Source organism: Ananas comosus, linkage group 5 (assembly GCF_001540865.1).
Source record: "Ananas comosus cultivar F153 linkage group 5, ASM154086v1, whole genome shotgun sequence".
NCBI lineage: Eukaryota > Viridiplantae > Streptophyta > Magnoliopsida > Poales > Bromeliaceae > Ananas > Ananas comosus.
Genome location: NC_033625.1, coordinates 13,648,560 through 13,720,028, shown reverse-complemented (window position 1 = coordinate 13,720,028; position 71,469 = coordinate 13,648,560). Strand labels below are relative to the sequence as shown.

General features: G+C 35.6%; 6 protein-coding genes across 8 annotated transcripts; 4 read left to right on the top strand and 2 right to left on the bottom strand.

Annotated features, from left to right (window-relative positions):
• On the top strand, window positions 5,451–7,665 carry LOC109710719 (rust resistance kinase Lr10-like). The gene is made up of 3 exons (XM_020233457.1): window positions 5,451–6,219; window positions 6,309–6,332; window positions 6,494–7,665. The coding sequence occupies exons 1-3, from the start codon at window positions 5,451–5,453 to the stop codon at window positions 7,558–7,560; spliced, it is 1,860 nt and encodes a 619-aa protein (XP_020089046.1). The 3' UTR covers window positions 7,561–7,665.
• Window positions 15,321–18,485, bottom strand: LOC109710046 (rust resistance kinase Lr10-like). Its single transcript, XM_020232463.1, has 3 exons — window positions 17,673–18,485; window positions 16,784–16,950; window positions 15,321–16,696 (listed from the first exon to the last, which is right to left on the bottom strand). Exons 1-3 carry the CDS (start codon window positions 18,386–18,388, stop codon window positions 15,561–15,563), a joined length of 2,019 nt encoding a protein of 672 aa, XP_020088052.1. The 5' UTR covers window positions 18,389–18,485; the 3' UTR covers window positions 15,321–15,560.
• Window positions 22,510–27,074, top strand: LOC109709917. Its single transcript, XM_020232294.1, has 8 exons — window positions 22,510–22,991; window positions 23,097–23,256; window positions 25,094–25,294; window positions 25,382–25,446; window positions 25,544–25,571; window positions 25,664–25,761; window positions 26,548–26,634; window positions 26,726–27,074. Exons 1-8 carry the CDS (start codon window positions 22,755–22,757, stop codon window positions 26,810–26,812), a joined length of 963 nt encoding a protein of 320 aa, XP_020087883.1. The 5' UTR covers window positions 22,510–22,754; the 3' UTR covers window positions 26,813–27,074.
• Window positions 29,200–43,127, top strand: LOC109710227 (DExH-box ATP-dependent RNA helicase DExH3-like). The gene is made up of 19 exons (XM_020232720.1): window positions 29,200–29,693; window positions 30,658–30,812; window positions 30,920–31,007; window positions 31,382–31,627; window positions 32,143–32,238; window positions 32,870–33,058; window positions 33,650–33,809; window positions 33,908–34,038; window positions 36,007–36,174; window positions 36,254–36,526; window positions 38,194–38,388; window positions 38,544–38,747; window positions 38,835–38,904; window positions 39,015–39,163; window positions 39,893–40,201; window positions 40,687–40,746; window positions 41,427–41,579; window positions 41,705–41,815; window positions 42,268–43,127. Exons 1-19 carry the CDS (start codon window positions 29,223–29,225, stop codon window positions 42,727–42,729), a joined length of 3,690 nt encoding a protein of 1,229 aa, XP_020088309.1. The 5' UTR covers window positions 29,200–29,222; the 3' UTR covers window positions 42,730–43,127.
• LOC109710978 (protein O-linked-mannose beta-1,4-N-acetylglucosaminyltransferase 2-like) lies at window positions 54,201–56,426 on the top strand. 3 transcript variants are annotated; one of them, XM_020233818.1, is made up of 3 exons: window positions 54,201–54,486; window positions 54,583–54,690; window positions 54,847–56,426. In XM_020233818.1, the coding sequence occupies exons 1-3, from the start codon at window positions 54,363–54,365 to the stop codon at window positions 56,070–56,072; spliced, it is 1,458 nt and encodes a 485-aa protein (XP_020089407.1). In that variant the 5' UTR covers window positions 54,201–54,362; the 3' UTR covers window positions 56,073–56,426. The 3 variants fall into 3 exon arrangements, with proteins under 3 accessions (XP_020089407.1, XP_020089406.1, XP_020089408.1); XM_020233817.1 differs by having other exon boundaries at window positions 54,580–54,690; XM_020233819.1 differs by lacking the exon at window positions 54,583–54,690.
• On the bottom strand, window positions 65,805–68,968 carry LOC109710633. Its single transcript, XM_020233354.1, has 7 exons — window positions 68,517–68,968; window positions 68,335–68,415; window positions 68,181–68,228; window positions 67,918–68,034; window positions 67,452–67,586; window positions 67,281–67,358; window positions 65,805–67,193 (listed from the first exon to the last, which is right to left on the bottom strand). Exons 1-7 carry the CDS (start codon window positions 68,695–68,697, stop codon window positions 66,022–66,024), a joined length of 1,812 nt encoding a protein of 603 aa, XP_020088943.1. The 5' UTR covers window positions 68,698–68,968; the 3' UTR covers window positions 65,805–66,021.

The window sequence follows — 71,469 nt, the reverse complement described above, 5'->3', positions numbered from 1 at the left end:
ACACTCGGGGGAGACAATTAGTCGATATTTTAATACTGTCTTGCGAGGTGTAGTGGAACTGAGGCATGAGTACATCCAAATGCCAACAAGTAATGTTGGAATGCATCAAAAAATAAGGGACAACCCTTTGTTCCACCCTTTCAAGGTGATAGTACCAATATTCAATGTTCTTGATTACCCTTTTATTAGACTTACTAATTTCTTTCATGTTGATTATATTTATAGAATGCAATTGGTGCTATTGATGGAACGCACATACCGGTGGTTGTAAGAAAGAGTAAGCAACCGCGTTATCGGTGTCGCAAAGGCTTTACTTCACAAAATATGATGGCCGCATGCTCGTTCGACCACCAGTTCCTATTTGTTTGTACTGGATGGGAGGGTTCTGCAGCAGATATGAGGGTCCTGCGGTGGTGTTGTGAGAGTGGCGGTTTCACGGTACCTGAAGGTATGTTTATATTTAAATCATTTGAAAGTATTTAAATATTCAAGGTTCTTGATTATTACTGTTATCCTGATGGATTTTTTTATATATGTGTAGGGAAATTTTATTTAGTCGATTCTGGATATGCAAACACTGATCGTTTTCTCGCGCCTTATAGAGGAGAGCGATACCACTTGAGCCAATTTGATGGCAATGCTCGGGCACGTAGGCATCGCGGACCACGGGATCTGTACAATCATAGGCATGCCCAGTTAAGAAATGTTGTTGAGAAAGCCTTTGGCATTTTGAAAAGGCGTTTCAAGGTTCTTCGGCAAGCAACTCCTTTTCCTTACAAAGTGCAATGTCGCATCGCCTTAGCATGTTGTATCATCCATAACTTCATCAAAAGGCACCAAGGAAACGATATGTATTTCAACATGGCAATGGATCCTTTTTCTCAAGATGAACAACAAGAGGAACCAATACCCTTGGTTGGGATTGATGACTCACGGAGGGGTGAGGCGCTCCGCGGTATGATAACGGAGCAATTATGGAATAATAGATAGCATGTCTCCTTCGTTTTATACTATGGCCTGCACTTTGTTGCAATGATGTTTTCAATTGGATGACTTCTTTAATCTTGTATTTTCAGCACATCTGCTGCTACTTTCTTGCAACTCAAACTGCTTCTTTTTTTCTTTCCGTTTGATATGTCGAATGTTAAGCGTACTTGTATTTCGTCTAACTGATTATGTAAACATTTCTATGGATATGTTAATTATGAAAGCTTTGTAATCTTGTGATTTACAAAGTTCAAATGTTGCCTTGTCTGTAATCTTGAAAGATTTAAGTATAATTGGTAATAATGATATTTTTCAAGAATTTATTATTTCCGTTTAAATACGGGTGGGTACGGCAGTTTATGATGCTTTATTACTTTGTGCAAATATGCATCCAAATTAACTTGTGAATGTATTTTATGATAGCATATTCATGAACTTTGTGCATCCAAATTAACTTTGTGCAGTTTATGATGCTTTATTATTCTCGAAGAAAGAGCATCATAGCGTATTTATGAACAGATTACAAACTATAAATTTAAAAAAGTGCAACAATCACTTTGCTAAAATTGTTGCATAATTAGGAAAAAGTTATTGTCAAATTTACAGTTTAAATTATAGCCGTTTATATGAATCTAAGACCATCTCAATGCATTTACAAATGTGATCCTGAAAAATAAATGTGCTTTGGCAACTAAAAATTGTAGAAGAATGCACCATAATATAGAAATGGCATTGTTAAATTTATTATAACACATGAGCATAATATTGATGTGTTCAACTGAAGCATATATTAACAAGGGTAATATTGGTATTTTGCAAAGTATCAATGTATTTGTTCCACTATTCTCCTTTATCATCAGGAAATTTACCAAACATAAAATTGCTTATTCTTTGTAATGATTACATTTCATACCAAACAAAAATACTATTTCATTCCTTAATATCCTAGAATACATAAGGATTTGGAGAATAAATTTTTTAATCCCTTTCCACACAATTCCATTACCAAACAGGGCCTAAGGCTATAAGATAGTGAGTGATGCGCCTTATAGTGGAAGTCGGTAAATTGAGTTATGTGCAATATTCAAAGGTGCATTAAAGAGTAATCATAGGTATTGTATCTTTTTCTTCTAAATAATTATATTGATTGTAGACAGTATAATGTCATAGGCAGGAAAAAAAAAACCCTTATAAACTCTCACTTGATTAGATCAAATTGTGTCTTAATGTGTAATTAATATAAATCTATTCTAGATATATGGTGCAACATGTACGACCATTTGGTATTTGTTTTCTTTTTCTGGCCAAAAGTAGAGCTCCACTACAACAAAAACGGTCTATAACGACACTTTTAAATATCGGTACAGGTCAAAAAAAGGTGCTGCTGGCTAAATTACCTACACTTTTAAAAAGTGTTGCTATATGTGGAGTCGCTAGGTATATAGTGATTGTTAAAGAGTATCGGTATAAGCCAAAAAAAGTGCTGCTAATTTACTAACACTTATTTAAGTATTTAACAACCGCCGGAACTTTACCTCGTTGGCTGCGGTGGCGGAGGATGAGGAGAAGGAAGGGCTTTTCGTTTAGGATTTCAGTAAATTGAGTAAGGAAAGAAGGGAAGAAGGGGAGATGGTAATCGATTTTTCTTTTTTCTTTTTTTTTCTGTTTGTAATCGGGCCGAATGGGCTAGGTGGGATGGGTTGAGTAGAGTAACCTTTTATTTTTTGTTGGATTGGACTTTTTATTTAGGCATTAATAGATTTTTTTAAAAATTTTAGTATAAATGAAACACTTATACAAAAATGTCACAAATATGTGTCGCTATAACCTAATTCTATTGTAGTGCTCGCAGTCAGCAACTCAATTGCTATCCAATTAGTCTATTATTTTTATGCCTAACTACTTTCAAACATATTCTAGAACACAAATTGTTGAAACGGTGAGAATATTAGCAATAATTATATGCATACTTGTTTTGGGAATAGATTAATAAGAATATTGAGGAGACTTCAAAGTAGGCCTCAGTTTTCTAGACCTACCATTCCACAAAGTTATCTTTCCAAAAACAGCAATAATATTGTCAACAGCAGCCATGTTTGACCAAATCAACTTGCAAAGTCAATGCAACCATATTTGACCAAATCAAACTACGCGTGTCCTGCTTATCCGGATATTTTTTTTTAAAAAAAAAAAGCGCACACGGAGGAAAAATTCTTAGTGACGAGGCGTAACAAATTAATCAAATTAATTCTTTTAAGAATATATGTTCCATCATAATTATAAAAAAATATTTTTATTATACTTTTGTTTGAAAAGAAGGAATGTGATTGGCTTGTTATTAATGACGTGGTACAAGTGTGACAGTGTAGAATTCCTCCACGCGGAGAGGATGGGACATAGGAACTAGAGTTACATGTTTATTAAATTATAGAGGTTAAATTACACTTTACTATACTATATTTTAAAATTATTTTTATTTGCTATTTGTATATTCTGCTATATCGTACGTATGTACTATTCAATTTTTGTAAAAAAATTATTATTATATTATTATATTTTATTACTTTTTATACTGTATTTTAAATTTATTTATAATTTTCTATATTATACTAGTCTCTTTTCGTAGCTATCAATAAAATAGCTGAATGGTGCCTTCGGAAAAAAAAAGAAAAGAAAATAGTATAGTATAGAAAGTAAAACAATCAGTAGAGAGTATAGTGTAACATAATTAAGCTAGTAATGAAAAATATTTTTGCCTGCACCTAGTATATCCTTAGCTATTATCTGTGTTAGTAAATTCGCGTATAATACGCGAATTATTTGCGAATTTTTGATTAGCCGAATTAAACGGCATGAAACGTATTTTTCCCAAAAGTACGAAAAAAATGCGTTCTTTTCTCCAAAAAAAATTATCCGCGAATTATTCGCGATTCGCCCAAAAAATCGGCTCGCGAGGCGGCGACGACGAGCGTCGTCGTCGTCCTCCGCCGCCGCCCTAGCCGGCGCCGGGAGCAAGAGGGCGCGGCTACGGTTTCCACCTCGCCTGACGCCGTCCGTTTTCGCCCAAAAAAAAGGCCCGTGAGTCGGCAACGCTCGTCGTCCTCCTCCTCCGCCGCTGCCTGGCTGGCGCCGGGAGAAAGAGGGCCGCGGCTACAGTTCCCATAGTCCCATCTCGCTCGACGCCGCCTGCTACGCCGCGTACTGTCCGTGGAAAATAAAAAATATCAAAAGTAAAAATCGCGGCGTTGCGCGCAACTTTGCAGGGAAAAAAATATCGCGGTCCACGAGGCCACATCAGCCTCATGGACCGGATGAGAGGGAGGTCCTCTCATTTTATATATATATATATATATATATATATATATATATATATATATATATATATTTGAAATTCTATTTCTCCATAAGTGGCTATTTTATTATAACAAAGTACAGGAATTTTATTTTNCGAATTTTTAATTGATAAACGTATAATACCCGTATAAATCATGTATCCGAATAATAACCGAATCCGTTTTTTAGCCGTATTTTTCAACGAATTTAATAATTAGAAGACGAATTTTATCCGAATTATACCTGTACCGAATTTTTGCCGAATTCGAATTAACTAACTATGGCTATTATACACCACAATCAATATATAATTACCATTTTAAAATTAAAAATCTAAGTTATAACATATAGGACCGGTAATATTTAAAGATATATATGTATACATATACTTAGTTTGGAAAATCCTTACGTACATGTTAAGTAATTTCAAGAATCTGCAGGATTAAAATGACAATTAATTGTTTAATTTCTAAAAATTCATTATCCAAAATTTTATAATTTTTTGAATGTAAATATTTCGATATCATTTGATATGTCTAATAAGTTAGGCTTAAAATTTTGTTGTGATGTGTGTAGCCAATGAAATCAACTTATAAAGCGGATAATGAATTTTTAATTCATACACCCACCAATCTTGTAGGGCATATAATTAAAATTTATTGATAATATTATAATATATAATACACATTATATTATAAGATATTATATTAAAAAAATATTATTTAATATTTGCTCTTGCCGTGTTCATATTCTAGCCATTTTTTCAAAGATGCCAAGTTACCGTATCTGAATTGTGTTGTGTTTCAGCTATTGTATTATCAATAACAGCAAACAATTGGTATTATCAAGTTTTCGGCTAGTAAATTTATCTTTTGATTATTTTCGTCTCTTAAATCATACTATTCAACTAATTACTTTACTAAACCTTAGACGATTACCATCATTCTAACTGCACATTCTTTCGTCAAAGAGCTGAATATCTAATAGAATAAATGACTTGGTGCTATTAATAGTAACAGTAGTTTATTTCCTAATAAAGTAGCCAACCATTGACTAATTTAGTTGGAACAAGCATCATTTATTAAAGATTTTTTTTTTCCCTCTGACGCCCTCTGCATCACAGATTTGCAATGCATAGGCTTGTTTCCATTCTCTTAGCTCTCTTTCTCCTCGCTGCAGGAAGAAGCACAATTGTCTCAGGAGGAGATGATGCAGATGGCGATTTCTTCAAGAAATGCCCGGCTTCGCGGTGCGCAGAAGGCGGCCCGGAGATCAGATATCCGTACCGTCTCGACTCGAGCCCTTCGTTCTGCGGCGCTCCCGGAATGGAGCTCACGTGCTCGGGCAACGACACCGTCGTAGCGCTCCCGCATGCAGGATCTTTCAACGTGACCACGATCGACTACCTGAACGCTGAAATCACGGTGAAGCTGGGTTGCTCGTGCTTAACTTGCTTGACGAGAAACCTGATATCCGTCGAATCCCTCAATCTAACTACGTCAATCTATCAACCACTGTTGGATGGTTCTGACATCAGCTTGCTAGGCTGCCCAACAAAATGGACGCCAGACGACGACTACGATGCCGCCGGCCCGATCTCTTGCCTCAGCACTGCATCGCAGTTTGTTTATGTGCTGTCTGCTTATGGTTATGCCGTCAGTCTCCCTTCGGATTGTCGGGTGACCGCAGACGATCTTAGCATTTCCTTCCGGCACATGACCGAATTCGGTTCTGATTATTTGCCCACTTTCAAGGAAAGGGTGGCCGATCTCATAGCGCGCGGCGAGGTGACTGTAGGCTGGTATGTTCCTCAAATAACCGGCAAATGCATGCTCTGCGAGAAGGCGAAAAAGTACTGCGGATTTAGCTCGGCGACCAACCAACCATTCTGCCGACAAGGTATATAACATTCAGATTTGCCGTTGCCTTATTTTGCATCCAATTTTCTGTCATCTGACTCCTTATATATATTCTTCTTCATTTCGCAGGTCGAAATGTCAAGCTCATCGCAGGTGCGTACCTTATTGAAATTTTTGTTTCGGCGAAAGATCTTCCATTTTATCTCAAGAGCTGCTCGATCGTATAGTTACAGACTAAGTTTTTTTTTTTTGTAATTCACATAAATTTACGCATGATTAATTAATTGATTGTGATTTGTGAATTCTCTCTACAGCAACATCTTCCGCCGCATTTGTTGTGCTTTTGTTGCTGGTTGTAATCTTAGTCTACTTCTATACACGATCCAAAAGGGAAAAGGAGATACGTTTGAAGGTGGAGAAATTCCTCGCGTCGTACAACGCCATAAAACCGACTCGCTACACCTTCTCGGAGCTTAAGAAGATTACTAAAAGGTTCAAGAATAAGCTGGGCCAAGGTGGCTTCGGGAGCGTCTACAAGGGCGAGTTAGCAAATGGAATTCCTGTCGCGGTAAAGATGCTCGCGAGATCGAAGTGGGACGGTCGAGAGTTCACCAACGAAGTCGCGACAATCGGACGAATTCACCATTTCAATGTCGTTCGCTTGCTGGGATTTTGCTCGGAAGGAACCACACATGCGCTTATATACGAGTTCATGCCAAATGAATCACTAGAGAAGTACATCTTCTCGAAAAGTAGGAATACCCTTCGTGAGCCACTAGGGATGGAGAAATTGCTAGAGATCGCAATAGGAATTGCTCGCGGGATCGAGTATCTGCATCAGGGGTGCAATCAACGGATTCTGCACTTTGACATCAAGCCTCACAACATCTTATTGGATCGCAATTTCAACCCAAAGATATCCGACTTTGGTCTCGCGAAACTGTGCTCGAGAGATCAAAGCATTGTTACGATGACCGCAGCGAGGGGCACGATGGGCTACATCGCGCCGGAGATGTATTCGAGAAACTTCGGAGCGGTGTCTTACAAAGCAGACGTCTACAGTTTCGGAATGCTGGTGATGGAAATGGTCGGCGGGAGGAGGACCGTCGATCCGCAAATTGAGAACCAAAGTGAGTTCTATTTTCCGGAGTGGATTTATGATCAACTAGCGAACGGGCAAGACATTGGGTCGGCGATAGAGATAGCAAATACAAGCGAAACGGAGATTGCGAAAAGACTCGTCGTTGTGGCGTTGTGGTGCATACAATGGGATCCGAGGGATCGGCCGTCGATGACGAGAGTTGTGCAGATGCTGATCGGCGATTCGCAGAGCTTGCCAATGCCACCGACACCATTTGTGTCCTCACAGGTCAAGATGTAGTTATCACAGCTCCAAATGAAGTGTAATAGCATTGTTGAAAATTAATGCACTTTCTCAAGAGGGAAATTCTCATGTGGATTTAGCATTTTTTAGAATTATAAATTGAATAAGAAACTCTTAAAGTTATTAATTGTAAGTTATGAAAATATGGATATAAAACCCCCATTGAAGTCTATAAACGGAGTTCTCCTCCACTGCAATGAGAGCCAATTGAAATTCAATCATGACTATATTATTTTATACGATTAAAACTTATCCTCCATATAATTGAATACTTTTTCTCCAAAGCTAACAAGCATTGTCCTGGACCTCCCTGCTGAAGGTCTCAATTTACCTGCAATTTCCAATTGGGCAAGTCAATATGTAATTTGTGAGACTCACAGTTGAATGAGTCAGTTTATGTTTTTATCTTGGACTTGATGTCTTTTTTCTTCTTCTTTTTTCGTTTTTTTTAATTTTTGAAAGGCATGAATTTGACCCTTTTTTTTTTCTTGACTCCTCCATGTCCTGGGTCCACAAAAATGCTATAATAATTATTTGGCCTTTTTACATAAAAAATTTACCAGTTTTGCATTTTTATAAAAATAGATCACTATCTTAAATTTTGTTATATTCAATTCAAATTTTCAGTATACTGACCAAATTAGGTTTTTTCTCTCTTCTTTTTTTTTTCTCTCGTTTTTTTTTTTCCTCTCCGATCTCCATTGCCTCCTTCATAGCCTTCACAGTCCTCGACGATGGTAACAAGGGTGGCGCTGCCTCCGCTTCCTCCGCCTCTGTCAACACCGGCATCGGTGCCGGCACCAAAGGAGGACTCGGAGCGGGCACGTGAGGTCGGAGCTGATAGAGGCGATGAGGTCATGGCGGAAGCAGTGCTCGCTGTCGGCGATAAAGGTGAGGACGAAAACTCGCTCGCGCTTCTCCAAGGGGCACATCGTTGAGCCAGTGATTGTGTTGTGCGCTTCCTTACTCTTGTCTCTTTTTATGACTCAAATCGAGAATTTTCTGAAAACCACTTAGCTTTTTTGTGTTATTTGTGATAGATAGATAGTCTTTTTCTTTTTGCTTCCACAAGTGATGATACCACAAGGTTCGACACATCACTTGTGGACTGTTACTAATATTTTTCTTAACAAATGTGACATAAATCACGGAAGTGGGCTTGCTATGGAGTGTATGGCCGTGGATGGCCACCACAACAAGAGTATCGAAGGATTTAAGTGAAACACGAGAATTAAGAAATTTTCTATATATTATTCATCTAAATCCATTCTCTTATATAGAGAGAGAAAAAAGCTTTACATGGAAGTACAAGATTGTTTCTTGTTATACAAAGAAATAATCAAAAGAAAATAATACTATCCTAATAAGAAAGTAATGTACATAATAATATATAATATAAATGGTAGTGTATATATATTATATATGGTAATATATATAATATATATATGGTATGTAATATATATGGTAACACCCCTCCGCAAACTCAAGATGGGTTAAACACCGAGAGTTTGGATAAAAGAAATTGATGACGTTGTGTGGTATGAGACTTTGTGAAGAAGTCGGCAAGCTGAAGACGATAAGATAAAAGGTAAGGCCAATGTGCCATTAAGAAAATGATGTCGAATGAAGTGACAATCAATTTCAATATGTTTAGTGCGTTCATGAAATACCGGATTATTAGCAATCTTGATGGCACTTTGATTGTCACAATACAGAGGTGTCGGAGTAGAGCAAGTAATGCCAATATCACCAAGAAGACGACAAAGCCAAACAATCTTAAATGTTGTAGCAGACATAGCACGATACTCAGCTTCGGCACTAGATTTGGAGACAATATTCTATTTCTTAGCTCGCCAGGAAATAAGCGAATCACCAAAAAAGATGCAATAACCTGTGGTAGATCGACGATCAGTATGGTCCCCAGCCCAATCAGCATCAGAATAAGCTTGGAGTGCAAGTTCCGAGGTAGAAGAAAAGAAAAGACTCTGATTAATAGTGCCACGAAGATAGCGGAGAATGCGAAGAACAGCAGCATAGTGAACAGAAGTTGGTTCCTGAACAAATTGGCTTACTATGTGGACAGCATAAGCAATATCTGGACGAGAGATAGTGAGATAAATACGAGCTCCAACTAACTCCCGATAGCGCGTGGGATTTGAAAGTGGCTCACCCATGATAGGAGTTAGTTTTTGATGAAGTTGCATAGGAGTATTGACTGTGTCATTGTCAGTAAGACCAGCACGAGAGATGAGATCCGCTATGTACTTCCGTTGAGATAGCAAATAACTTTTAGAACCGTAGACTACTTCAATACCTAGAAAATAACGGAGAAGCCCGAGATCCTTCATTTCAAATTGACGTTGAAAGAAAGATTTGATAAAATGTATAAAATCGGGATCATCACCAGTGATAATCATATCATCAACATAGAGAAGTAAAACAGTAATACCACGAGCAGAAGAGTGAATGAATAATGCATGGTCATTTTCACTCTGACGAAAACCAGCAGAGATAACGGCAGTCGAGAACTTCTTAAACCAAGCACGAGGAGCTTGTTTAAGACCATACAACGCCTTGCGAAGTAAGCAGACATGACCAGGCGGATGATTAAGGCCAGGAGGTGGCTGCATGTAAACTTTTTCGTGAAGATCACCATGTAAAAAAGCATTCTTAACATCAAGTTGATAAAACGGCCAACCACGAGAGGCAGCAACAGCAATAAGAACGCGAACAGAGGTCATTTTAGCAACCGGAGCAAATGTCTCCTCGTAATCGATGCTATACTCTTGAGTAAAGCCGCGAGCAACCAAGCGAGCCTTATATCGATCAATAGAACTATTAGACTTTGTCTTAATTTTGTAGATCCATTTGCAACTGATTGGAACCTTTCCTGGAGGAAGAGAAACAAGCGTCCAGGTACCGGTGTGGTGAAGAGCCTTAAGTTCGTTAGACATAGCATCTTGCCACTCAGGAATGGCCACAGCTTAGAGGCATGTTCGTGGTTCCTGGTAAGTATGGATGGTAGCAAGAAAGGTACGGAATGGAGAGAAAGAGAATGTGAGGAAACACAACCAAAGAACCTTTTGGGCTGGCGCTCTCGAAGGGGATAGCGACACACGAATGTCGGAGGATCGTCGGTTGGAGCTTCGACGAAAGGACTATCATGAGAGGCATGAACTTCACTTTCATCTGCAGGAGAGGTATGAGGAGAGATAGAGTCCTCAGGGGAAGAGGAATGCCCTGGAAAAGAATCATGCAAAAAGGAAAGATCGATAGGGGCAGATGAAGAAGATGCAGTGGCTGGTGTGGGTTGGGCATAATAGAGAAGATGCTCAAAGAAAATCACATCACGAGAAATCCGAAGATGTCTCGTGTTAGGATCATAGCAACGATACCCTTTATACTAAAGACTATACCCTAGAAAGATACAAATAGCAGATTTAGGAGACAATTAATTTCGTTCGTGATGAGGTAGCAAGACAAAACAAGTGCAATCGAAGACTCGCAGGTGATCATATGAAGAAGGCTTGGCAAACAACTGCTCACTAGGGGAGACACCTGAAAGGACACTAGAAGGCATAATGTTGATTAAGTAAACAGCTGTATTGACAACATCAGCCCAAAATTATGTAGAAACAGAACAATCAAAAAGAAGAGACCGAGCAGCATCATGATATGATGATGCTTTCTTTCAGCAACCTCATTTTGTTAATGAGCATATGGGCAAGAAAGCTGAGGTAAGATGCCTTGACTTGAAAGAATTTTTCTGAATTCAGAAGAGATATATTCACCACCTGTGAGACCCCAGATAGTCCTATATATGAGATATAATAGGGCTAAACTCTTAACCCGGCTTAGGCATTTTGGGTGGTGGCAAGGCCCAAGAGGTTAAGAGAGTTAAGCGTGCTAGGACGGGAGTAGTCCTAGGATGGTTGACCCCCTGGGAAGTCAGGGCGTCACAGATGGTATCAGAGCCAATTACCAGCCGAAAGTGTGAGATGAGTCTCGGCTGAGCCAGGGTTTGGATGACGGGCTAGCAAGATGAGTCTCACATCGCCTGGTACTTGTGAGTCTGAGCCTGACGAGGACGTCAGGGCTTAAAAGAGGGAAGATTGTGAGACCCCAGATAGTCCTATATATGAGATATAATAGGGCTAAACTCTTAACCCGGCTTAAGCATTTTGGGTGGTGGCAAGGCCCAAGAGGTTAAGAGAGTTAAGCGTGCTAGGACGGGAGTAGTCCTAGGATGGGTGACCCCCTGGGAAGTCGGGGCATCACACTACCAGAGTCTGAACGAAATATTTTAATATTTGTACCAAATTGGTTTTGAATCATAACTGTTTAATATTTGTACCAAATTGGTTTTGAATCATAACTGCAAATTTTTATATATTTGCAATAGTTCAGACCGATTGTTCATGAAATATATCCAGGTAAAACGAGAATAGTCATCCACAAAGATCACATAGTATCGATTACCAATACGTGTAGAAATAGGAGCAGGACCCCAAACATCAGAATGAATTAAATCAAAAGCAGCATGAGAGACAAAATTACTAGCAGGAAAAGGTCGAGTAGTATGTTTAGCAAGTTTGCAACCCATACAACTAAGATTATTGGAAACAGAAAATTTGCCTAAAACACCACGATGAACTAAAACATTAAGATGTTCAAAAGAAAGGTGACCTAAGCGACGATGCCATAAAAAAGTACTAGAGATGGTTGAAGCAGTAGTGGCGTTAACAGAGTTATGGTTGGATGGTAGATGCAGATGATCCATATAGTACAAGCCATCACGCCTATGGCCCTGTCCAATCAAAGTCCCTGTTCGACGATCCTGAACACGACAGGAAGAGGAGTCAAATGTAATTGTACAATTATGATCAGTAATTTGGCTAACAGACAAAAGATTTAAAGAAAGTTTTGGTATGTGTAAAACAGAGGGCACGCAAAATTTGGCAAAATTACTAATGGTAGGTGATAATGTACTATAATGAGTAACAGGAAGTGGTGTACCATCAGCAGTAAAAATATTGAGCGGAGAAGACAATAGGGAAGGTGAAGAAAGTAATAAATCATGTGGAGTCATATGAAAAGAAGCACCTGAGTCTAGAATCCAGGAATTCTTAGAATTACCTCCAAAGCTAGGTGTTGAAAGGGAATCAAAACCTGGTGATGCTGATGATGTCCGAGGACTAGATTCTGGCTCTTTTGGAGTTGAGTTATTCAGATTGCCTTGTTGGAGTAGCTGCATTAGTTGAGGCCAACTAAGTTGAGTAGAAGCAGTGTGATGTCCTGCGTTGTTGGAAGAATGATGCTCGATCTGCAAAGAAGAAGCAGTAGCAGGAAAACCACGTGGAGAATGTCGATGTTGATCAACCCACTTCTTTTTCCTACAATCTTGAATAGAATGCCCCCAGAGTTTGCAATATTTGTATTGGATATTGTGTTTGTTCTTTCGAGGAACAAACGAATTAGTAGAACTCAAAGGCTCAGATGACGAAACAACTGGAACAGGAGGAACTTGATTTGGAGCAGCAAGTACAGTTGGTGTTGAAGAACTGGAGGAATGCAATACTCTCGAAGACGAGTTTCCTCTGCAATAAGCTCTACAAGTGCAGTATCAATGGTGGGTAGCGGAGATCGATGAAAAAGTTGGCCTCGTAAGGCCTCGAACTCTGGCCGTAGACGCATAATAAATTGAAAAAGGCACTGCTGATCACGAATTTGCGTTTATTTGGTAGCACAAGTGCAAGCCAAACAAGTCTGGTATAATGTTCATCAATGATGGATAGTTGGCGCCACCGTGCCTGCATAAAGCTATAAAACTCCTGAATAGAGCGTTCACCTTGATGGGCCGATGTGGTCTTTTGGAATTCAGCATATGATTGAGCATGGCTAGATTGCTCATATAGTTTAGATGATCCTACATTTGCTGAGCTGTAGTGAAACTCACCAACTGCATTCTGATGTCAATTTCCACAGACGTGGATATAATTCCACGAGTACGTCTATCAGCATTATTCCATTCTTTGAGTTTCTTCTCATCAGCAGGAGGGCTAGTGTCATTAATATGATCTGTTAAATCTAGGGCATCAAGTAAAAGTTTTACAGACACCGACCACTCCCGGTAATTAGAACCAGATAATTTGACATCTAGTTGTGGAAATTGATTGGTAGAAGATGTCATAACTTAAATAAATAAAGAAAAGAGATATAATGGACAAATCTGAAGAAGTGACTTAGTCAGACGTATGTCGAGGTACGATGCGCAGCCACACGGACGTGATGATGACGATCGCAGCCCCAGTTAACCACTCGAACCGGATCGTGTCGTCCTCGGGCATGGTGTGACGTGGTGCTGATCTGGACGGCCAATTCGCTTTCTGAGGAGATGAGCAAAAATGTCGTCGAAAGAGAATAAAACCCTAGAAGGGCTCTGATACCATGAAACACGAGAATTGAGAAATTTTCTATATATTATTCATCTAAATCCATTTTCTTATATAGAAAGAGGAAAAAGCTTTACATAGAAGTACATGATTGTATCCTGTTATACAAAGAAATAATCAAAAGAAAAAAATACTATCCTAATAAGAAAGTAATGTACATAGTAATATATAATATAAATGGTAGTGTATATATATTATATATAGTAACATATATAATATATATATATGGTATGTAATATATATGGTAACATTAAGGACGATCAGGAGGGGATGGCAGCGCGTCTGGCGAGCTGGCGAGAACTTTTCATATGCTTTTTTTTATGACTATTTTTATTATTTGATATAAGAATTTTGACAAAATTAAATTTATATAATGATCTAAAAATATCTTCATTTTCTTCAGGGTTACTATATAGCTTATATAAGAAAATTTAAGCTTTTGATTACTTTGATTTGCAGAATGTTATTTTCAATTAGATTTTTTTATCTGAACTTTCTTTTCCTTTCAAATACTATTCGGCTGAGTAGATGGACATACTTATTCTTTTGCTATAAGCATTTTGTTACTAATCATGTTTAGTAGATTGGTATACTTAAATTTTTGCTAGAATCGAATTCATTTGATACAGTAGCAAGACATCAAATTTATTTTAATTGTATCTGTCCACTGCAACATGCGGTTAATACACTGCTAAAATCGGAACGACAAAAAATAGATCCAAAAAAATACTTAATACAGGAAAATAAAAGAAGGAAAGAACATACCGAAATTAACGTGGTTTGGCGAATGGCCTACATCCACAGGTGAAGACGGAGCAGAGACTTTATTAATATTCAAAGACGGAGTACAAAAAAGTCTCTCAAAAAACCAAAATTTTAATTAGATCTGAAACACCAAAATCCACATCCATACCAGCGACTCCAAAGTGGCTCGGCTTAATTAATACTACAACTTCTCATTACCGTACGGAACACCCAGAAAGATAATGAGGCTCGGCAACAGTAATTGGGTCTTGGTCAACTCCCTCTAATGTGTATGGCTTAATTAGAGTCGCCAGCATCATTAACTTGGCCGTGGTATGTATATATAATGCATAACTCTCAACCATAAGTCTAATTCTAACTCATATTCCTACTTATAATTAATCCATATAGGTCAAATTAAATTTAAATTATATCTTATCCTAATTAGACTATAATTTACCTTCAAGTTAGATAACTATACATCTAAACCAAATTATAACATACACCAGTATATATATAGAGAGAGGGAGATGTAAACTCCTGGGGCGCCTAATGGTTGAACACTCACTTCTCTCTTTCTTATTAGAAATCATGTTTAAAAGTACAAGAATACTGTTAAAGATTGTCATACACACAAATCAATTATATCAATTATACTAATTATTAGCTATCATATCCTTTGAAAAATAATATTGAACACAGTTTGGTTCTTGCGTGGAAACATGCAATTGAATTTGCTAAGAAGAAATGTGACAAGCTTAGCATTGAATCACTGCACTAATAAGCTACTCATCCATAAATTTATTCATCCAGGCTTGAAAGTTCTTCCTGCTCAGTGATAGTTGGTGATTGAAAGAAAGTGGAGTTCATAGAAGGGAGCATAACCGAATTCGGCGGTGAAGAGGAAAAGAAGGGCCTTAGAGGCATTTGTAGGCTATCTACGTCCCCTTCCAACATCTCTACAACTTTGTCCATGGACGGACGATTCGATGATTTCATCTGAATGCACCACAATCCTACTTTACAAAGTTTCCGTTCTACTTCATGAATCTCACTACAGTTGCATATTTCAAGCTCCTCGCCTTGCAAAAGCCGGTCGTAGATCCAAGAAGGGTAGTATACTTGGCTTGTATTTTCCATCATTCGGTCCACATTCCTTCTACCTCCCGCCATTTCCAATAATAGCATTCCAAAACTATAGACATCAGATTTGTCAGATACAATCCCAAAATTTCGCGATACCAATTCCGGAGCAATATATCCAATGGTTCCTCTTGTGACACTAAGAGAAACTAAACTATAGTCCTTAGGATACAACTTTGCGAGCCCAAAATCTGAAATCTTTGGATCAAAGTTACGGTCTAGGAGGATGTTGTGGGGCTTGATGTCAAAGTGTAGTATTTGCATATCACATCCGCGGTGTAGGTAATCGATCCCTCGAGCCACGCCCAATGCTATTTCATTGAGCTTCTCCCACGAAAAGGGCCTATTACTAGTTCCTCTTTCCGAGAAGATATACTTGTCGAGTGATCCATTAGGCATGTACTCGTAGACGAGAGCTCTCTTCGACCCATCCGAGCAGAACCCAACAAGCCGCACTATATTCACATGGTGAATCCGACCAATAGTCGCGACCTCATTGATGAATTCTTCTCCATTGAACTTGGGGTTCCCGAGCATCTTGATGGCAACATGTTGGCCACTTAGAAATGTACCTTTGAAGACGGATCCAAAACCTCCTTGTCCTAGCTTCTCTCTGAAGTGGCCTGTGATCGCAATGATATCGGTGTAGGAATATCTTGACGGAGAGAGCTTTTGCTGGTTTCTGAGAAACTTCTCTATGATGTCGAGGGATGCGCGACTGCTCCATAGTTTGTAAGCAAGGAAAAGTAAAATGGACAATGGTGCAAACAGGAACCTGCATAATATGGCCATAGCTGAAACCAAACTTATTAGTTAGATAACAGGAAAGAATGACTGAACGAGTACTTTTCAGCAAACTAAACTAGCAATAGGCGATTTACCGATTAACGACTGCGCAATTTGTATTAAGGCGATGACGAGCTCAGCTTTACGGGAGCCACCTCGATTGGAATAATATTTAAAGCAGGCCAAGAAATGCATCTCGCTTTCGACGAGCGAGGGTATTGCAGAGAGAATGCCATTGCTTTTGATCCGACTAGAAATTATGCTGCAGTAAGGGAGAACAGGGCCGGGTCATTCATATTGAACACTCTGATATCATACAAATCTCCTAGCAAGGGTATAACTTCATGTTGACTCTCTCTAAAGCAGGCCTAAACCGCGTTGAACAGTAAGAAGCACAAGAACGAAAAGAGATGGTACAGTAAGAACTAATTTTTCAATAAAGACGAAAATCTTATTAATTATTAATTAATTCTCAAAGTCTTTGATTACAATGACTGAACGCTACGCCTATGTATATAGGCGATACCAGGATCCTACTGGACAAAGATAATAAATTCTAATATATCTCTAAACCTAATTAAATGAAAAATAATTAAATAATTAGACTAAAAAAAGGAAAAAAAAAAAAATACATACATTTTTGAAAATAACCTAGAAGTGTTAAAACAGAGGCCGAAACAATTGAATTTAGGTTTCAGACTCGGCCATAATGCCTTGGGAATTAATGCATAGATCTCAAAAAATATTTTCCGAATTGGGGTTGCGTGCTAAAATTAGATACTCGAGCGAAAAGTTATGCCCGTTTAAAGATTTCTTCCACCGATTACAAAACACAACTTCGTTGAGCTGCGTTTTTCCAAAAACTCTAATGCCAAGTCGGCCACATCACTCTCTCTCCCCTTCATGATTCTGTTAAAGAGAAATTGTCTCACAAAAATTGAATGGCTGCAAAGGACCAATAATAGTTTGATGATAGATTCTCACCTTAAAGATTCATTCAAGCATGTAGGGGTTATATGAAAGGAATGTTGATCATGCAACTCTGGGATCTCCCATGAAAGCCAGAACGCCTGCAAGAGCTCGAAAATATCTGCAGTCGAATTCATAGTAACTCCGGGGGCAAGAGGCGCCTCAGCTAGAAATCCGCAAGACGGCTCAACACTCATCACGAGGTCGCAATCGGAATATTCACTGATTACTACATAGACGAACGAGTTGTTCCGGGTCATGCACGGGACCGGCCAGTACAAGTCGTAGTGCGCCGGCCTCGTGCAGTTCATGAAACATGCCGAGTTCCCGTAATAACGTCCGTAGGTTATGTCGTTGTCGACGTCAGGCGATCCGAACGTAAGAGATGTGAAAGGAGGAGTGCAACTTCCGTTCACGGAGCCCAGGCGCATCACCGTGATTGCGTGCATATCGTATTGAATGCTGGTGACGAAAAACTTCTCCGAGCCGAGATCAAGAATAGCTCGGTTATCCTCGCAAAGAAGAACACCATGAGGATATCCGCATCGAGGCGGATCGGTGCTCAGACGGAAAGGGTAGTGAATGTCGCGGAGCTGTCCGCAGGAGGAGGGAGAACAGCCCGCGGCCCCGAGGCCTGTTGAGGCCAATCCAACAGTAGATGGGAGGAGAATTACACACAATATTATGTAGTGTAATCCTAAAAATACATGCAATGTAGACCTCTCAGCCATGTTTGCTACATCAAAATAGAGGACATAGGAGAGAGGATAGGACCTTCTTATGAGAAGGAATAGTTTGGGCTCCTCTCACTTTCAAAGTCTAATGCGAGTGAGATGGAGACGATCGACGATTTTGGGTAGAAAATTCAATTTGGGTTCTTGACTTTTATGCAAAGGAAAAGTTTGTCACGGCCAATTGATTGTTCTGATCTTAGTTGACTTAGACTCTCCTTTCCACAAATCTAAAGCTGTCCAAAATACCCCATATATCGTATCTGATCCAGATCTGGACCCGATAAAAAATGGATTGTATGCGCGTAAAAAAAGTTATCCTTTAAAATTTCAGGTATGGATCTAGATACTTTATATCCATATCTGACTTGGACCCGATCCGAACCCGACCTTTTAATGGGTAGGATCCGGAAGAGTTTTCAAATCCGGATCCGGAAGTTATATGGGCAGAGTATATATTTTTTTTTCTATCCATTTTTTTTAACGTACAGATATATATATATATAGTGTATATATCAACTATTTAGATCTGACCCGATTTACGGATACCTTTACAAAAGCTAGACTAAACGGCCACCGAAATAGACGATATCGTAATCAAGATGAAAAGAACCGAAGGAGACATATATATTGCGTGTTGAATCCTTTGGTTGTGGTAATGGTTTTCGCCTAATCATCTTCACAATTTCTTCTAATGTAGGATGAAGTATTACGTAGCAGGAAATTAAGAACAGTAAGATGTTGATTTGCCTTCTATTTTATTTTTATTTTATTTTGCTGTTTAGAATAGCCACTTCTCATATTACAAAAGACCAATTTCTGATCATTTTAACTGTTAAATATATAGTTCAAAGGATACACAAAAATACTCTAAGGGCGCGTTTGGTTCGCGTTATGTAATATTACATGTTATTTCGACATATGCAGGTATCTTGGATTTCTGAACGAGATTACTATTGATGCTGCATTAACGCGTTTGGTTTAATGCAATAATATAATCCTGAATTACAGTGTATATAGTATTACTATATTTGGTTCAATTTATAAAATTCAGTAATCCTAACAACAAAATGTAATCTATTCCAAAATTACCCTTAGTCGTATTTAGTAAAAAAAAATTTACTATTTACAAATTAATTTTTGTATTAAATTTTATTTTAAATAATTTAAAATATGAATTTGAATTATATATTTTTTAATTTTTAATTTTAAATTTTAAATCTGAACAAAAACATAAAATTTAATATTTTAATTGAAAATATAAATATGAAATTTATAAATTTTTCTATATTAGAACTATTTAGAACTGATAGAACTAAGGGCAATTTTGGAATAGATTATACACTATTAGAACTATTTAGAAATCAAATTTCATAATTTTTCGACATCATTACCAAGTAATCAAAATGTCTCAAAAATGACTATTTAAATGACCGATGTGGCACGTTTGTAAGTTCAACGGTGTGGAAGAATCCAAATTATATGAAACGTTAACAAAAAATTATACTTAACATCAAGAGGAAGAATAATACTTTCGATTTGAGATTTGAGCCTTTTAGCAATATATTTTATGAGATTTTTATTTTCAACCGCTCATTTTTAGACTACTTATTTACTAGGCAAATGAAGTCAAAAAATAATAAAATTTGGTTTCCAAATAGTTTTAATAACGTAGATTATGTCTAATAGAGCCGATCATCGAATCAAATATTCTATCATCGAAAACAACTTACAAGTATGGAGGCTTCCGTGCTTTCGAAAAAGCAAGAGCCTAGCAATATATATATATACCTCTTTTGTGTCTAGCTCAAGAAGTTTGCAAACAATTATGCATTGATGTGGGTGGGAATAGGAGAGAATTGAAGAGAAGAAAGAAAAAAACTCAAAACCAAAACTATGGAGATAAGATTTGGTCGGAGTCATTTATAGTTTCCAAAGGAGGATTGATGGATAGCAGACTAAGCTCCTTTCTAGAGGTGGTCGATTAACACTGGTCAATTCAGTTCTTTCTAATCTGCCGATGCATTTTCTCTCTATCTTCAAAGCACCGAAATGGGTTTTAAAGCGGATGAAGGCGTTGCGAAGGGACTTCTTTTGGAAAGGACGGACGAGCTATACCGGGGGTGTCTCTATGGTTGCTTGGAAAAACAAGTGTATGAGCTAGACGAGTTATACCGGGGGTGTCTGTATGGCTTAGATGTTAAGGACTTGGCCACCATGAATGATGCTTTACTTGCTAAATGGTGGTGGCGCTTTCTCACTAAACGGGGATTACAATGGACTAAGCTTATAAGAAGTCTATACTGCAATAGAAGAAGACCACTGCTAGAGGGAAGCTCTTTTCGACCGGCCTCACAATGGTAGAAGAACGTGGTAGAGCTGAAGGAAGTCTTCAAAAGTGGACTGAGCTACGAATTGGGAGGCGGACTACTCATTGATTTTTGGGCAGGTAGATGGTGTGGTGATGCATCCCTAAGGTCGTACTTTCCAGATATTTTTTCTCTTGTAAACAACAAAGAGGTTCGCATCAGTGAATACTTCTCTGCCTTAGGATGGCAGTGTAGAAAGATGCTGAGAGGAGCGAGAAGAAACACACAATGTAACATGCAGAGTATTATGGAGCTGAAGAACACCCTCACAAACTTTCGAGTCGAAAACCACCCTGATGCTATCTATTGTAGATGGAGCGCAGGAAACAAGTTTACTATCAAATCCATGTATTCGCTCATGAGGATCGGGGGTGTCAAATATGCCACAACGCCTGCCATTGGAGATTGAAGATTCCGACTAAAGTCAAAGTTTTTTTTTCTGGCTTGTCCTAAAAAAGAGACTGCCTACTATGGACAACCTCCTAAAAAGGGGATGGTTGGGTAATATTGGGTGTGTCATGTGTGGTGCTGACCTGGAGACTGTTGATCACTTGTTGGTGGGCTGTGTCGCTAGCAAATTTCTTTTTATTTCGCTGCTCGACGAGCTTCACACCTCCCCCTCTAGCGAGGACGTCACCCACTGCACGCATTCTAGCTATCATCGTTTTTTCTCAAAGAAAAAAAAAAAAGAAAAATGCCAGTAGTTTGCCGAATTTCAACTTTCATTTTTAGGGTCAATTGAAATAGAAGTCCAAGTCAATAAAAATATATTTTGGTGCAGATCTAAACCGTGTTGAGAAGGAAATAGTATAAGAACTGCACGACAGATACACAAAAAAACACAATTCTTTGACAAAAATAAAAATATTATTAGTTAACTGTAAAAACTAATTATATTAGTCAAATGCATATTTATATGTGTAGGGTTTGTACCGGAATCTTACTATAATTGAAGATAATAAATTCTAATATATCTCTAAATCTAAACCGATCAGAAATAACTAAATAATCAGACTCAAAATAAATACAAAAAATATATAAAGTTTTTTGAAAAAATAATACAATATAGAAAGTACAAAAAACTGTAAAATACAGCGTAGTATAATGTAAGTACACCCAACTACACTATAAATGAGGTCCAACTATTGCATTTTTTATTTATGTGTTTTTATTTTTTGAGAGATAGGTAGCACGTTACTCGCTTCGTTTATTTCATTTAGAAATAAACTTAGCTTGAAAAGTGAATCAACTAGGATTCGAACTTGGGACCTCGGGTACTAACCATCAAATCTTTTGCCACTTGCTTTAGGGATGATCGGTTATTTAGACGCAAGTGGAAATGCAGCAATTGGTGAGCATTACACTACTCAAAGGGCTATCTTATATACCCATCGGCATCTTAAACAAACAAAAAATGGTATCTCTTCTTTGGATGTAATTTCATTGCCAAGTATACATATATAACTATAACCGCTGCATTTTCGACTATATATTTATATTTATATATATATTTATACCTATATTGTGCTTTGAAGTTTATCTAACCAAATGACTCTTAAAATATTGGCATTAATATTTACTACTTAGAACAGATAATTTTTAGTGGAATGTAGAGTGGATGTATAGAAGATTTGTGGAAAGAATTTTCCATGTATTTCTTTCTCCTTACATCACCACTAGAAATTATTTTTTTTTTTTTTTTTTTTTTTTTTTTTTTTTTCTCTCTCTCTCAATACGACCTTTATNGTAGCGGGTTTCGCGTTCCGACGCGCCGATTCCGAAACGTTATTATCCCCCGATAAATCGCCGAATATCGGCCGATATATCGCCGATACGGTTTCCCCCTTCCTCTATTTCTTCGTCGTCGTCTCCCCCGATCCTAAATTTGGCCCCGATTTGATCGGCGCTTCGCTCCCTCTTCCTCCTCGTCTCTTTGCCCTACGCGCTCGGGCTCGGGATCGCGCGATCATTTCCCGATTTTTTCTTTTTCGCGGCGCATGGCGAGGAAATGGTGTCGGAGATCGGATTCCTCGGCGGCGGCGGCGGCGGCGGCGGCGGCGGCGGTGGGGATGAGCCTCCTCTTCGCCTCGGCGATCGCGTCCGCGGATCGCCGATCCGAAGTCGAAGCCTCGGGAGAAGCTTCTAGAAGCGGCTCGATCGTCCCCGATTACTTCCTCCGGCTCGCCGATTTTCTGTGGCGATCCGATGGATCCTCGTACCAACACGTTTGGCCGGTAAATTTAATCAGATTTTTTTTTTTTTTTGGTCGATGAAAATTGGATTTGAATTTGATTTGAGATGAATTTGTTTGCGTTTTTTTTATTTGAATTCGAAAATAGCCTATGGAATTTGGGTGGAGGATCGTGTTGGGATCCGTGATCGGATTCATGGGAGCGGCGTTTGGGAGCGTGGGAGGAGTCGGTGGTGGAGGGATTTTCGTTCCCATGCTTACTCTGATTATCGGATTCGATCCCAAATCCTCTACCGCATTATCAAAATGTAAGCTCTTATTTAAATTTCTTATTATGCTCACCATTTTAGTTTTTGGGGTAAAATCTCTTAATTATTTTATAGTTTTATTCTTTATTATGCCTCTGAAAACTTTTGAATATCCCATTTATCAATACTTTCTTTTTTATTTCAAATATACCCTTTGTATAGTTTTCCGTTATTCAAAAATATTCTTGCTGTTAGTATCCGTTTAATTATCTTTGATTAAATCCGGGTTAAATTTTTATCTAAGTTAAAAAAATTTAAAATACTTCTTTTAAGGATAAATAAGAAAAACCGGTGAAGATAGAAAGGTATATTTGAAAAGACAAAAAATTAAAATACTTTTTTTTGTCCCTATAGGGATAAGAAAGGTAGGTAATAGTAGTAGAAGGATATATTTGAAAGGGCAAAATAGTAATTTCATAGAGATAACGGCTGTTGCTAACAGTTCACTAATAGAATTTAATTCTAGCAGTATATTTGAAATAACTTGAAACGTTAAAAAGGTATTTTTAATATTAACCTTCTAAAAAAAGTAAATCAGAAAGTCGAAAACTTTTTAGGAGTATATAAGCAATTGCCCTGTCTATTAAATATGATAGCAAAGCGATACTTTTTGCAAATGATATTATTTTATTATTCTATTTTATTTTATAAATTATAGCTGGACTAATATCGAAACAAAAATAAAGCCAAATGGTAGTTAACTATAATTTTTTAAATTATAAAATGGTAAAGTGGAAACATGCTAAACCACAGAATAATAAATTGAAGTTTACCACTAGTTTGAGAAGGGTCACTTTATTTGCCATGGCATTTTTAATTTAATGATTATATTCCTACTATCTTGGAATCTTTGATTTTGTTAGTAAGTGTACAATTACATATAGTAGTGGGATAATTATTAATAAAATATATATGTTTGATGTAATATTTAGTTAAGCTGAAGCAACCGTAATTTTTGAGAAATATATCAATCTCAACAATTACCTTGGTAAAGTGTCATGTTTTCAACTGAAGCACCTCTTTAGTACAATCAATGCTTTTATTGCAACTATGAACTATGACCCACTTTTTGTATTCTTTTGCCCTGTCTTAATCTCTTAATTTCCTGCATTTATTAATTGTTGCAATTTCCTGAGTTGTATGGGATTAAAGTTTGTTAAGGAATAGAGGGGATATGCTTAGATTTAGAATAAATCAAACACTGGGTTTTGGGTTATGTGTAGATATTACTTAAACTACTGCATTTTTTTTTTTTTTTTTTTTTTTTTGAGAGATAGGTAGCACGCTACCCGCTTCGTTTATTCCATTTAGAAATAAACTTAGCTAGAAATGTGAATCAACTAGAATTCGAACTTGGGTCTCGGGTACCGACCACCAAGCCCTTTGCCACTTGCTCTAGGGACGGTCGGTAACTACTGCATATTTTGAAATTGATTTTTGAAGTTTACAATTTTGATTCTACTATTTAACTGTACTGTTGTTTTCATTTACTTATGAACAACTTGACAGTATTTTTTAAAACTTATTTCAACAAAACATGCCATAATCGAATGAAAAATTCAATTATCTGAAAGGAATATTCCATATGTTTTTTTTCTGTTCAACGAAAATGTTAAGCTCTGTTAATAGTTAATACTACCTGCAAATTTCTGAAAGCAAAGTAAACTGCAAGGTAACTTTTAACATTTTTCTTATTTCTTGCGATCATCATGTATTGTTAGTTATGTTCTTTATTTCCTTTTTCATGTTGGTTGTGTTGATTCAAACGTTTAAACAGAAGAAAATGCGTACAATTTAATAGCTGAGATCAAATCCTGATCTTGCACTCTTTGGCCAGGTATGATCATGGGTGCAGCCGCATCGACCGTTTACTACAATCTCAAGCTGAGGCATCCAACTTTGGATATGCCAATTATCGATTACGACTTGGCATTACTTGTCCAACCCATGCTTATGCTCGGAATCAGCCTCGGTGTCATATTTAATGTAATATTTCCCGACTGGATGGTCACCGTGCTTCTGATCATCCTCTTCTTAGGTATTTTCGGTCGTTTGAAAATGTGATGTTTCTGATCTTGTTACGATTAAATAAACTCTCTGTACTTAATTTAGTAACACATCGTAGGCACATCAATTAAGGCATTTATGAAGGGTGTGGAGAGTTGGAAGAAAGAGACAATTATCAAGAAGGTAATGTTCTTCTCGCTCTAATCATCATCTCATTATCGTCCGACTCCTTAGCTCTAATTTGATGTTAATTTTACTTCATGTTGGTTGCTCATCTCAGGAGACCGCCAAACGCTTAGAATCGAGTGGTAAGCATGCAAAACATAATCAAATTATTCCGACTGTCATTTCCTCTCAGTAACAGAAACATTTGATCATTTTTGTGATACTTATTTTGCAGGTCGGGCGAGTGAAGTGGAATACCAACCACTTCCTTCTGGTCCTTCTGGTCCAGGCAATGGTGAGCGAAATGTGACTAAGATGAATGGCGACCGAGAGGTAACATGAGAGAATATCTATGCATTTTACTGGACTGCTGAAACAGCTTCTCTACTCTCAAAAAGCACCTGCCAGATGTTTGCCAAACCAAAAACTCGGTGCTTCTGCTGCAGCAAGAGGCTGAAGTGAGGAGATTCTAGGTCCTAGAGATAGAAGCTTCAATTTGAAGTTTCTTTGAGGCCGTTTGGTTGCATGTAGTTGCAACTGCACTGCAGTTGTAACTGCATGCAAATGCAAATTCGGTGTTTGGTTTGATGTATTTAAATTTAATTGCTGCAGTAGAAATTGCAGGAGGAGGCCCAACTGCAGCAGTTCGAACTACGCCCAAATTGGCCGTAGTTCCAACTGCAGCAGTTGGAGAGAGTAACTTTAAATAAAAGACATGCTTACTTGCTCAATTATTTTTTAAACAAAACTTATTTTTTTTTCACATTGTAGGTAATCTCACCATTATATATAAAAATTATAAAATTTTAAAAATTATTTATCAACTGCATGCAGCCAAATAAATTATTTATACTTACAGCGTTTTCTACTACATCCAACCAAACAAGATACATGTAGTTGTAACTGCTACATTTTCAACTGCATGCATTTTTAACTACACTACATTTATAATTACATCTAACCAAACGGTCCCTAAGTGGATTTTAATGAAGATGCTGGTGCATTTTCGAAAAGCTCAACTCAATCAAAACTTCTGCAAAAGTCTAGCTGTGCCAAACATTCGTTAAATTAAATTGTCATGACTCAAAGATTAGAAGGCTAATATTTTAAGTCTCACAGGTCCCAATACTAGAGAATGTATGCTGGAAGGAGCTTGGTCTTCTTGTCTTTGTGTGGATGGCATTCCTTGTATTGCAGGTTGCAAAGGTAAGTTACTTTTGTGGTGATTTTTAAATAATTTCTTCGACTACTTAGATTATGTTAGAGGATATTCACATGGGTTATATAATACATGCAGAACTACACACCAACATGCTCCACATGGTATTGGGTTGTTAACTTGCTTCAGGTACTACAGTTGGCCATTCCTTGTTTAAATTTTTAACACCTGTTTGCTGAGGCTTCCGGAACAACAAAATTAACCTTGAGATGCCGTAAGAATATGATTGTGCAGTGGTGGGAAGCCATAATGAGGTTTTGGACCCCAAAAACAGAAGCTCTAGTTCAGAGTTTCTGCTTTGGCCTTTGGTTGGAAGCTGTAAGAGGATGATTTTAGCGAAAAGACTATAAGCGTCTTTTGGAATAGCTCTTCGCAAAAATCACTTCTATACCATCTGGGATGATTAGATCCTTAGGCCGTTAGGCGCCATTTGATTCGGAAAATAAGCGGGGATAACGAAAGTTATCCCCGTTATTCCGCCAAACGGGATGATATTTTACCGGGATATTTTATCCCGATCAAATGTTGCTATTCACGGTTATCCCGGAATAGCAAGGAATTTACTATTCCATCATTTTGGTGAAATAGTACTATTCCAATACTTAATTTCAAACTTAATTAAAATTATAAATTGAATTAAAACTAAATTATATAAATATAATATGTTATATATTATAATACATAATTTTTATTATAAAATTATTAATTGTACTATATTAATACGTATTATTTATATTTAAATATTATAATAAATTCTTTTTATTAAATTTAAGTTTACGTAGAATTTTAAAAAAATTTATAAATTTATTATAATAAATTATTTTTATTAATTGTTCCCATCCCTATTCTTATTTTAAAAATTTAAAATTTAAATTTTTTAAAATTTATAATTTATAATCTCAAAATTAAAGTTTTAAATTTTAAATTTTAAATTTAAATTTTAATATTTTAAATTTGAAATTTAAATTTTGATATTTTATATTTTTCAAATTCAAATTTGATATTAAATTTAAAGTTTGAAATTTAAAATTTAAAATTTTGAATTTAAAATTTGAGATTTTAAATTTCAAATTTTGAAATTTCAAAGTTAAAATTTTAAATTTAAAAATTTAAATTCAAATATAATAGAGGATAATATGATTATTTTTTATTTGTAAAACCCACTATCTTTCTTATTCCATCTTACCTAACCAAACGCTATTTTTTTTATTCCCAGGAATAACCCAATTTTCATCCAAATGCAAAATTAATCTAATCCCCGCTTATACCTCAATTTATACCTATTTCTGGAATAGCCACTTTTTGCTTATCCTCGAACCAAACGATACCTTATTGTCTTTGGTTGAGGGATAAAGTGGGAATAGACCACTTTATCCCTCTAATTCATCCAAACACTAGAAGAGAGAATGGGTTTATTTAATCCCTCTCTTAACGGGTTATTCTAGAATAACCCGTTAAAAGAGGGGGAATTGTTGTTCCACCCTTTTGGTGGAATAATAATTTCTTCTCTTTATACCTCTACTAATTTAATAATAAAATTTTAGTAATTAATATATTATATATCATTTTATTTACAAATTAGCTAAATTAATAATTAACTAATTTAATAATAAAATATTAGATAAATTAATAATTATTTATTAGTGTGTTTATACAATAACTAATATCTTTATTGATTAATAAATTAATATTTTGACCAATATAACTAATTAAATAATTAATTAATTAATTAATTTACTAATATATTAATTTATTAGCCTAATTTGTTAACTTATCAAATTATTTATAGTTAGATAATTTATTAGTACTCATGATTAATTGATTAATCATTAATTAATCTCGTAATTAATTTATTAATTAGCATTTATGATTATCTTACAATATTCATGATAAATTAGTTACTTAATTTATTAAATATCATTTACTTAATATTTTGATATTAATTAATTATATAAAATATTATTATTTAACTACTATAATCACTTTTATTCCTATTATTCCTATCTAACTATCCAAACACTATTTTTCTTATTCTGGAAAATAACCCACTTTTCAACCAAACGTAAAATTGACCTTATTCCTGCTTATCTTGGAAGTTGTACCTATTCCAGAAATAACCAAAAAAATTTATTCTCGAACCAAACGATACCTATTGTCTTATTATATTACAATTTTAAAATTTATATATATTATATAAGAAGGAGGCCCTAAGCCTTGAGGTCCATGACCGGGCAGGCTTGGGCTTTTTTTAGGCCCATCAGATTGCACCGGACGTGCCATGCCGGGTCGGACTGGACCCGGGCCTATATATTGAAATTGCGCCCTATTAGGCTCGGCTCAATTAGGTCCACTCACTACTCGGTGTAATACAACTTTCCATGCTACCGACCATTCCTAGTGCAAGTGGCAAAGAATTTAATGATTGGTATCCGAGGTCTCAAGTTCGAATTCTAGTTAATTCACATTTCCAAACTAGAAAAAAAAACAACAACAAAAATTACACCACTCCTTACACAACTTATCTCGGGTCACGATATATAAAGCGGCGGGAGCACGCGAGATGTGAGCCGTTATCATGCTCTTCGCCGCCGTCTTAAGGGGCCGCGTCCGCATGCGCCCCCGACTCTCCCCAACAACTCCGTCTCCTCTACTCCCTCTCCGCTCCCCACTCCTCCGAAGCCCTAACCGTAGTCCTAACCCTAATACCCTCCTCCCCCTCCGAAACCCTAGCCCCTACGCAAACCCTAGCAACCTCGGAGCCATGAAGGGCGGGGTCTACGTCCCGCCCATCCCCCGCCTCCGCTCCGTCATCGCCTCCGCCAACGGCTCCCTCGCCGAGCCGCCACGATCCGCCTCCGCCGCCGACTCCGACTGGCGCGACGGCGGCGGCGGCCGGAGCGCCGTGCGCCGCAGCTCGCCGGGCGGCGCCGGCGACGGGTTCCCGTACTTCCGGCAGCAGAGCGCGCATTACGCGCGGTCCGCGTACGACGACTGCTCGGACGACGACTCCGATCGGGATTGGGAGTGCTCCGCGGGTGCCAACAAGGTCGGTTTCATCTCCTCCGTGTCCGTTTCGTTTCGTAGTGTTTAAGGAAGTCGCCTAGGAATGGGAATTTTGGATTCATTGTAAGATGGATTGACACAAAAATCTTGAATTTGTACAACTTTCCAATCCGGGGATTTGGGACTTGATGGTGGTATACTTTAAGTCGGTGGGAAAAAGCATGGCAAATTTTCGTAGTAATTTCACATTCGAAAGAGTCTGCATGTTAGTTCCAATTGGTTAATGGCTCTCTTGTACTCTGTTCCAATAGGTTTGAATTTCATACATAAGAATGTCAGTTTTTACTAAAACACTATTTGCTGAACTCTAGTAAAATTCATTTATAGATCACCTAAATTGGTGATTCATACCGTTGATTTTGATTAGTATTATCAAACTATATATAAAAAAAATATTTTGTGATTAGATGCCTTTTATCTATGGAACGTTCGTCGCAAAATGAACAAGATGTGAAACATTTCTGTTAAGATTGTCTAATGAGGCATCCGACTAGAAACTCTATGCAATCTATGATGTTTTTTTACTTTTCGAAACCCTTAAGAACAAAATGTATAGCATTTTGGTACTTTTGGAGCAATGACATTTGCTAACTCTTGTATTGGCTATTAAGTTAATCCAGTTTCAATACATTCGGATTGGAAGTGGTTCTTATTGGTGGGTTTTTCCTATGTAACTTAGTCAGGAATGTAGGAAGTTTTATCTCTGTCTTGAATTGTGCATTATGTGTGCAACTAAGAAGATATTCAGATCTGTAGAACTTATGAGAACATGTCGTGAGGCTCTGGTGGATATTAGCTTGTGATGGGAAATGCTTTTGCTTCTTTTTGCCCCCATCACGATCGATCTCCTCACTTTATATAGATTAATGTTTTCACCAATTTTGATATGTTTTTACTCTTTTGAGTTTGTTTTGTGATTGTTTTTGTTCTTTTGATGATCCTATTAGGGTTCTTCTACTCTTGACAATGTTGATGAATGGAAGTGGAAACTAAGCATGCTTTTGCGAAATGAAAGTGAGCAAGAAGTGGTATCAAGGGAGAGAAAGGACAGACGTGACTATGAACAACTTGCAGCATTAGCTGATAGGATGGGCTTGTACAGGTACCCTTGTGTTTCCTTTCTTTTGTCTAAAATCTAACATGTAAGCATAATTTCCAGTAATTTATTGTTCCTCATTTTGATAATTGTATGTTTACTATTGCTTTCAGCCGCCAGTATGCGAAAGTGGTGGTTTTTAGTAAGTTGCCTCTTCCTAACTACAGATCGGATCTTGATGAGAAAAGACCACAAAGAGAGGTAAGCCCAACTGACGATTTACTTTTTAATGCTATTTTCTACCATATTTCTTTAGTGCCTGTTTGTTTGGCTTGTGGAATGATTTCTCCACTTTGGTAAGAATATCTAGGAGAAGCTTCAATCTAAAGCTTTTACTTCTGTGCAAGAATAAGATGTGGCAGGATAAATAATGGGAATGTTGTCAATGGTTTGTCCAATAGTTCTACTCAAACGACATTTGTGTGCAAAAGCTCCAGCTAGGCAAAAAGGTCCTTGGCCAAATGTACTACCTGATAACCTCTAGAGTGCAAGTTGAGGAATTTGGGGGACGGTGGAATATAATTTGCGTAATTGTTCTTAAGAAGCTCTTCTTATGTGGCATCTAAACTTTGTAGGTGTCTATTCCTGGTGGGTTGCACAGAGAAGTTGATAGTTTGCTGAGAGAATACCTTGTCCGAAAGCACGCAAACCGTGGGTGCTTGTCTAGTGTTCCCTTTTCAAGGTCAAGCAGCTCCGACAGTTTCGCCACTGATGAAGGCCTTTTCGACCGCCCTGACCCTCAGACTTCCACTAGTGTTGTTATGGAAAAAATTCTACGAAGAAGAAGTTTGCAACTGCGTAATCAGCAACAGGCTTGGCAGGTTTGTCTGGTTTTAGGCAATATTATCTTCGATAGGCTTACTGCTGTCTATTTTTATCTACCTAGTTATATAGTCATAATGATAGATTTAAAGATACTTAGCATGAAACCTATTATGTAGATAAAAGTCATTTAGACTTCTAACTTCCCTGCTGTTCCAGCATTGTGAAGCAGTTTATATAATTGACTTAGTTTTCTTCCGGCTGCCACTGATTAGTTCTTCCTTTCTAAGCTGAGATGCCTGCCTTAGTTTTATATCTGCCTGGTAGAATTTTACATTTGGCAAGTTATTTTTGCCACATCCAGATGTTTCTTTGCCTTGGTCTATACTCTATCCTATGAGGTTGATTACGTAATCATTTACTGATCTATTGTGTGCTAAAATTGTCTAAATATGTCTTTGTTTCCGCACCAATTTTATTTCCTGGAATAATTGTGCTCAAGTAATTTTGGTCTTTTATTATGACCATAAAATGAGAGCGCGAGTGATTCTTGACAAGTTTTGTTCTTCTGTAGGAATCATCAGAAGGTCAAAAGATGCTAGAATTTCGACGAAGTCTTCCTGCTTTTAAAGAAAGAGAAGCATTGTTAGAAGCTGTATCTCAGAATCAGGTCTTGTTCTTATGATAATTATTATTATTTTTTTCTGAACTCAATGTCTAGCTATCTTTCTTTTTGGTGCAATTTCTTTATATATTTCTCTATATGGCTGCATTTAGCATTTATCATTAGGCTTTTTCAATGTCATTATTTTAATAGACATGGTAAATTGCATGCAAATCTTCTTCGAGTTCTTTTTCTCTCACTTTTCATGGATTAATTATTGTGTATTGTGCAAATTTCTGCTTACGTGCAGTTTATGAGGTTTAAGGTGCGTTTTCGGTCTGCTTCATGTTTGAATTTCTGTTGTCTCTTCTTATACTTTAACCTATTACAATAAGTCGGTAACCAACTCTTGGTAATGTACAATGGCTTTTGTGATGTAATCTTAATCAAGACGAATACTCATTATTAGACATGTCTACTCATTTGCGATTCTTTTCCTGATTATTTATATAACAACAGCCTTTTCTCTTTTTTGTCTAAGGATTTCTTTCAATGTTTATCCTTTTTTTTTTTTTTTTTCCCTGAACTATATACTAATTTTCAGCAAAGTTTCTTTTTTTGTGATTCTGATAGTTTTAAAGCACCTTTGGCCTTTCTATGAAACAATAATAATGTCAATATCCCTTTGGTTCCGCAGGTGATTGTTGTTTCAGGTGAAACAGGATGTGGGAAGACAACCCAACTACCTCAGTACATCTTAGAATCCGAGATTGATGCTGCTCGTGGAGCTACCTGCAGTATCATCTGTACTCAGCCGAGACGAATATCTGCGATGGCTGTTTCTGAAAGAGTTGCTGCTGAAAGAGGAGAAAAGTTGGGTGAATCTGTGAGTTTTCTTTCACCCTTAGTACTCTGAAAGGATCATTACCCTGTTATACTTCCTCTGAAGTAGGGATTTTGGGAGCAAGTATTTGGAGGTTGCCCTAATTTAGACTTTAATATAGTTACATATACATGCCTTTAAAATTTATCCGCCTGCATATCTATATCCTTTCAAAATCTGAATTTCTTATATATCCTTTAAAACCTTTATTTTTATTTTTTTTTACATTTATACCTGCATAATGAGAAAAATGCTCCAGTTTAAAAAATATTCTAGTGCATAACCAATTTCCCTCCCTGACATGGACCGATGGACGGTTTTCCATCTTATGATAAGGCTATTTTTGAAAGAAGCTGCACTTTCAAGGAGTGTATATGATTTTGTTGGTATATATGTATGTAAAAAGTCTCTTAAGCACTTGCATGAAGTGACTGCTCTTTAGATCCCAATTTGCAACTGTGTTGTTGCTACTTTTTCCCCAGTGCTAAGTAATGTTTTTTTTTCTCCTGAAAGCGATATTTCGTTATGTTGTTGTAGTTTTATGACTTACATGCCACTTTTTATAAATGCCTTTCGTGTATCTAATTATTGTAGGTTGGCTATAAAGTTCGATTAGAAGGTATGAAAGGGAGGGATACTCGCCTGTTGTTCTGCACCACAGGAATCCTCTTAAGGAGATTGCTTGTGGACAGAAATTTGAAAGGCGTAACCCATGTTGTTGTAGATGAAATTCATGAACGTGGCATGAATGAAGGTTCTCCTGCTCTGCTCTAAAACAAAAGTTATTCCATTTTTTTTTTTGGTGAATTTGAAAAGATTGGTCAGCTTATTTTTTCATTGACTTGTTGCCAGATTTCCTTCTTATTGTTCTGAAAGACCTCCTTCCGCGTCGGCCTGAACTTCGACTCATACTAATGAGTGCAACTCTCAATGCTGAGCTATTTTCTTCCTACTTTGGTGGGGCTCCAATGATACACATACCTGTGAGTACATGAGCCTAGTGTTTGCATAGTTAACTCCGTAACTTTTGCGTAGTTATTCATCCTTTTCTTGCATTCCTAATTATGTACTTTCGGGGTTCATATTTCCAATATCGTTTTCTTCTGAACTTCCGCATGATTTTTCGGTATTGAGTGTATTGACATCTCTTACTCAGGCATCTTTTTTGGGAATGGTTTGTTTTCTCTTTGACCTTATGCATAATGGATAACATAAACTGATTCTATTCTCACAATCGATTCTTAGTTGGTAAGCGTTATTTAGTGAAATGTCAGATCGGAAGGCTGCAAGGGGTCATTCATTTCATGAATCCTAACATTCCACGGGTGCTCTACATAATCTGTACAAAATGGCAGGATAGTCACGGTGTAACTTGGGCATAAGGAACTTAAAGGGAAGTGATGACAGTGTTCTTGATGCCTGACCCGTAAGCATCTTACAGTATCGTGGGGTAGGGGTTTTGTCATTCCTCTATCTGATGGAAATGAGATTCTTTCTGTCCTTATTAGGAAGAAGCCATAATCCCCATACAACCCTCCCAACCTGAGTTGCACTGTGACAGTCTTGTCATTTCAAATAGAAAATTTAGTGTGTTCCCAGAGTGCAGTAATCTAGGAAAACTGGAATCTTCAGCATGATGAATTCCTTGATAGAGATGGAAAGGACCAGTAGAGGGAATAAGAGAATAAAGTAGAAGAAAAAACGACGGCAGAAGAGAGAGAAAGAAGTAGACAGTAGTTGTAGAGCAGGAGGAAAAGTCTTCAAGCCGAAGAGTGGAAAGTAAGTGGTAAGAAAAGAGACGGAATCTTGGGATTTAACTAAATCACTTTATGAAATGGTTTTCTAAATGCAATTTCAACAGTCCCAATTTACCTGGCCTTTGAATTGGCTGAAACCTCCAAGAGAGATATCTAGATATTCAAAAGTACATGGAAATTTGCAAGTTGATTAAGAAAAATTTTGATCAACAACTGTATAATGACATTAGATATTTTCCTAGTATTTTTACCATGTTTAAATGAATGTTTAAAGCTTTGTCATCATTGAAGCCATGTGTAGGAAGAGGTATGTGAAAGTTTGTTAACTCTTCTCTTGGCAAATGATACTTTTCCTGGAATAAAAGATGATATGTCCTGGAGTTTCGCTAATATTTTTCTTATGTTGGCCATCTGTTGCTGCTCATTTCTGCTTCGGCATCTTAAGATGAACTGTGCTTTTATAGAGCTTCCTATAGAAAACTGCTTTATTATCTTATATTCTTTGCCTTTTGGTTAAGAATGTACCACAGAACAGTTTGATGCTTGCCTTCCTCCTATGGCATTACTTTGTGTACACTAGGTTAAAGTTCTTATGCAATTTATTGATAAATAAGATGATTTTGATTATGTCAGCATTTTTATAATGTGCAGTAATGGTTGTCACATGATTGGAAATCATGAAGTCCTTTTTCTTGTGCGTCATTAGATATCTATATTACAACTTAAAATTGATCTTCATAGAAAAGTTACATCGCAGTTTTGTTTTTGTCTAAAAGATCCTTTATGTCTCCTCCTTCCTTACATAGTAACCCATGTATCAGCAACAGTTAATTTATTAAAATATTACTTTAATTGGTTGTGATTGTATAGATAAGTTTATTGATCTTGTCTGCAGCCTCCTGTTCAGAACTTTTCTTAACTTCTTACACTCGGATTATCTGATGAAAACCAGTGCTCTTAACTTTCTGATAAAAATGTTTTGATCGTTTAGAATGTCCTGTTATAGATTTCTCTTTTGATCAGATGAAGTATTTTTCACCTTTTATAAATTTATATAATGTTGTTTGTTCCAAGTGTATTTAGTTAAAAACCACCTTGTTTAGCTGAAATGCCTTTTCCTTTGCTCTTGCATGAAACGTTAGCTGTATCTTTTAGATGTGATATTTCTTTTTTTTTTTCTTGGTTGTATTGCAGGGTTTTACCTACCCTGTTCGAACTCAATTTTTGGAGAATGTGCTCGAAATAACAGGACACAGATTGACACCTTACAATCAGATCGATGACTATGGACAAGAAAAAAGTTGGAAAATGCAAAAACAAGCTCTGAGGAAGAGGAAGAGCCAGATTGCATCTGTTGTTGAAGTATGGAAAAGTCTTACTAATCTTAAATAGTAAAACCGTTCCTTATAAATGATTATGTTTCGAACTTCTGTTATAACAGGATGCACTGGAAGCTGCTGATTTTAGGGACTATAGTTCGAGGACTCGTGAATCACTAGGATGCTGGAACCCAGATTCAATAGGGTTTAACTTGATAGAGAGCGTTTTATGTCATATATGTAGAAAAGAAAGACCTGGTGCTATTTTGGTGTTTATGACTGGGTGGGATGACATTAATTCTCTAAAAGAGCAATTGCAAGCTAATCCGCTTCTTGGGGATCCTACCAAGGTTTTGCTACTTGCATGTCATGGTTCCATGGCTAGCTCAGAGCAGGTACACTGTTACCTCCATGAATCTACAGCTATTGATTTTGTGCATCTATTTATTTCATCTTGTTTGTGCCACTAGTATTCTGAGAGTGGCTCTTGATGCATGTGTGAACATTATTATTATTATTTTTTCGGATTCTGCTTCTGGACTTGGCTTTAGATCCTCATGTAGTATTAAAATGTTTGATATGTTCGTTATGCTGTAAGATCATAATTTTATGTAATGATCAAATTTGGCCTACCGTCTACTTATGGGTGAATTGTTATGTGGTTGAATTCATAAAACCTCAGAGAAATATATACTTTGTGCCTTACACAAAAAGGTTCGTTCTTGCGAGGTTTCCAGCGAAGAACTTTTTGTCATTTTCAGTTTACTTCAAGGATTGCCCATGCCGTCCTGCGCCGTACCGTGCCGAGGCTGTGCTGGTATGTGGCACGTGGTCATGCTGGCACCGTCTCGACAAAATGGTTTGTTTTGGATTTTTAGAAATCTTTTTGAGTTTTGTTTAGGTAAATAGTTTTATAAAAGTTTTTCCATACGTAAAATATGTAGATCTTGTAAATCTACTTACATTTGGAGCAATTATTAAGCTCCATTGCATAATAAGACCGACTTTAGGTAAATAAAATACAAATAAGAAGATTTTCTCCAATTTCTTTTATCATTTTAGATCTAGTGTATTTACCCATGATAGTGTTTTCCTACAAAATTTTTTTCAGTTATGATTTTGGTTTTGGTTTCATGTATATACTTTCATAATAAATATAAAATATATTTTTTTAGTTATTATGATGTTTATGACTCTATTTCTAGTAAATAGTGCGAGATATAATATAGAAAATATTTTTGCAATCATTAGAGATATAAGAACACTCTAGGAAACTAATTTTTCATGATAATTTAATAAAAAAATCTACGCCAATGTGTACCAAAGTGCTCGTGGCGTGCCACTAGCACAGGGGGCATGCAGACATTGGCACGTTCCAGGCCGCTGTGCCGTGCACCATCGGCATGGTCTGTGCTATTGGCACGACAATCCTTTGTTTACTTATATGTTGTTTTGATTCAAGGCCAACTCTATTTCCAACGGGAAATTGTACGAAGTTTGCTGATTCAATTTTAGTGCTTCAGCCATCTATCATGCATACTGACTAGTGTTTTCACTTGTTAGAATCTTATAGCTTATAATTTACATGCTACTATCTTGACTATAACCTTGAGCAGTTTGGGTCTATTTTTCCAATCTGACCTGAAGAACATAATGTAAATCCGTACAATTGAGAAGATGGGATTGGACTCTGTTTGTTAATGCTATAAGGCAGTGTAGTTGGATATTTTGAAGGCAAAGCATGAGTTACAAAATTATACTTGGTATGCTTGTGAAGACTGGCTAAACAATTTTTATTGTTTGACATTGTTGGAGGTGCAACTGCTTTGAAATTGGTTGCTAATGTTTCTTTCTAATGGATTAGTTATTGCCAACTTCCAGGCTAATCGGGAACTATTTTCATGCAAACATTGTCGATCTTTCTCATGTTTCATATATGTCCTTTCTTTATTCAAGATGCTCTCTTTTTGTATATATTTTTTAAATTCTTTTTACCATTAAACTTTTCTGCCTTTTATCCATATTATGTCCCTGATTGTATCTATTTTTTAATGTAATGCAGAAACTGATATTTGTAAAGCCTGAAGATGGTGTGCGGAAGATTGTTCTTGCCACCAATTTGGCTGAGACTAGTATCACGATTAATGATGTTGTGTTTGTTGTTGATTGCGGAAAGGCAAAAGAGACATCCTATGATGCATTGAATAATACCCCTTGTTTGCTTCCTACATGGATCTCCAAGGCTTCAGCTCGACAAGTAACAAACTATATCTAACTACTATCTTTTCATTCTGAGTCTTAGGTCTCCCATACATACATAGAGCAGAAACTTTCTAATGAAATTAGATAGTTGAAGGTGGTTCGTTGGGTTTATTCAATGTGTTTCATTATCTATGGTTGTTCACTATGCAGAGGAGAGGAAGAGCTGGCCGTGTTCAGCCTGGAGAGTGTTACCATCTTTATCCACGATGTGTATATGAAGCATTTGCTGATTACCAACTGCCAGAGCTTTTAAGAACACCGTTACAGTCCCTCTGTTTGCAAATAAAAAGTTTGCGGCTTGGAAGCATCTCGGAATTTTTATCTAGAGCATTACAGTCGCCAGAATCACTATCGGTATCATCAGCGCCTTTCTTCTGTACTTCTTTATATCCGTCTTAATGGTCCAAGTAATTGAACATGTAGTCTGCCTAATCATTGCAGGTACAAAATGCCATTGAATATCTAAAAATAATAGGTGCACTGGATGAGAATGAGGAGTTAACTCTTCTAGGTACTGTAATTCTCTTTTCCCAGTGCTTACTCATTAATACCTGACCCATATTTGCCTTAACCTTTTCAAATGTGCATTAACAGCAATTTAATGCATCTAATACTTAACAGGTCGACACTTGTCAATGCTTCCGGTGGAACCTAAGTTAGGGAAGATGCTCATTCATGGGGCTATTTTTAACTGCCTTGATCCTGTGCTAACAGTTGTCGCTGGCCTGAGTGTGAGGGATCCATTTTTGACTCCATTTGACAAGAAGGATGTAAGTGCAAATTTTTTCAATTGCTTATTTACCAATCTTTAGTAGTGTTATCTGCTTTCTCTCTCCCTCCCTCTCTTTCTCACTCTCATAGTAAAGCTTAGTTCCATCTGTTATCCAGTTACAGTAGCACAAATATCGCTGGTGAACACTCATTTAGCGGGATCCCAACAAATATTTAATATTTGAAATCTCTTTGCTAACATTCTGACTTATTCTAATTTTGGGAATTATGGAATTGTACACCTTGAGCAGCGAGGAAACTCCATAGAATAGTGGAAGTAAAAACATATGAAGTGTCGCGCCATAATGTCGGAATAGTAAAGGTTCTAAGATTCCTTCACTGACTTCTTGGGTAGGCAATGGGAGTTTCGAACTAAATTCTTTTTGGGGAGTATTCTCACCATTGATAATTTCTTGTGAAGAGCTAGCTTTTTAACATTTGATTCTTGTTTTGCTTTAGTCCCTACCAACTTTTGCATTTTGAGACTTGAATTTCTTAGTGTAACGGAATGCTAACGGATAGGGATCTCAGAAAGGTCAATATTAATTTGTTATAACGCTGAGCCTAAACAAGAAGTTCAAGGTAGAGGCTACATGATGTTTAGTATGTAATTTCAATTTCAACAAATTTGCTTCTTTACCTGTTCTTCTTACTTGGTTTTGATTCTCTTTTATGTTGAGAATACCTTTATTTAAACTATATAATCTTAGTCTTCCTGCTCCATGCAGCTTGCAGATTCTGCGAAAGCCCAGTTCTCTTGCAGAGACTACAGCGACCATCTCGCTTTGATTCGAGCATTCGATGGTTGGAAAGACGCTGAAAGAGATCATTCTGGATATGAGTACTGCTGGAAGAATTTCCTCTCTGCTCAAACGATGAAAGCCATCGATTCACTTAGAAAGCAGTTTCACTTTCTGCTTAAGGATACTGGTTTGGTTGATGAAGGTTTTAGTGCGAGCAATAAGTGGAGTAATGATGAGAATCTCATCCGTGCAGTAATTTGCACGGGCTTGTATCCTGGTGTTTGCTCAGTTATGGTGAGTTCTCTCTCTAACATTTGTGTGAATTTTACCCACCGTTTTCACAGTTGTAGAAAAATAATAGAGTTTTCCCGTAAGCACATGCCTGCAAAGTCATTTATCCTCTTATGTACCCTGCAAAATGTTTTATTTACATACTTACCTCAATTTGTGAGGAGCTTGGTTTTGTACCTAAAAAGCTTTTTGAAGAGTGGCAGTTTTGTAATTTTGGAAGGCAAATGTGAGAAATGGAGTTTTGTAGGCTCAAACACATTAAATCAGTTTAAATCTTCAGTCTGGAGACCTTTTCTGATCTCTGCTTTTAATTCTTTATTAACTATTCAGTCAAATGCCATTTCCTATGTAGCATATGGCAAAATTGTCAGTAATTGTTCCGCTGGTATTGCTGCTTTGATGCTTTTGGCAAAGTGATACTAGAATGCCTGCATTGAACTTTCTTGTATACTAGAAACACTCATATTTGCTGAATTGGAACTTTGCAGAATAAAGAGAAGTCGATATCTTTGAAAACAATGGAGGATGGGCAAGTTATGCTTTACTCGGTAAGTCAACTTCCTATTTCTGAGATCATCTTAATCCTCTGTTAACTGCAGCAGTGGTGTCTTCCACTTGAACTTTAGTGCATTTTGAGATGCCGCCCAAACATTTAACATGACATAAACCAAGGATTTAGGTATTGTGGTACGGGATCATGCCGAGAACATGGTGGAATATGTCACAAATTACCTGTGTGTGGACACACTATATATTCTAATTGCCTATATATATATTTTTTGGTACCAATATATATATATATATATATATATATTAAATTTTTTGCACTTTAGCAAGATAGCTACTAGCTAATTTCAAAGAAAAGATGATGTTGAGTCGTGCCATTGACACGGAGGTCGTATTGTGCCGATATTTTGGTGGCACGATACGGGCACATTGGGCACGGTCCATGCCAATTGGAACTTAAAACCTTGCATAAAACTACCTGAGCAAAATGATTGTGTCGCCAAAAAAAAAAAGAAAAAGAAAGCCCACTTCTAGACGTGGCTATGTTCTACGAATCAGATTGTTTAGGGGGTTTTATGTCATTTTCATCGTTTGACAGATGATCTCAAATTGTGCTGAAGTTAAAGTGGGTCAAGGAGCATTTTGCCTTCTAAATTTCTACTTAACATTTTATTGTAATTAGTTAATAATTATCTTGTGTCTTCTCTTCTCTTTGTATCAGAATTCTGTCAATGGTAGGGAAGCTAGGATTCCGTACCCATGGTTAGTGTTCAATGAGAAGGTGAAAGTAAATTCAGTATTTCTTCGGGACTCAACAGCAATATCTGATTCTGTGCTGCTGCTCTTTGGAGGGAATATTTCACGAGGGGGACTAGTAAGTTTTTCTTGAACTAATATTAATGAATATCAATTGCTACGAATGTAGATTTTTTTTTTTTAAAGAAAAACCTATTTTTGACTGTTTTATTTGGTTTCATAATATTTTTTTTTTCTTTACAGGATGGGCATCTGAAAATGTTGGGTGGTTACTTGGAATTCTTCATGAAACCTGACCTAGCCTCAACTTATCTGAACCTCAAGAGCGAACTCAACGAATTAATCCAGAGCAAAGTAAGTACGCCACTAAGTTTGTGACATCACTGCTTATTTCCAGTGAATGCATTTTTTATTAAAATAAATCATTAAATTGTAAGTGCCTATTAGACCTGGCTTCTGGAATTACCTCTACTTCAGAAAGCATATACTTTCAAAAACTGGAGTCAAAATACAAAAGTCTGGTGTTTTTGCTGCAGCAGGAAGCTGAAATGGCTTTCAATTTCAATGCTTCTTATTTAGGAAGAGATCTTTCATGATATTTTTTATCAAAAAAAGTGTTAATGCTTCTTCAAATAGTTCTATTATAAATAACACTTTTGCAGAAGTTCCAACTTGCCAAACTAGCAGACTAAAGGACATTCCACTATTCTTGCCGTTGGCTTGTTGATTTTTTATCAATTAGGGCAAATTTTGCCCCCAATTAAGATAAAGTATTCCTGAATTATTTTTCTTTTCCTTGTCAACAGCTGCTAAACCCTAGAATGGACATCCAAACCAGCGAGGAGCTCCTTTCGGCCATCCGTTTGCTGGTCACTGAGGACCCATGCAGCGGTCGGTTCATCTTCGGTCGCCAGGAACTTAAACCCGAGAAAGCAAAAACACTTCTCTCGGTAAAATCTGGTAGTGGTAGTGGTGGTGGTGGTGATAATCCTAAAAGCCAGCTTCAGACCCTGCTAACCCGGGCCGGGCACGACAACCCGGCCTACAAAACCAAACAGCTCAAGAACAGCCTGTTCCGAGCCACCGTTGAGTTCAATGGGATGCAGTTTGTCGGGCAGCCCTGCGGCAACAAGAAGCTCGCGGAGAAGGAGGCGGCTTCCGAGGCTCTTGAGTGGCTCATGGGCGGCGCTTCATCCGGCTCGCGAGATGTCGATCACATGTCCGTGCTGCTCAAATCTCGCAAGAAGAGGCATCACCGGAGGACTTGATAAACGGAAAAAAAAATGGAAGACCATTTGATTTAAATGCATAGATTGACAATAGATAGGAAACAAACTACATGAAGCAGCTCCGTAGATAAGCATTTTTTGGTCGCGCCTGATAATTTTACGGGGTGAGGAAATGTGGTTGTTGTATTGGTTGGGGACACCAAAGATAGTAAAAGAAAGGTGCGGTTGGGGAAATACTTGTTTGTGTTGTACTCCTAAGAATCGGTACTATTGCGAAAGAGCGTACCATGTATGTTTGTAGTCGGAAAGGCGACGGAGGCCCTTTGTATCATACGCGACCTCTCCTCTTCATGTGCTTATTTTGCTCATGGGGGAGCATCCTATTTTTATACTGTCCATACCTTTTACCAACAAGTTTACCACTAGTATCGTACACCTCTCTTGATGTTGTTTCTTTCCTTATTTTTCCGGTCCGTTCTCGGCTTTTGTGTTTTCTTTTCAACTGGCTGTGTTTGGTTCGTAATTGGAACCAGAATCTGAGGCTGATTCTGAAGAGGTCGGTATCGTAATGGGAACGACCGCTTCTGTTTGTTTCGTTTACGAGTGCAGTAAATGGAATGACTGATGAATCAGGAGATCTGACGAGTCCGATTCCGCTTTTGAATGAGAACGGAAGTGCGATTTTCTTTTGTTCCGAGAGTAGCCACAAGTTGTACTGGAATAACACTTGTGTAGAAGCTACAGATACTCAAACCTGCCACAAATTGATGTACAAGCTTGATCATAATGATGTGCAATCTTGTTTTTTTGAGTGCATGCAGTTTGCTACATCAGCAGAATAGCGTGCCGTGTTGTCAATCTGAGTAGCTTCTAGAATGACTTCTCTATTTTGACAAATAGCAGCCAGAATTGTACAACCAAGTGTTTGGGTCTTCATTACAGCGCGATTATCTTAAAGATCACGCTAATTTGAGCTTCTGTGCGGAAAGCTATTTAGTTAGGGTTGGGTTTAACTCTTCCTTAGTTTTAATGGGTTGGTTCCTTAGTTTTAGTAGGGTCCTCATGGGACAGTGATAGATGGTAACTTTTGTGGGAATCATTCAAGCGGTGGAATTGTCAAACTAATCTTTCATCACTATTTTAACATCTGAGCGCTGAACGTGATGAACGATAGATTTTATGATGTGGAGATGATTCTCATAAAATTTGACTACTGAATATGATGATGATGATGATGATAAACAATAAATTTGACAACCCCATTTGTTCTCTCAACGCTTCCAATCGTTTTCTGGAGAAGCTCCAAACTTTTTATTTACCACATGTTTGCTTACAATTTGTTACAGCAGAAAAGTTACTCAGGTGGAATACTAGTTGGTGGAAAGTCATTTTCACTTTGTTAGTGTTGGCATTTTTAGGAGCTTGCGAGGAAAAGCGCTTTCCCACCTTTTTTCTTCATATCTCAATTGCACTGATATTTCAAATCTTCTTATTGACTTTTAAACAACAGAAATTCTATGATAGTGTTTGCAAAATTTTTGCTAGTCTTAAAAGTAATTAGAAATTTATAGGGATTATTCATACCGTGAGCTAGATTGTCAAATTTATCGTTTATCACTATTTTAAGATTCGAGTATTGAATATGATGAATGATAGATTTGACGATCTCATCGTGGAGATGATTCTTATAATCTTTCTTGGTTCATTTGAAAGGAAGGAAAAAATTTATGCCTACCATCCACACGACAAGATTGTCAAATTCACTGTTTATTACTATTTTAGGATTCATGTGCTGAATGTGACGAAGAATAAGTTTTGGCGATGTCACTGTAGGATGATACTCATAATTATTTTTTGTTTGTTTGGACAGAATTAAAAAAAAGAAATAAATTACACTTTTGGTCCTCAAACTATGAGGCGCGTGATGAACAGCGAATACGATGATCTTATCGTGAATATAATAATTCTCATAAAGCTTTTGTCTCTTAAAGTTCCTCTTATCTTTTCCGCGTTCCAGAAGCGCTAAACTTTTCTATTTACCAAAAGTTTATTTACAATTTGTGTATAAACAAAAATAATTATTGATGCCTACACCTAGTTGGTGAAAAGTCGTTTTGCTTTGCAGTGTTGGCATTTTGAGGAGCTGCAGGAAAAAGCACTTTCTTATCTTTTCTCTTCATGTCTCTATTGCACTAATATTAAATATCTTCTCATTGACTTTGCAACAAGAGAACCAAAAAAGAGACGGATTTTCTATGATAGTTCTAAATATATCTATAAAGTTGGTGTAATGCATGTAACTTTGGTAGTGGATTTGGAGCAGTTTGAAAGAGATAGATACATAACAAAAAAAAAAAAAAAAAAAAAAAAAAATCTACATAAAACGAAATCACTTTTCCAAATTGTGGAGATTTAACGTACCACCTAACTCAAATGGCGTGTGGAGCGCTCCTTCATGTCCTTTTATTTTTCTTTTTTTTCAAAAACTATATTAAAATAAATGTAAGGCACTTCAAACATTTTATAGTACCGACATTTTGGTGCTATAGTCTCCTTTTTTTTATTTTAGGTTGGTCAATTTGATTAAAACTGATATAGAATATTTAAAGTTCTTGAAAATAAATTTTTATATTTTTTTCGACATTATTTATTTTATGATTAAACTATTTTAAAATTGTCAATTTTTAGCGACTATTATGGCCAGTTTATAGTTTAACAATGTAGAAGAATCTAAATTTATTCAAATTTTGACAGAAAATATTTTAAAATATCTAGATCAATGTCAGTATCTTTGATCTTAAATTCGAAAATTTTATCATCAAATTTTAAAGATTTTTCAATTTTTACCGTTTAATTTAGTATGATTTATTTACTAAGTAAACGATGTCGAAAAAAATTAAAATTTTATTTTCTAAAAACTACATTACATATATACCCTAGATTATGTTTAATAGTGTTGATTGTTGATTCAAATACCTTAAGATCGAAAACGAGACTATAATACCGGAGCTCCGATAGATAGTACAGTAGCCTCATTCATTAAAATAAAACTTAATTTATATGTTATTAAGTTATATATCTTTTAACATAAGTTAAAACTTAATTATAAAGGTTTCAAAATGAAGATTTAAGCCGTTGCGTAAAATTTGTAAATATAAAAATTTGAGAATTTTTTTTAATATTTTTACGTCTAAATTAAGATTCATCCAATAGTAGCGGAATAAAATTGGACTTCATGTTTGTGTAAAACTTATATAAGTTACTAATATATATGCTACTTGATCTCTGTTTTTAAAAAACACCTCTATAAAATTGATAAATGAGATAAAATATTGATATTTGATTTATTAAATTTTAATGCAGGAATTTAACTAATCCAGTTGCATGATGAGAATTTGAATTTACGATTCCTAAAAAGGCAAAAACGTATACAGCTTAGCTGAACAATGAATCATTTTGATCTACTATCTAATTTTTTTCAAAAAATTAATTTTGCTACTCAGTTTTTTAATTTATTCGATTTGAGTCGGTCGACGACGACGCACATTTTAACTTCAAAATTTAAGCTAATTTTCTTACTTCAATAAATTCATAGTTATGAAAATTATACAAAGTATATATAAATTAAATATGCAAAGAGAATGATATACTTAAATTTTGAAATGAAAATGCCGTAGACTGATTCAAATCAAGCAAATTGAAAGATAGGGTATATAGTAAAATTTAAAATTTTGAAAGATTAAATAGCTGATTCAAAATAATTTATAATTTAGATAAATTCTGTATATTTTTATATAAAAAAAATAAAATAAATAATTTAGAACTGACTCTCATGCCACGCGTGTAACGCGACCTGACTCAAAAATGTATTTAATATTTATGACCACTTTCTTTCACTGCATCTCCATTCAAAATTTTTGTCCTTGTTACACGCAAGGACAAGACATGCTAACAGGTTATTAAAGATACCTACATTAAATTCCTCTTTATTAGTATTTAATTAAGAGGATAGTTGAATAGTGATTATGTGACTTTAAATTATTGTTCCAGCAATTTTGTACATCTTTGTCTACGAGACTCTTGAGCGCAATTTTCGCAAAATACATTACAGCATTGTAGTACATTTTTCACAGAATAAGTAATAATGTAATTAAATTGAAGTAGATCACTGATCTTAGAACACTGTACCTAGTTGGTATTTGATTTCAAAAAACAGTAATTTGTTGAACTTTTAGATTCAGAAGACTCATTTTACAACCACAGAAAAGAATAAAAAAAATTAGTTTTCAAATGTCCCACTGGAATCATACAACACAGCTGTTTGAAAAAACACATACTTGTTTCCGTAATAGTGGTTTTTTTTTTTTTTTTTTTTTTTTTTTTTGGTCCCAATCTTTGTTTCCGACAAGCAAAGTCATTTTAGTTTTTGGCTATAGTAAAACTTACAAAATTTCACTGACCGTTTCTAAAGCAAGTGGCAAAAAATTTGGTGGTTGGTATCCGAGACCCAAGGTCGAATCCTAGTTGATTTACATTTCCAGCTAAGTTTATTTTTAAATGAAATAAACGAAGCAGGTAGCGTGCTACCTATCTCTCAAAACAAAAAAATACAGAATTTCTCAATTTGTTTAATTAATATGCTGCTGCTTTTTGGAGTTGAGAACTTACTTTAGAAGTTGAGTGCCCTTAGAACAAAGGCGGAAAAGATTTAGTTCATTGGGTGCAAAAATATCAAAAAAGATTCGAGAAAGAAAAAAAAAAAAACACACACACAATATTACGTGGTTCGGCTACTGGTCTATATCTACGGGCGAAGACGGAGCCGAGACTTCCATTATAATCAAAATGTTGTACAATATATGTCTCTCTCGCAAAATTCTAATCCCAAAAATACACCCATACTCCTTCTCATCTGCCACACCAAATCAACGGAATAAATGATATATTTATAGTAGTAGCTAAATTCTAATATGATTAGAAATACAAATTCACTAGGATTATAAATATTTAAATTACATTAGGAATAATTTAAACTTAACTTAATAGGATAATCAAAACAGAATAAGATTAGAAAATTTTGCGGTTTTAGAATTCGAGACGTACCTAGCAAGCGTTTTAAGGGGTGTTTGGTTGCATGTATTTCCAACTGCATTGTACTTGAAAATGCATGCATCTATTAATTTTTTGTTTGGTTTGGTATAGTTAGACCCAACTACTACAGTTGTATCTGCACGAGAAGGACCAACTGCAGCAGTTGAGCCGGAGTCGGTTCACCCATTAAAAAAAATAAACAAAGTGTGATTTTTTTCTTCAAACACTTTTTTTTATTTTATTTTTTCCAAAAATACATATTCATGAAATCTGATAGGATTTAGTAATATGTGTTAGGGTCAATAATTTTTTTTTTCTACGCTTCTTATTTTTCAGTATGCTAGTTTAATAATATCTTAATTTTTATTTTGACCAAATTTATAATATATTCATATTTAAAATTTATTAAATTTATACATAATTTTATAATATATAAATTATATATAAATATAAAAGTCTTAATTAATAATTAAAATATAATTATGTTATGCTCAGAATAGATAATCTCACCTTTCTATCTAAAAATTGACAGAATTTACAAATACAAATCTTAACTGCAGATTACCAAACAAAAGAAATATAACTGCAGCAGTTGCAATTGTATAAAATCAAACAGACTAGATATAATTTTGACTGCAGTATTTACAACTGCATGTACTTTCAACTATACTGTTTTTGTAATTACATCCAATCAAATGCATTGCGAAAATGCATGTACTTTCAACTGACCGTCCTTAGAGCAAGTGGCAAAGGGTTTGATGGTTGGTACTTGAGACCCAAGTTCGAATCCTAGTTGATTCATATTTTCAGCTAAATTTATTTCTAAATGAAATAAACGAAGCGGGTAACGTGCTACTTATCTCTCAAAAAAAAAAAAAAAAATTACATCCAATCAAATGGCCCCTAAGAGTTTTTAACTTTCATGCTGGGTAGTTTTAACCTTTTTCTGTCCCAAAACTTCGAGTTTTGATACGAGAAAACTCATTTTAGTTTTCCATTGCAGCAAAAACTCTAGACCTTTTGTTTATCAAATGTACGCGTTGCTGCTTTTTGGAGTTGAGAATGTACCTCAGAAGCTGTGCATTCTAAGAGGTTTTAACTTTTAACATTTTTACCATGAACCCTACCTGGTCCATGCTTGGTAATTGTCAAATTTTAAAATCAATTATGTGGTGTCTCTGTTGGTGCAGGAGTGGGCCAAGAATGCCACCCTCAATTATTGGATACTTAACTATTCATGAGGCAACTTTTTGATTGAACTCACATGAATTGAGCTCTCAATGGTGGTCCAAGTAACAAGTTGTGAAAGGGGAAGAACTTTACCTTTATTTATATATGCAGTTAAGAAACCTCATGGTGATGGAGATAGGCCAAGTAATTTATCCTAGAAAGGTCCATTAATCCCAAATGTTATTAAAAAGATTGTGTACGTGACGTCCCAATAGTCCCAAATTCATTTGTTAGTAAAGAGATTGTGCGTGGATATCTAATAACTAAGCTCGATCTCTGGTAGTAAAAACTAATAACTGGATCTTATCGTTACATATGCAATTTGACTGAAAGTGGTAAATATCATACCAATAGCCGTACATGATGACCGAAGTTGATGTTGGACATGTTGCGACAAGCGCATAAACAGAAATGAAAAATGACGAACGTGAAATAGACAAACTACAAACAGAAAATAAAATGAGTACACAAATTTGCATGAAAAATATTTTGCAGAAAAAAATTATGGGCAAATTAAGGAGAAGAGAACTTCACTATGTAAAAAAAAAATAAAAAATACAATTTTTAGAGGATTACAGTACGCTTCATCGCGCTTAGGCCAAAAGAGGAGAAGAAAATTTCTTCACGGATTCTTCTTAATGGGTCAGATTCGAGCCCTTCGCTACTCACCATAGATATTTATTTTTGCTTCACAATTTATTTTTTCAAAAAAAATCTGCCGCATGCATTGCGAAACTGTCAACGAAGATCGGGGGTCTAAAATTAAAGTCGATAGCCAAATTTCAAGACACCTTTAACAGGATCTGATACGATCTTACCTAAAAAGATTGAGCTGATACAAAAACTACAAAGGAATACCTTTAACATCATGTATAAGTACGTTAATTTGGCATAAGATTCCCTAATGTTTCCATTCATAGAAGCTAGGTGGATGAGCTACCACTACCAAAGCTTTGCTGTGTAGTTGATTCCAAGTGCATATACAGCTAAAGACCCAGCTGTATGAGATGGTCCCACAAAACCCTAATTACAAGGGTGATGAGGAGCAAATATTGCAGGGAACATAGTGGTAGAGGACAATCAAGTCTTATCTCATTGAAAGGGACTTCAATGGGGTTGGTAAGCTATTATAAGTGGCCTTCTAACTCTTACAAAAGAGCTTACATGCATGCATCTAGAGAGTTTTTCTCCTTATTAGAGTATTTTGATCATGGGTAAACTTCAAATTGTCCCCGCCTGGTTTAGCTCATTTTCACTTCGCCATTCTGTGGCTAAAAAAAGTTTTACTTTGACACCTTATAATGTTTTTAAATATCTTCTACTTTGCCATCCTATTTTATGTATAATATAAAGTGAAATCTTTTGAATTACATGATGATAAAGTAAAAATAAGCTAAATCATAGGATAGCAATTTGAAGTTTACCCTTAATTGTTATGATAGTGGAATGTCAAAAGAAAAAAACAAAAAAAATGGTAGTAGAATGTTGTGATTGAAATTGGGGGAAAAGATTAAATTGGGGATGTGTGCAATGCTTTGGTTTGTGTGACCTATGTATATCTAAGTTTATAAAAAAAACTAATTTGAGGCTAACTAGGTTGCATTCTCATCAGTGTTGCACATGAGAAGTTATTATTGTACATTGTGATTAAGTGTTACTTTTCTAAGCTAGGTTGCAAACTTTATTCAAATCAAGTGTTCATTACTTTGATTTGAATTATTTTTCTAAATTAAAGTTCAAGAAAGTTGTTAGCGATTAAAGAAAAAAAATTGATCGTTTGACTTATACAAAATTATATACATATTACTACAGAATTTTCTGTACAAATATCTAAAAAGTGTAATTTTTTTTTTATCGTATTGTAAAACTAATTAGAATATACTTTTCGTTCATTGAAACTTTTGCATCCGTAACAACCGAGAAGCTACCAAAAACTTCACGTAACAATTCTTTTCTAAACAATCTTGTTGAAAATAGTTACTCTAATCAAGCAAACCCCTAATAATATTGATAGAATAACAAGACAAATTGGTATTAAAGTGGAATGGTACAACCTAGTCTTAGGATATAAAGAGGATTTCATGTGGATATAGGTGTGCCAGCTAATTAACCCATATTGCTTGCACAATGTTTTTGAAGCTATATATGAAGTTGTCAAAGTTTTACTCATTCATAGTTTGATTATTTTAACACTGATTAACTTGGTCCTACTCTTCTTAAGAAATGTTATCATGGATCAGTTGCTACATTACATGGAGAAAAATCATTCACCAACATGTATTCTTTACTCATTATCCACATGACCATGTCCCATTCCTTGGCAAGAAGAGGTTGGACATTTTCTTTAATACAGTGGGCGGAAAAAAAAAAGAAATTCCTCGAAAGCTATAATAAGAAAAATACTTTTGCTTATTTATTCCTAACTACTATTCAAAATTTTCAAATTTATTCTTAAATTACCAAAACACCCATGTGTATTGAAGGACATTTGAAAGGATTTTGAAAATTAATAAGTACATTTTAGTCAACAAGGGATATTTAGATATTTTTGAAGTTTCTGAAGGTATATTAGATACTATCCCGCAGTGTTTGGTTGGGGGATAGAGATAGAGATAGTCCCTTATACCCTCCTTTATACCAAAACGCTAATTTTTTACTCGAGAACAGTAGTTCTCGATTACCTATAATAATCGGTTATAACTATTCCGACCAACACCTCCATTTTCTATATAAAACTATCTAATATTTTTCTTATTTCATATTATCTATTCAAACACTATTTTTCTTATCCCCGAAAATAACCCAATTTTCATCCAAACGCTATTTTTCTTATTCCCATATTTGTACCTATCCCTGTAATAGCTAGTTCTTATTTATACTCGAACCAAATGGTATATATATATATATATATATATATATATAGTGTAGAGCTACTATGCTATTGGAAGTATAAAATAGTTGTTACTTCCGATTTTTTAGTCATTGGATTAAAAATTCTACGATTGGAATGATAGCGGTCTCCTTAGGGTTGAATGGTCCCCCTAGGATTGAGTGGTCTTTATTGGTTAATAATATTAATCCAATGAAAAGAAATGATCAGTGAGGTTGATCTATGGGCTAAAAAAATAACTTAAATAAAAAAAATTTGAAAACTAAGAGGTCTATGTCAAAATGGCCTACATTAATTTGGGGTCGTCTCTCCATACATTATTTTTTACCTAAAAAGAAATGAACGAAGGTTAAAAATACATGTGTTTATTGAAAGAAAATATAAAATTAAAATAGTATTCTAATTAATAGTCAAAGTTAGAGGACCCTAGATTTGGGTTGCTTCTTCCACGAGATCTCTATGGATTTTTGTAATGTTCTTAAGAAGACTTTGAAATAGTCAAAAAAAAAAAAAAAAAAGAGGAAAAAATATCCCTTTCCAAGCAACAACAATATGGATGCTTGCAAAAATAGGTTAAGGTTGCTTTAATACTAGTACATAAGGCTCATGTGTCCTTTCATATAGGTTACTGTGGTACACATTATTGTATAAATAAATTAAAATATTCAATGAATTAGCATATGCTAGAAGTGTTTAAATTTACATGCTCAAACTATATATTGAATTGGATGAATTCTAACAAGATAAAAATTTACATTATTTATCTGAACTATATGCTATTTTGAATCAGCAACTTGGTCTTTTAAAATTTTGATTTTACTGCTTGACCTTTAAATTTATTTGATTTCAGCTAGACAACGATATTTTGAATTCAAATTTTAACCTAATTAATTATTTTAATAAATTTATAGTTGGAAGAATGGTATGAAATGTTCTAATTAAATATGTAAACATAAGTGATGCATTCAAAATTGACATCAAGATGCCATCGACTAACTCAAATTAAATAAAATTAAAATATTAAATTTGATAATCGAATCAAAATGGTTTGCATAAATATGTCACATTCTTAGGCCATTATGCTTTGCATAAATATGTCACATTCTTAGGCCACTATGCTTATACTGTGTCAACTCTATTTAAGTACAATTTAGATGAGGTCAAAAACAACATTTGGTTTTGAGTTTTCTCTCTTTCACAACATTAAAATCCAAATCCACTTGTACTAATCATAGCAAAGCCTAATTGACTGCATACATATATGGTGTGATTGTATTAAAAAAAAAAAATCTAGGGTTCCAAACCTAGTGTGAGCCAAAAAAAAAAAAGAGAAGAAGATAAGTTTTAGAGTTTTGATTGCACCTAATAATTAAAAACCACAAATATTAAAGTTTATTGTAACATGTATTTAAAAATGGAAGAGAAAAAGCTACAAATCTAACGGTTTGATATTCAAACACAAGAGTTGGTAATTAAGTGCATTTTGATTAAAATAAAGAGATTTGGTAATTACTATTATAAAACACAAAAAAATATAGTAATGAATTTGTGCCTTCTCCATGTATTGCTAGTGCTTGTCACTATTAGTCAACCCATGATGCGAATCCACCAACCCTTATAAAACTTCAAAAAAATTATTCTCTATGCATTCAAAAATAGAATATAAATTATATAATTTTTTTAATTTTTAATTTTTTAAGAAAAATATAGCAAGTTATTTATTTCGCTTATTATTTAAAAGTAAATTTAGCTAAAAATCTAAATCAATTGAGCTTCGAATTTGAAAACTTCAGCTACCAAATTATAAAGTACATAGCAGCCAATCATGTCAGGTGTGAACGGTTACATATTTAGTATTAAAAAAATAAAAAAATAAAAAAACTAATAAAATATATAAAATAAACTCTTGGATAGTAGAGTATAAGATTTGCTATAATTTTTAATTTTTTTAGAATTAAAAAAATAAAAGGATAATAAAACTAATATAATACAATAAATCTTCAGAAAGCAAGCGGAGTGTAAGATTTACATATAATTTTTTTAGATTTTTAGTATTAGAGAAATAAATGCATGCTAAAACTAATATAATAAATAGACGGTAAGATTTACGTATAATTTTTTTTAGAATTTTATTATTAGCAAATTAAAGTGTGGTAAAACTAGTATAATAAAATGGTCTCTTGAATAAATAGTGTAAAATTTACAATTGCTGTTGGGTGTACACATGTCATGGCTCAAAACTTTATTAACCACTTCTTTTTATTTTTCTAATATATATATAAATACATATAAAAAGAAGAAGACCCAAGTTGGTATATTAATGATTCAACAAAGGTTTGAAGTGCTCCAGATAGAAGAGTAGAGAGAGAGAGAGAGAGAGAGAGAGAGAGAGAGCGAGCGAGCTTTAAGAAAAGGTGGAAGAAGAAGAAGAGGAAGAGGAAGAGGAAGAAGAAGAAGGAAGATGAAGTCTCAGAGGAATTTCTCAAGAACAGAGGCTAAAAGGGTGGGGAATGTGACCATCATACTTGCCATATTCCTCTCTCTTTGTGTTCTCTCCATCATCAAGTCCCACTTTGCTCCTTATGGTATAGATTCTTAATCTCTCTCTCTCTCTCTCTATATATATATATATATCTCTCTCTGAAGTATTTTTTGGATTATTTTTTTTTTTTTTGAAGCAGTGAAATCAGATGAGCCAGTGGTGTTTGAGGAAGAGAGGAAGGAGAGCTTGAAGATAGAAAAAGAAGAAACAAAGGAAACAGCAGAAACAGCTGACTCTGCTGCAATTGGTTTCTTTTCAATCTCTCTCTCCCTCTTTCTTTTTCTTTCTCTACAAAAAAAGAATTACACCAATGCATCAATCAATTAACATAAATCGTGCGTAAATTTGTTAACAATGGACCAAAACTCAACATTTTCTCTTTTTTTATTGTTTTGGTTCGCAGAGGACGAAGACGACGAAGCAGAAACGGAGACGAAGGCGAAGGCGGAGGCGCAGGCGCAGGCGGTCGACCTGAGCAAGCCGACGTGCTACGAGTCGAGCCGGCGGTCGGACACGTGCGAGGCTGCCGGCGACGTGCGCGTGCAGGGCCGCACCCAGACCGTGTACATTCAGCCGCTGGCCCAGGAGTGGAAGATCAAGCCCTACTGCCGGAAGCACGACGCCTTCGCGCTCTCCCACGTCAAGGAGTGGACCCTCAAACCCTTCTCCGCCGCCCGGCCTCCCCCGCCCTGCACCCGCAACCACTCCGCCACCGCCATGATCTTCTCCAACGGCGGCTTCACCGGCAACCTCTTCCACGACTACACCGACGTGCTCGTCCCGGTGTTCATCAGCTCGTTCCGATACGACGCCGAGGTGCAGTTCCTCGTCAGCAGCCTCAAGCCCTGGTGGATCAGCAAGTACCTGCTCATCTTCCAGCAGCTCTCCAAGTACGACATAATCGACGTCGACAACGACGACGAGGTCCACTGCTTCCCGCGCGCCGTCGTCGGCCCGACCTTCCACAAGGAGCTCGGCGTCGACGCGGGGAAGACTGCCGGGGGCTACTCGGCGGCCGACTTCCGGAAGCTGCTGCGGCGCGCCTTCGGGCTGGAGCGGGCGGCCGCGGCGCCGAGCGGCGACCAGTGGGACATCCGGCGGCGGCCGCGGCTGCTGATCATCTCCCGGAAGAACTCCCGGACGTTCCTGAACGAGCGGGCGATGGTCGACATGGCGACCAGCCTGGGCTTCGACGTGCGCGTGGGCGAGCCCGACATCAACACCGACGTCGCCAAGTTCGCGCGGCTGGTGAATTCTGCCGACGTGATGGTCGGCGCCCACGGGGCGGGGCTGACCAACATGGTGTTCCTCCCCGCGGGGGCCGTGCTGATTCAGATCGTGCCCTTCGGCGGGCTGGAGTGGCTGGCCAGAGGAACCTTCCAGGAGCCCGCCAAGGACATGGAGATCCACTACATCGAGTACAAGATACGGCTCGACGAGACAACACTTAGTGAGCAATATCACACCGACCACCCGGTCCTGAAAGACCCCTTCTCCGTCCACAAGCAAGGCTGGGACGCGCTCAAAACCGTGTATTTGGACAAGCAGAATTTGAGGCCGCATTTGGGCAGGCTCAAGAACACTCTGTTGGAGGCTCTGAGGCTCCTGCCTCATAGTCATAGTCATTGACGAGAAAATAACAATAACAAAAAATAAAAAAATAAAAATAATGATAATTAATATATAATTAAGAAGGGAATTATATAGGGAGAGTTAGATTATGGTTTTTTTTTTTTTTCCTTTTTTTTTTTTTCTTGAATTTGAATTGTTTTAAGTGTAACAAGATCAAAGAGTTTGGGTGTGAGATGTAAAAGGGTTTAGGCACAAGTTCATGCCCATATGGTTGGTTTAGATGGAATTTGGCAATAAGGACAAAACAAAAAAAAAATTTGATGTGGAGGGTTTAGAATAATTTGTTTTTTCCTTTCTTAATCTTGATTGATGGTTAAGAATGGTTGCAAATATTTTGCTGCACATCTAAAATTTCTGGACTCATTTGACCTAGTCTTCTTCCTGACGTGACTTCTTGCAAAAGTCTAATTTGCAAGTCCATTTCAACCGCACCGCAACGGCAACTCCAAATTTTAAAATTTTCGCATTGCTAGTTCAAACAGATCCTCTAGAAGAAAACTTCAAAACTCAGCATATATTTATATATTTACCTCATAGTTTTATCTTCTGGTTATGGTTATGCTCTCATCTTTTAATAAATATGTTAAATAATTTAGAGCAAATCATGGCATTAAAGATATAATGTGCAATGATTAATGTCATAACCCTAGATGGCCTCTATTATTAACCTATTTAAAGAAACCATTACATTACTCTTTGTGTACATCACTAAAGCAAGGAGACAAGAATAATAGGATTATTATACTATAATTAATTGATAGAGTCGAGTCACTTTCCCTTTTTTCTTTGTTTTTTTTTTTTACTGTATATATATGTATATAATATGTGGTGGTGGCAATCACCTCATCAAATCATAGGGACCACAATGAACAGAAAATTAAATTGGGATCCATGTGGTAGATTTTTTTTTTAAATTTTAATTTAATTTAATTTAATTTTATTGGAACCAAGGGAGGTGAACAATGGAGAAGGTTCTAGGAGCTTTACCATGCTGCTTTTGCTGGATTTTGGCTTCACAGGAAGTTACGAGGTGGGGGATCTTTTCCTTGGTTTCATCAAAAATGAGCTGTATTTTTTTTTTCTCCATTTTTATTTTGAGGTGGTGTTATTTACAAAAAAAAACTAAAATATATAAACTTTACTTTAACGGTCACTAATTTTGATCTAACTATCTAACCATTAAAAAATTAAATTTTACTATCTAACCTCTCATTTTTATTTAATCTGTATCGGTCGTACGTTACTTATCTTTACGGGCTAAATTAAAATATTTTGTACAATTCATATATTGGTAAATTTATTCAAATAAATAATTAGGTTAAATTTTGTATCGAAAAAACCATCACATTAAAACAGTCTATAATTCAAATATATTCTATACATTTTTACTTTCAGCTAAACAAGCTACATTTATATTTTGTATTGTATAAATATTTTATTCTTTTTGGCACAGCTTTCGGAGTGAATATTAATACTTGTTACAAGTACTACAACAAAAACGGTATATAGCGACACTTTTAAAATATCGGTACAGATTAAAAAAAGTGTTGTTGGCTAAATTACCGAAACTTTCTAAAAAAAGCCGCTATATGTGGAGTCGCTATATGTGGGATCGTCTCGATGTTTGGCACCCACTCCTCCAGCGACCTGTGGTGGAGGAATACGTGGTGATCGTAACTCTCTACAACCCCTGCGAGATTCTCGCGACCGAACTCCAGCCACTGGAACCCTACCTCGTCGGCTGCGGCGGCGGAGGAGTAGGGGAGATGGTGATCATTTTTTTTTTTTCTTCCTATTTGTAATTGGGTTGAGTGGGCTGGGTGGGACTGGTTGAGTAGAGAAATTTTTTATTTTTGGTTGGATTAGGTTTTATATTTAGACCTTATAGATTTTTTTAAAAAAATTTTGGTAAAAATGAAATATGTACACAAAAGTGCCCCAAAAATATGTCCCTATAACCTAATTTTGTTGTAGTGTATACTGTATAGATTGTGAATAATGTGAGAAATTTTGTTGTAGTGTATACTGTATAGATTGTGAATAATGTGAGAGGTGGAAATTATTATTACTAGCTACTTAATCCCTGTGCCAAATTTTTGTTGTTGTATCACCTGAGAAGAGTGTAGAAACCAATTATAAACAAAAAATTAAGTGGAAAATAAAACTGCTTGAACATGGTTGTGACTTATTCACTCAGTTGAAGCTTATGAAAAAAATGTTAATTGTTCATTTCGCTTAATGAATGAAGCAGGTGGCTTGCTACCTATTTCTCAAAAAAAAAGAAAAAGAAAGAAAAAAAAAAGAATGTTAATTAATTCATAAAGAGTTTGTTTGAATAGAGTAATGAAGTTGTCACAAAACTATCTACTACTGCAAAAGCACAAGACTAAAATTATATCCTTTTCTTAATTTTGTCGCGATAAAATGTTTATACATTTTCAGCTAAATCAAATTAAATGTCTACCTAATGGTTCAAGATCACAGATTTTCTTTTTTAATAAATAAAAGCAGAATATAATAAACTAGGAAATTTCTACTGTAGAGTTAAGATTGTCACATGGATTGATTCTCTTTGTTTAGAAAAAAATTAAAAAAGTCATTAAATGGCAAATTAAGAACCTCAAAAGTTGGAGATAATAATTAATTAGGACCATTAACTAACCACCAACCCATTTAACTGAAACTGCTTATCTTGGTTGATCGAGTTTTGCCAACATTAATTTCTTATTTATATGTGACCCTACTGTATATGTAAAATTAGCATTTATTTTGCCTCACAATAATTCTCAAGTTAATTACTTTTTCTAGTTTCTAAAGATGGATCAAGCATGGTAAATCTAATTGTTGCTTAAGACCCCATTTTATCATATTTATTATTATATTTTTTTTGGAACTCAAATTCAGTATCATTGAATATATGGATAGATGGTGAATTGTTTGCATTCCATGTTTTTTGTGAGAAAACAAAAAAAAAAAAATGATGGTTGCTTTTAAGTGCTTATTTCTCTTTAATTGGCAAAAATGTATAAAACTTACATCAATTATCAGCTTTTCGGATTCGACTATCTAATCTTTGAAAATTTTGATTTTATTATCTGACTTTTTTATTTATTTGATTTAAGTCAATTAGTGACCTTTTAATTTCGAAATTTGAATGTGTTGTTTATCTTTACGAATTTAGTTAGTATATTATATGCAATTAATGTACGTAATTATAAATTCATTAAAGTGGGCAATTAGTTTAAATTTTGTAATTGAAAAATCATCATATCACTTAAGTCAAATAAGTTGAAAGGTTAGGTAATAATATTAAAATTTTGAAAAATTGAATAGTCGAATCAAAATGGTCTATAGTTCAGGCAAATTGAGTTTATATATTTTTGTTCTTATTATTATTTTTAGGAAGATATATGGCTAGATTATCTGTGATCACAATAATAAAGAAATCTATTTTGACAGGCCTTTAAATTGCATAAAATTTAAGTTAAAAGAAAAACCTTAATATAATTAGTTATATTTATCTAAGTTGATTTTAAACAATAATTTTTTTTTTTGTTGATTTATACAATATTATACTACCTCTAGGACTGAGTTAGAATATTTTTAGAAATATCTAGTCCATGATGCTTCCATGTCATTTTAGATGATAGAGTGTTCAAATTGACGGTCAACTGCACTAAATTCAAACATGAGAATTGAAGTTGCATGTATTTGCAACTGCACTGCAGTTGCAGATACGTGCAACCAACGGACTCTAAGTACATACTATTCATATGTAGGAATGTCAATGGGTAAGGATACTTGAAATTTTATTTAAACACGCACTCAAATCCGAATGGAGTGGGTTTACCCGATACTAAACAGATATAGTGTTGAATATGACTATAAAAAACGAAAACCCGGCGAATTCGAATTCAAATATGAATTATTTCAGTACCCGAATCCGATAAATACATTTTATATTATATACTATATATAAATATTTGATGTTATATTTTAATTTTTTAAAAAAATTTATAATTTATTAATTTATTTTGAAATATAGTAAAGAAAAATAATTGCTTCGTGTTCGAGTTTTCGAGTTGGGGTTCAAATTTAGAATTTTTGATTGGATTCAGTTTTGGATATGGGCTTTTAAAGTCCGTCGGATTCAGACTCAAGCTCGGATTCAAGTTCCGGATCTGTTTGAATTTAGATTTTTCTAAACCCGATCCGAATTGGACCCGTTAACTTTCATATTTATGTGAGAGGATAAGTTCGCAAAATGTGAAGTCTCTTTTAATTTATTTTAGTACAAGAGTTCACACTTTCCGAGGCAAAACGAGATTCCCTCGCCCTTTCTCTTTTCCAGTAAATAAACAAATATCTTTTCCTTACTTTGAGGGAGCAAAGGTGTGATGGTGTGAAACAACACACATGGGGTGACAAGGACCCAAATGCAAAATAAATAAAATAATAAAGTAAAGTGAAAAATGAAATAAAAAATTTTATATTTTGCATGGTAGTCCCCACCAAGCGTTTGTTACGTAACGTTTTGTTGAATGTGACCGTGCCTAGCTAACAGCTATAGATAGCACTGATGCAAGCTAAAACAACCTCCATGCATTAGTTGGCAATTTTTTTATAAAAAAAATTTAATTGTATGAATGATCCCTGCACTATTCCCATATCACAATTTGGTTTCTCTTTACATTATTATATTTTAATTTCTAATCATTATATAAAGTAATATTGAGTCATTGTTGTAGATTGAAATAACTTAGTTATTTTGTATGAAAATTTTGGAATTTTCTAAAATTAAAGACGCCAGCATCCTGCGATGTGGTCGGAGGTTAGATTGGACCGACTCACGTTCGTAATGGTGAAAAGTCAGATTGAGCTGAGTCATATGAGAAGTAGCGTGAAGCTGGTTGATCGAGTTACAATCGAGACCCATAAGCGCTATATATGTATATATGATTTAAGTAAATTAGTTGCATATTTCTAATCACTCGAATTTTAGAATTAATAATTAGTGTCAACGATCTGACAAATAAAAAGAATATACACTAAGTAGCAACATTTTGGGAGTACAAGGACTATCCCTAAATTTTACCCTTTTATTTCGTCGGTGGTGTAACCCTCAAATTTTGACTAAAAATAAGATATAGTTCATAGCCACATGCACAATATTTAACAGCTCATACCTTCCGTATGAGAAATTAGGGCTCATGAAAAATGCGGATGGAGACCTTTTCTATTGAACACAATGTTAAAGCTTTTATTAGAAATTAGCATCGTACCTTCTATTATAATTTTAATTTCAATATTCGGATTGTAGATGACGATTTTTACTTGTCGTTCGTTGTTATTCACGAACTGTAAAAGAGCGGAACGTTTCAAGTCTAAATTTTCTTATCCCCGAAAATAGAGCCATCACAGGAATTAGGCTTAGGATTACATCGGGACTCCCGTATATTATATATTTATATATAGCTTAATGTAAGGATGTTAAATCATGTCCGTCCATCAAGGACGTGTTCAGATACATTCTACCCATTCGATCTACAGTATATTTATTGATTTTTTTTTTTTGAGAGAGAAAGGTAGCACACTACCCGCTTCGTTTATTTCATTTAAAAATAAACTTAGCTGGAAATGTGAATCAATTAGGATTCAAACTTGGGTTTCGGGTACCAACCACCAAGCCCTTTGCCACTTGCTCTAGGGTCGGTCGGTAGTATATTTATAGATTGACTTAAATAGATTGACTGTATCTTTATAAATCGCCTTTAATAAATCACGTGGGCCATATCGAACACACAAATATAGTTGATGAATGAGATTTAAAATATGACATTGGAAACAAGTTAAAATATGAAAAATTCTTCTGTAAATATCTTTTTTTTACTGTACTCGCTGACTTTCAAAAATTTATATTTTATACTGTTAAAATTTTAGAAATAATTTTAGGGGGTCACGGTGTTAATGCAGAGGGCTAAATAACTAAATTACCTCATTTATTCAATGAAAAAATATTTTTTAATATATTTATATTGTTTTTAAGAGTATTTTCGGTATAAATTATAAAAAATAGACGGAATAATAACAGAACTGGACAGAGGGGGGTTTAATGCATCAGTGTGAAATTTTGAGAGACTAAATTGTCGATTTTTTAAAATAAAAAAGGTGAAAAATTAGGTACTTACAAAAGGATTTTGTATTTTAGCATTTCAATTAAAAGTCTAAAGCAAAATATATATTGTTGGCTAGTGTATTTATCTCAATCCTAAGTAAAGCTGTCCAAAATATTCGATATACTGTATCCTATTTAGACCCTACTCGGATCCGAATCGGACCTGATAAAAAATGGATGGTATATAGGTAAAAAAATATTCATTTAAGTTCCGGGTATGGATCCGGATAGTTTATATCCATACCCGACTTTGATCGGACCCGAACCCAACCTTTTAATGAGTAGGGTCCGGAAGATATTTCAAATTCGGACCCGGAACCAGATTCAGATTTGGAACCAGTGAAATACCCGATAGTAAATAAAAAAATTTGAAGTTGAGGAATCAATTTCAATAGGACTTATAAATTAAGGATCTCTGTATATTTTCATCGTAGTGAAAATCCGGTCTCTTTGTTTACTCTTTTTTTTTTATTTTACTCATTTTTTAATTCTGGCTTTTTACTGAATCTTTTTTTAAAATAAATTTTATTGGACTGGGTGCAACTAATTAGAACGTGAATTTTTTTATAGTGATAGGTTTATAATTTTGTGTATAATAAAAAAATATATGTATATGGGTATCCGTACTCGATCTAAATCCGAGCCGTATTTGATTTTAAGCGAATAGTATACGGATAGTTACTATTTAGATCCGCTCAAATAGACCCGATGGGTATATTAGTAATTTAAGTACCTAGACACGGATCCGATCCGAAGTCAAATGGGTAGGGTATAGTTTTTTTTTTTCGTATCCATATTTTTTTAGGGTACGGGTATAGTATATCAACTATCTAGATCTGACCTCGTCCACGGATATCTTTAATTCTAAGGAGGTGTTTGGATTGGATATAAGAAGGGGGATAAAGGGGTTATCCCTCTCTTGTACCCAAACACCATTTGGGTCGGTGGAAACAAGCTTGTTCCCACCCGCGTACCCATATCGGGTATGGGTGGGAACAAGCTTGTTCAAAATTTTCAATATAAAATTATAAGTTTAAAATTTAAAAATTTAAATTCAATTATAGAGATAATATCATTATTTTCTATTTATAACCATCAATTATTTCTCTTATTTTCAATAACCATCCAAAGACAATTTTTTTAGTTCCAACTTATATTCATATTTTCATCCAAACAAAAAAATACTCTTTTTCTTACAAAAATTCATACTTGTATCTATTTCTGGTATAACTAGTTCCTACTAATTCCCGAACCAAACGAAGCCTAAGAAACTTTACTTGAATTCTCCAGAAAGAAAATAATATGATGGGTGATTCAACTATCATGTTATTTTCGTTAAATTATGTGGTCGCCGAATCACATATTGCACAATCTTGATACCATCAAATGAATTGCCTCACCATTGTTATTGAATGGCGTGGTAACTATAACAGCTTCTATACTATCTCTCTCGATTAAGAGAAAGGCTAAATTATAGAAATTTTTTCTTTAAATACTCATTTTTTAATTTTTTTTTGACTTTTGAAAATCTATATTTTGCTCCGTCACAATTTCAAAAATATTTGCAGAGGATTACACTATTAACAAAGATGGCATAATATTAATCCCAAAAGCTCGAGTTGTTATGTGACACCCCAATAATCCCACATCGGATAGGAATGGAGTTGTCATTGGGTTTATAAGAGACTTAGACACTAGTAATAATAATTGAGCTTAAGCATTTTGGGCTGTGGTTGGCCCAACGAGTTATTGTTGCTAGTGGGCTGGGTCCGTTAATATTTGGTATTCAGAGCCGGTTCACGGTGAAGCAAGCTGGACATGTGTGAGAGTCTCGGCTGAGCAGGGTCTGGATACGGGCTAGCAGAACGAGTCTCACATCGCCTGGTGATCTTGGGCTGTGTTAGTGATTGGACTTGACGAGGACGTCAGGGCTTAACGGGGGGAGTCGTGACACCCAATAGTCCCCATATGCGGTGGGAATGGAGTTGTATTGGTTTATACAGACTTAGAACATTTAGTAATAATAATTGAGCTAGCATTTTGTGCTCCCATTTAGCTAAAAGGTTTGTTGGTTAGTAGTTTCGGTCTGTTGTCTTGAGGTTCAGAATTTTTGGGTGAGTGACTTGAACCTAGTTGTTGGCTCTGATACCAAATGTAACGACCCAGCCCACTAGCAATAATAATTCGTTGGGCCCAGCCAACAGCCCAAAATGCTTAAGCTCAATTATTATTACTAGTGTCTAAGTCTCGTATAAACCCAATGACAACTCCATTCCCATCCGATATGGGACTATTGGGTGTCACATGTTAGAAATATGTAATTAATTCACTTAAAGTGTACAAATACAGCGCTCTTGGGTCTCGATTGTAATTCGGCCCAATCAGCCTTACGTCACTTCGAATATGACTCGGCCCAACCCATCTATACGCTATTTCGAACGTGACTCAGCCCAACCTAGCCGCTCGGTTTTAAGCCAATAGCTGAATGATGAAGAGGACTTAAGTACAACAACTTAAAATTTTGAAAGAGCAAAATATATGTTTCAGGATAAAAGTAAAAAATAGATATTTACAAAAAAAAAAAATTGTATATTTTAGCCTTAAAACAATTCGTATAAAAATAATTTTAGACCCAATTTGGAAATAATTTAGATCAGTGACTCAATTGCAACAAATTGAAGATAGTTACCTAGATGAAAATCAATTATAAGTTTAGCATCGCATGTCGACTAAAAAGTTGAACTACACTTAGGTGCGGTGTTATTTAATTTGATTCATAAACTGTACTTTAGAATAATTTCTTAGCTATGCCTAGTATCATCTTGGTGAAGTAGTGTTCCATCATATTCTTAAGAAAAATTAAAAAAAAATTATAGATGGAGACATTACAACCAACCTAAAATAATGAAATGCCCAATATGGAGTATACAATCAATCTCATACTAGCATCTTGGCTACAATGCCATGTTAACCACCAGTATTTTATTAGATTTATAATTTATTAGTCTCAAAGTGTGTGCATGGCCAACTCAGATCATAATTAATATCTTAACTATTGATTTAATCACTTGGACTAAGTCTTAATTTAATTGTGAACTTGTTGAATTTGTAGAACAAATAAAACAAAGTAATCAAATGCTTCATTGAATGTCCATTTCCATCATCTCAATATTGTGTTGAATTGGGGTTTTAATTGATTGGTTGGTGATGTAGCTCCAAATAAAATATGACAATGACAAACTTTGATGATGTTTGCTCATTCATATAACCATAACCCTTTTCATTTTGATAATTTCTTTTAAAACAAATTGTTGGGAAAATTTTGAAGCTATCTCATGTCAACTTGAATTGGCCTTCCTAACAAGGAAGCTTCCTCTAAACAACCATGATTGACACAGATGTTTATGTTTATAGATATAAATTTATTTTTTTTAAGTCAATTTAATACAAATCTTATGCAACACAAATATGATTCAAAGAGAACTGAAACAAAATAAATAAAAAATGTCATTTAAAGTTTCAACATTGCAACTATAGAGATACCAAGGCCAATATGAGAAAGAATATATTTTGGTTTTAATCATAGAATCATATAAGTTGATTTGTTCATCTTCTAGCTTCAATTCAATATCTTACATAAACAAAAGACCATTAATTTCTTCTGAATTCCAGCAGAAGATGAAAATAAATAAAAACATGGAACATCTAAATGAAAAAGGTATACAAAAATCCTTCAAATCAAATAAAATTGCCTCAAACTAGTGTTCTTTTTTAAGGGTTGAGTTGATCAAGTGCTTCCACTAGCACCTTCCTAAACCTCTTCACATCAAGCCTCACATTTTGGTTATCCATGAATGTTCTCCTTATGTAGTCGAAGCCGCGCTTGTGGAACGCGAAAGGGTTCTTGAATATCTCGTGATCACGCGGGTATTGCTCCAAGAGGCTACTCTCCTCCGGCGTGATGCCATATTGCGAGTACCTTAGCCCCATTTGGTTCGCGGGATCGCCGAAATCGAGCCTTGCTATCCAATCCAGCCCTCCCCACGGCACTATTTGAATGAGGGTCGCGTTCGGCGGGAGGAACACACAATTCGTGAGGCCCGCCCCGTGCACGCCCATCATCACATCGCATGAGTTCACAATTCGAGCGAATCGAGAGAGGTCGGACGACACGTCGGCCTCGTTGACCACCACTTCGAAGCCCAACTCCTCGGCCATCCCGATGATCTCATTGAGGTTGAGAAACATCCTTGTTCTCTTCCTCGATATGATGAGGAGCTTCGGCTTCTTGTTAGGGTTCTCCCCGACCGGAGTCGTCGCCTCCCTCTCCACCGAGAACGCGCGCCTCATGAATCGGTTGAAATCGGCCATCGAGTAGTTCTTAGGAGCTTTAGATGAATCAATTCTGAACTCCTTGTACGCGTGGAGCCCGACGATGACGCTTTTGAAGCAGTGCACTTGGTCGTCCTTGCTAAAATCGATCAACGGGTAGTTCGAGAGCTTTTGAAGCACCTTTTGGTATTTGATCACCCACCACGGATGCATGTCGGTGATCACGAGCTGAACCTCGCCGTTGAATTGGTTCGCGGTCGTGAAGAGGGGGACCAAAACATCGGTGAAATCGTGGAAGAGGTTTCCGGTGTAGCCACTTATTGAAAAGACCAGCGCCGGGACATCGTGGTGCTTCGTGCATTGAGGAGCCTCTTTGCTCGATTTCACGGTCAATTCAGTAACATGGCTGAGGCAAAACTCGTCGCCCTTTCGCGGGTAAGGCTTAATCTTATAGATCTCATCAGCTTTCGAATCGTCGGACTCCATATACACGATCGAGGCCGATTTCGGGTGAACCCTAATTTCACCGCCGTCCATTTCGCAGACATTCGCTCTGAAGTTCGAGAAATCACAGAGTGGCTTCCTCTCCAGCTTTATGCTTGTTGTTGAACCTTCACAATCAAAAACATTCCAAATCACCATCGACTAACATGATACATCGAATTAAACGAAGAAAAACACGTAATTTGCGAGCGTACTCGGTTGAATCGAATCGGCTGCATCGTCGTTCTGAAGCGGGTTCGTTTCGAGGGTAATTACAGTGTCGAATCTGCTCTCTGCGAACAATTTTACCGAGAATTCGCTAAAAAAGGGGATATACCAACAAATTTGAAGTAAAAAAGGATTAAAAGGGTGGTTAAATAGAGCACCTGATTTGGTGGGCTCACTTGATTCAGTTTGGATTGAGTCATTTATGGTGTAATTGGAGATGGTTGGGAGAGTGAGTTTATGCTTCCCCTTGTGAGAACAAGATTGGGGGTCATCACATTTTTCACTCTCAACCCCTGTAAAAAGTGAAAAAAAAAAAGAAAAAAAAAGTGAGGAAAAAATAAAATAAGTGCTCTTCTAAAAATATCAAAAATTTCAAAAGTGGTTGCCACAGATACAGCAACTCATCATGTGCTTTTCTAAAAAGTGCTTCTCTTTTTTTTTTTTTAACCAAAGAAAAATTGAATTTTGAAAAGTGGTTCTTTTCTCAAATTGGGGCTATTCAGGAAAACAGTATACTTTTGCTCTATTTCTCTCTTTTTTTTTAAAATTTTTTTTAAGGATTAAATCTGAGTCAAAATTTAAGATTTAAATGAAAAAAAAAAGATTGGGGAAAAGTGGGTTTACCTAATTGATCTGGGTTGGTTTGATCTGAATCTTCTATTGTGTAGTTTGAAACTGTTGGGAGGGTGATTTTGTGTTTTGGCTCTTCTTCTTCTTTCTCCTCTGCCTCATTTTTGTCCCCTGCAAATTTTTTTTTTTTAAAAAAATAAATTTTTTTTTTAAAAAAATATAGCAATCAAAATGTCAAAAACCCCAATATTTATCTCATCCATCACCACCACCAAAAATAAAGAGAGAGAGAGAGAGAGAAAGAGAGGTTGATGTACATTTTGGTTTGTTATCCTCTGCCACAGTATCTGGTTGAGGATCTTCAGCTGAAAAAAAAAAAAAAAAAAAATCCTCAATANAAAAAACCAATTTAAGAAGTAAAAAAAAAAAAAAACAAAGATTGAGCTGAAAATTCAAAAATAAAAATCTCACAAATTTCTCTGAAATCCATCGTCATCTTCGTCTCCGATAACTCCGTCCGCGGAGATTTCTGAAAAGCCGAGGCCGATCTCGCTGAAATCACCTCACAAAAGCAAAGATCAGCATTCAAAATAACAGATGAAAAACTACAAACGAACGAAAGCAGCTAAGGCGGTAGGGTGGGAGGGACCGACCGTCATCGGCGGCGGCGGCGGCGGAGGGCGAGGAGGAGGAGGAGAGGATGGCGTCGGGCTTCGAGACGACGATGAAGGTCAGCGTGACGAGGAAGCCGCCGACGACGATGATCAGCAGCCGGAAGCGCTGCGATTCCAGCCGCAGGCTCCGCACCAGCTTCGACTTCTCCCCCGTCTTCATTCCGGTTCGGAACAAAAAAAATTTAGAAAGAAGTTGAAATCGGTAAACAAGACACCACCACCACCACTACCCAAAAATAAATATTCTCTTATTACGAAGAAGATGAGTCGGAGGAGGAGATGGAGAGGGGATAAGAAGCAAAGAGCATCTATTCCTCTCTCTTTTTTTTTTTTTAATTCTATTGACTTGGAGGTGGGAGTTTGTTGAATGTGAGTTGTATGATTGTTTGAATGGTTGACTGAGAGTGTTGGCGTGATAAAGGCCAAACTAATTTGACACACATCTAATCCTGCCTAAAATTATGGACTTGGTCTATTTTTGTTTGCGTGTTATGTTTTAAGGTTAGTTTCGTACATATTCCTGCAAACATAGTAAATAATAAATATATTTCTATAAAATTTGACTTTTATATACTGTATTTGTAAAAATTATGATATTTTTAAATATATCTTTCTAATTTGTTTTCGTTAGAGAACTGTTAAAAAATTATTTATATTTTTAATTTTGCCATCACAAATATAATCCTTTTAAAATTATAATAGTATAATATAAAAAAAATAAAAATATTAAAAACTAATTAGGATTAAATATTTAACCTATGGATAACTTAATTTTTTTTAAAGAATTCTGATGACACGAATATATTTGAAAATAATAAAATTTTTATAAAATTAATATACAAAAATAAAATTTTATAAAAATATATTTATCATTCATTATATTTGTCAGGATCAGTACGAAATTAACGCTATGTTTTACGACTCTCTGGGAGGGAATTGGTGGGAAAGTGCCTAATTGGTGGGTTTTACAGAGTCCTCTTTGCTGAGATAATAATGTGTGTTTTGCATTAAATTGGTTATAGTGGGGGTAAAATTGTACGTGGAGACCCCCTCAGTTATAGAATATTTTGAAAGGGACTCCTCACGCTTAGATTTTCTTTTTCTTTGATAGATAAAATAAAAATAACTGTGCATCTTATGTCTCTCTTATGAAGTACTAAGGATTGGTCATTATCTTATTAATTTGTTTTAAAAAAAATAGTAAAGATCTAATGAATTTTTTAAATTCGAGGATTGAGAGGTTTAAAATATATATTTTTTGGTGTACATGTATAGGTAGTTTTTTTTTTTTTTTTTTTTTTTTGATGAAAAAGCATTGCTATAAAAAAGGTTTAAATAAACTATGAATTTAACAAACTTTATAACTTACTAAATAACTAGAAAAATCAACAAAAAAAAAAGAAAAAAAATTCAAATACAACCCCTGTGGTTTCGCACGTTCTCATTTTAGTATCCTGTGATTTTATTTTTCTCTTTTTGTTATCTTCGCTACTAATTTTTTTCGTTAAATCAGTAATAAAGTTAAAGCTAAAGAGTACTAGAGTGAATATTCGATAAACTATAGATAGGATATCTGAAGCTTTTTGTATATGATGATTTAACAAAAAGTTAAGGGAGGGACCGACAAAAAGAAAAAAAAAATCACAAGGTACTAAATTGATACACTTTAAGCCACAGAGTAGTACTAAAATAAAAAATGCGAAACTACAGGGTGGTATTTGAAGTTTACCAGAAAAAAATGAGTTGAGGATTATACTCCAAAATGGTCGAAGTGGAGGGGTTCTTCGTAAATTTTCACCTGTTGTATTCCGTGACATGCGGTGGGATAGCCCACGGGATTCTTTTACGTGTGGGTCCCACTTCTTTGTAATTATTTGTTCTACGCCCCTTTTTTAGAGTTGGAATTATTCCTTGTGTCCTTTTAATTGGACTAAAAAAATAATAAAAAAGATACTTTATTTCTTCTTCTTCTTCTTTTTTTTTTTTTTACTTTTTTTATCTTTGGCATGGTTGTCGCATTTGAGTAGTGTTTTTGGCCTTCACGAACGTGTCATGGCATATGATACATAAATCTTTTTTGTTCTCTTCTTTTACTTTAATTTTATTTAAAAAAAGAATTTTTTTTTGACTTTTTCAATTTTTTGCTTATTTTTTGGAATTGGAGGAGGTGGGCAGAATTAGGTCACTAATGTTTTATCATAGCAGGAGATTTTTAAGTTATTTTTTTCTCGTTAGATTCATTAATCAATAAATGAAAAAACACAAAATAACTTTTGTAATCTCTCTTAATTGGTTGAAGTACATATATATACTCGCTTTATTTGAAATTCTAAACGTCAAAATATGAAGACAAATTAGAAAGAATTTGTTTGAAGAAAGTAGCGCGCTCCTCACTTTATTTATTAAAGGACTGTTTGATTAAAAGTATTTAAAAAATACAGTGTAGTCGAATATACACGCAGTTAAAAATATAGTAATTACAACTGTATGTATCTTGTTTGATTGGTTGTCGTAGAAAATACTGTAATTAAGTATAAATAGTTTATTTGATTTTTTGCAGTTAAGAAGTCTGTTTTTTAAATTTTATCAATTTATATATATAGTGGTTAAATGGTCGCTGGATATAGAAAAGAAAAGCATTTGTTTAAAAAGTAATTAGAGAGGTAAGTTCATCTTTCGTTTAAAATTATTTTCTCCGACTACTGCAGGTTGGAACTGCGACCAATTTAAATGTGATTCTAACTACTACAGTTTTACACTTCCTTTCTCATGTAGTTTCAATTGCAGTAAGTTGGATTCAAATATATGAAACTAAATACCGAATTTAAATCTATATATAATTACAACAGCAGTTGGACACAAATATATCAAACTAAATACTGAATTTAGATCTGTATGTACTTGAAATAGTAATGCAATTTCAACTACATGT

Coding starts and splice junctions, on each gene's coding strand:
- LOC109710227 (XM_020232720.1), top strand. CDS start 29,223: ATGCTCTTCGCCGCCGTCTTAAGGGGCCGCGTCCGCATGCGCCCCCGA. Junction 33,059..33,649: donor GAGAAAAGTTGGGTGAATCT/GTGAGTTTTCTT, acceptor TAATTATTGTAG/GTTGGCTATAAAGTTCGATT. Junction 33,810..33,907: donor TGAACGTGGCATGAATGAAG/GTTCTCCTGCTC, acceptor ACTTGTTGCCAG/ATTTCCTTCTTATTGTTCTG.
- LOC109710978 (XM_020233817.1), top strand. CDS start 54,363: ATGAAGTCTCAGAGGAATTTCTCAAGAACAGAGGCTAAAAGGGTGGGG. Junction 54,487..54,579: donor GTCCCACTTTGCTCCTTATG/GTATAGATTCTT, acceptor TTTTTTTTGAAG/CAGTGAAATCAGATGAGCCA. Junction 54,691..54,846: donor AGCTGACTCTGCTGCAATTG/GTTTCTTTTCAA, acceptor TTTGGTTCGCAG/AGGACGAAGACGACGAAGCA.
- LOC109710046 (XM_020232463.1), bottom strand. CDS start 18,388: ATGGCTGAGAGGTCTACATTGCATGTATTTTTAGGATTACACTACATA. Junction 16,951..17,672: donor TGCTTGAATGAATCTTTAAG/GTGAGAATCTAT, acceptor CCCTTACTGCAG/CATAATTTCTAGTCGGATCA. Junction 16,697..16,783: donor AATTGCGCAGTCGTTAATCG/GTAAATCGCCTA, acceptor GTTTGGTTTCAG/CTATGGCCATATTATGCAGG.
- LOC109709917 (XM_020232294.1), top strand. CDS start 22,755: ATGGCGAGGAAATGGTGTCGGAGATCGGATTCCTCGGCGGCGGCGGCG. Junction 22,992..23,096: donor CGTACCAACACGTTTGGCCG/GTAAATTTAATC, acceptor ATTCGAAAATAG/CCTATGGAATTTGGGTGGAG. Junction 25,762..26,547: donor AGATGAATGGCGACCGAGAG/GTAACATGAGAG, acceptor TAAGTCTCACAG/GTCCCAATACTAGAGAATGT.
- LOC109710719 (XM_020233457.1), top strand. CDS start 5,451: ATGCATAGGCTTGTTTCCATTCTCTTAGCTCTCTTTCTCCTCGCTGCA. Junction 6,220..6,308: donor CCAACCATTCTGCCGACAAG/GTATATAACATT, acceptor TTCATTTCGCAG/GTCGAAATGTCAAGCTCATC. Junction 6,333..6,493: donor AAATGTCAAGCTCATCGCAG/GTGCGTACCTTA, acceptor TTCTCTCTACAG/CAACATCTTCCGCCGCATTT.
- LOC109710633 (XM_020233354.1), bottom strand. CDS start 68,697: ATGAAGACGGGGGAGAAGTCGAAGCTGGTGCGGAGCCTGCGGCTGGAA. Junction 68,229..68,334: donor GATGGATTTCAGAGAAATTT/GTGAGATTTTTA, acceptor TTTTTTTTTCAG/CTGAAGATCCTCAACCAGAT. Junction 67,587..67,917: donor AACCAACCCAGATCAATTAG/GTAAACCCACTT, acceptor CACTTTTTACAG/GGGTTGAGAGTGAAAAATGT.